Here is a 69,976-nt window from a genome sequence, read left to right as displayed (position 1 = left end):
AAACAGCTTGGGCAGTGGGTGGTCCTTACCTGTGCCCCCTTCCCCAGCAGGGCCACCCAAGCACCTTGAAACCCCAGGCCAGCTCCTGGCCAGCTCCTGGCGGGCCACCATTGCCCTCTCTGGCCAAAGAGGGTGGATGCCACCTATCAGGGCCTTCTCGCTCTGATGGCAATTTCAGAGCCTTCTGAGCAGGTTTTACTACATAGGTGACTTGGGCAAGAGGTCTTACTTGAAAGGACCCAGAGGCCCTTTTATTGGACAGCCCAGAATGAACAGCTGAAAGTGACTCTTCTCCAGATGAGGCTTAGAGTTACACAGGAAGAAGGGCAGAGCAGGTTTTTTTTTTTTTTTTCCAAAAACAGGTGTTTTTATCTTGAAACTAACAAATAAAATAACCCATAAGGGCTGGAGTGTTAGTAGAGCGGGTAGGGCACTGTGGTCAGTACACGCAGCTGACCTGGGTTTGATCCCCAGTACCCCATATGGTCTCCCAAGTCCTGCCCAGAGTGATTCCTGAATTCAGGGCCAAGAGTATCCCCTAAGCATTGCCCGGTGTAGCAAAAAAAATTTAAAAAGTCCACAAATGGGATTTTAAAACTATGTCCTACATATCAAAATGCTCCACCTGAAAATTAAATATTTGTTGGGAGGGTCACACCCAGCAGTGCTCAGGGCTTACTTGTAGCTCTGCGCTCAGAGATCGCTCTGGGCAGGGCTCAGGGGTCCCTATGGACTGCCGGGGATCCAACCCAAATCAATTACATGCAAGGCCTTACCCACTATAATTTCTCTCTGGCCCCTAAAATCAATCATTTTAAATATTAAAATAATCACTGTCTGTAATTTCTCTAATAAACTTGCAGTAATAGCCTTTACTTTATGCTTGACCCTCAGACAAGATTATAAAAGTCGATTTTGCCATGTTCCAAGGATCTCATCATCTTAACAAGGACCTCTCCCATTTTTTTTGGGGGGGGCTGCCATCTCCGACCGTGCTTAGGGGCTACTTCCAACATAGTGATGGGGGAACCAGGTGATGCCCAGGATGAAACTCAGGGTTTCCACATACAATGCATGTGCTGCGGCCCTCTGAGAGATCTCTCGGATCCAAGAATCTCTCTTAATCCTGTGATTGTCAAATGGCCCTTTTCAGATGCCTTTTCCTTTGCTGGCTTAGAAAGCCTGGGTAGGTCCTCATTGCTTATGGCTGTGTGTAAATCTCCTGTCCTTCCCTAACTCACTTTCTCCAAGGTCGCAAATTCCAGCATCTTTTGCAAGGTTTGCGATTTCACTTTGCAATGCATTTGGCCTTGGGTTGGCTGGACATTATCAGACCCTGACTAGTAATCTCACTGCAGAGAGGGGAGGAGAGAAGCTTGTGAGCAGAGCCAAGGGCTGTTAGAGCAGAGACTCATTTTGTAAGCAGGCATTCCATTAGTAAATATATTCATGACTTGACAACCTTCTCGTACAATCTAATGACTTTCTACCCCAAACACTCAAAAATAAGCCTGCCCTATAAAGTGAAATTGGACTCCAGTGACCTGGAAAGCTCTTATTGGAATGACACCGGGAATCACAGATTAGGGGCGACTGCTCTTAGCTACTATCCCACCTTACACGTGGGGAAAGTAAGGCCTGGAGAGAGGACCCATCCTGCTCAAGGTCACACCTCAAGCTGGTGACAAAGCCTGGTCTGGATCTCAGCTGGCCAGTGCCCTTTCCTGCTCACAATTCTTTTCCTTTAGCTGGTGACACAGGCTCTGAAGAGCCAAGGAGGGGACTCTATTCATGGGCTACGAAGATGATTAACTTGGCTATTTTAGCAGCTGTCATTTGTCAAGAATCTATTGTGTGGCTCGCAATAACTCAGATGCTGGTATCAAATTCCCTTTTTACAGATTAGGCAACTGCAGCTCAGCGTGATCAAGGTCACTGAGCACAGTGGGAGGAGATGGACTTTCTCTAGTATGCGTGTGGTCTTAACGGGCTCCTTGCCTCTTGAGACTCACAGCACCCTTACCCTCCTTTTTTTTCCAGGACCTGAGACTACCAGTTCTAATCTGCTGATGGGGACTGTGCCTGGCAGCAGATAAAGCATCTTCACTCTTCCACAGCCCTTTTGCAGCCTTGTGACAGCCCTGAGTGGCAGAAAGAGCTAAGGCCCAGAGTCCTGGAGTCGAGGTCACACAACCAAGACCCAGAATCATCTACTTGGAATGGCGTGTTCAGCCAAGGCAATGGGAATGCCACGTGGGGCCTTTGAAAGGCTCAGGCCTGTGGACGACGGACTGTGTCCAAATCCCACTCTTTAGCTTCTTGGATTTGTGGCCCTAGGCGAGGTAACCTACCACTCTGGCTTCAGATGTCAAAGAAGGATGCTAGTGTAAACCAGGCCCGTGTTTAACCAGAGGTACCCGCCTGCATCAGGAAGGTCATAGTTTCAGATATCTGATAATCTGGTGTTGCAGGTTAAGTCGGAGTACTTCTTCTGACCTAGGCAGAAGCTTGGGGGAGGGGACAGGAATACCTGGAGTAGAGGCTGGGGGGACTCATGGATGGAAATGATGTGTGTGATCTTATTCCGGCTCAGCTGATCCAGGTCTTTGGCATCTGAAAGAAACAGGAAGCTCAAGCCAGTCTGACAGGTGTGACTTGTTCCCTTCCAAAGCCCAAGCTCTCCGCTGGCTCCTCCTGCTCCCAGAGCCTCACTCTCAGCGGGCTATCTCTCTGCGGGCTGTCACTCCTCAGGCCTTCCCCACCTCCTCCTTGGTGCTACCAAACCCCGAGGCTTCAGTCTTGTGACTGGGAAACCCACAGCAACTGCCCAGCCTCTCCCTGGTTTTGCCTGTACTGTTTATTGTGTTTTTTTTTTTCATTGCCAACATGTTTCCCTGGCATCTTCTTGACCCTGTAATTCTACTTCTAGGAAACTTGTCTGCAGAACGCTTTGCTGACGCAGAAAGTTGAGAGGAGAACATGCTGTTGGATGCAGTGCTGCCTGGAACAACAAACCCGCTGGAATTGTTAAAAAAAAAAAAAAAGAGAGAACGCCAGGGCCATAGTACAGCGGGTAGGGCACATGCCTTGCATGCGGCTAACCCAAGTTCAATTCCTGACACCCCATTTGGTCCCCTGAGTTGAATAAGGAGTAAGTCCTGAGCACCACCAGGCACGGCCTCCAAACAAGCAAGCAAACAAACAAAAAATGGGAACAACTTAAGTGTCCACCCAAAGGGAATGGGATAAACAACAACCCACTCATGGAGTGAAAACCATTGAAAAGGTCCCATGAGCTGATGCCAGGATGTCCAATATTTTAGTGAACGGGAAACACAGCTTACACAACATCATGCAGCATCAGTTTCTGCCTTTAAATATTCCATCGTGGCTGTCTCCAAGGGCGAGCTTTTCAGCACATGCAAACCTCGTATAATCAGTGACTTATAACCAGCTACGTGACTAAGTGACTTCTCCCCCTCTCACTGGAAATATCCGCTTTCTCCTTGAACACATGCTTCCCAAGCACTTGCTGTGTACAGCCTGACCAGGGGGCTTGGGGTCAACTACTTGGTTCCTGCTCTCTCACTGGCTACCTGGACAGAAGGTTCAGGTCTCACTGAGCCAAATTCTCCAAGACCAAATGGCGTGAAGTTCTCAAGCCACTCTCAAGAAAGATGGGGACCCTAAAACTGTCCCCGGTTCCATCTCCTGCCCTTTCTGCAGCTTTCTCTAGTTTCACAAAGGCAAATGACTTTTCCCAACTTGGGATCTCCCAAGTCCCAAACCAGCCTGTCTTCTGGCCTAGGACAAGGCCCCAGGACAGAATAGGCCTGGCATGGCCAAGGACAAGGCCTCAGGACAGAACAGGCCACTGAGGTCCAGCCAGACTCCAGAGATGTCTTCTTCGCTTAAGAGCTGGTGCGGGGAGGGGAAGGAGGAGAGATTCCAGCTTTTCAGCTAGAAGCAGCACCCCCCTTCCCTCAAGTTCAGATGCTCAGGCAGCAAGAGCTCTTAGAGGCAGGTGGGCCTTGCGCTGAGGGGGGCTGAAGCTTGGAGCAGACTGGCCCAGAGTCAGCACATGAGGGAGCCTCGTGGACTCCACTCCCCTGGTCCTCAGGCGCTCTGGATACCTCCCAACCTGGCATCTCTGCCCTGCCCCCCCCCCCTCCCAGCCCCCCAGCCCTCCTTGGAGCAGAGCATGAAGGCAGGTTGTGGGCCTGCGGCCAAGGGAGGGAGTTCTCACCAATGAAGTTTCCGAGGTAGAGTCCAGGAAGTACCTAAGGAAAGACAGGCAGGCCTCGCTTAGGGGCTGCACCCCAGGCTCACAGCCCCCCCTTGGTCCCAGGAAGGCCAGCTGGCTGGATCGCAGGACTGGGAGAGTAAATCCTCCTCTCCGGGCCTCCGCAGGGTGAGAGGGGCAGGGGAGGGGGCCTGGAGGGAGGCTAAGTGGGTAGAAATGAAAGGGGAGGGGGCAGAAAGATCTCGAGGGATGGGAGGAGCAAGCGGGGAGGGGCTGGGCCGGACCACAGAGCAAAGGGGAAGGCCTTTGCCAGCTCCCTGCTGACCCCAGGTTCAGGTCCCAGCACCCCGCAGGATGGCCCATGCATCTCCAGGAGTGATTCCTGAGCACAGAGCCAGGAGTAAGCGCTGAGCAGCACGGGGTGTGGCCAAATATAAATAAATAAATAAAAGCAAATGGGGTGGTGGGGGGGGGGAGGTGGACTTGCGGGTGGGTGGGGGAAGCCGAGACGGGGAACGGGAAGGCAAGGACAAGTGGAGGGTCCTGCAGATGGGGGCAGGGGGAGGATGAAGCGCCAGTTCCACAGAGCCGATCCCAGCGGTCGGAAACGAGGGGGACTGAGTCTGGGAGGGGCAGCCAGAGAGAGACCGGGGGTGGTGGGGTGGGGGTGGGGGAGGAGGACAGGGACAGGCAGGCACAGGTCCCCAGGCAGGGCAAGCCAGTGAGCCCGGGCGACCCGGCCTGACACCCGGGGAGACCCGAGCAACGGACCCGGCGAGACTCCGAGCCCCGAAGGTCAGAGTTGGGGGGCAGCGCGGCCGTCCGGGGCAGACCCCGGGCGGGCTGCGCGCACCCCCCCCCCACCTCCCGCCGTCTTACCTTGGTCATGCCATTCCCCATGGTCCTGAGGACCGGGGGCCCGGCGCACCCCCAGATCGTCGCTGGGACGGCTCTGGGCTCACAGCTGCACGAGCGGCCCAGGCTCGGCGCCTGCAGCCTGCCGGGGACCCGCGGGCCTGGCGCGCCCTGGCCCGCCCCGTCCTGCCCCGCCGCCGCCGCCAGCAGAGCCGGTGCCGGGCTGGGAGATGATGGTGAAGCCGCCGCCGCCGCCACCGCCGCCGCCGCCGCCGCCACCGCCGCAAGCTCCTCCTACCCCCTCGGTCATGTGGGCCCCCCTCCCCTCGGGTCGCGGCGGGGGGCTGGACAAAGCCTCAGTGTGCCGGGCCCCAGGCCCGCGGGACAACGGCAGCTTGTTGGGGCCGCGCGGGGCCGCCCCCTCCCGGGTGGGGGCGGGGAGCCCACCCTCCTCCCCTCCCCCCCCACCAGCCCTGGCACTGTCAGGCGCGGGCCGGCCGGCGCACCCCTGGACAGAGCCCCTCGCCGCCGAGGACGCGGGGGCCCGGGGCTGAGTGCGGGCTCTGCCTGCTGCCTCCCTGCGGGGGGCCCCCCCGGGACGACCCGGCCAGCTCCTCAGTCCTCAGGCCTCTGCTTTCCAGCAGAAACGGCAAGGGGGCTGGGCTTGGAATGCTTGAGTAACGGTGCTCTTGAGATTCTGTTGGAGATGAGGGAAAGCGGGTACACCTGTCTTCTGTACATCCCCTCTCCTGCCCCCGCCAGGCCCTCCGACTTTCTACCTGCCAGCCATCAACCTCCCAGACTCAGTCATCGCTTCCTTCCTTCCTCCTTCTTTCCTCCCGTCCTCCTTTCCACTCAATTAACCATTCATCCAGTTCAACTAACCATCCATTCATCCACCCATCCATCTATTCCTCCATCCACCCTCCTCATCTATCTATCCTCTATATACTGAACCATCCACCCACTCAACTATCTATCCATCCTCTCCATCTATCTATCCTTCTATACATTCAACCGTCAGTCTGTCCATCCATCCATCCATCCATCCATCCATCCATCCATCCATGTATTTCTCCATCCATCCTCCTCATCTAGTCTTTATACACCCAACCATCCACCCACTCATGTAAACACCCATCCATCCATCCATCCATCCATCCATCCATCCATCCATCCATCCACCCATCCATCTATCTATCCACTCACCCATCTATCCATCTTCTCATACCTTTCTTCTATCCTTTGGCCCCTATGAGGATGGTCCCATTTGGGTCAGCTCTGCTGGAACCAAGCATAACTTCCCTAATGGGTCCCCTAAAATCAGAGATAAATAGGAGGAGGAGGAGGGAGGCAGAGTTACAGTCACTTTAGTCCCTTGGAGGAGAGGAGACTTCAAGGGATGGAGTGAAAAGCAAGAGTCCTGGACGATGAGTCTGGAGACCACAGTTCAAGAATCTGTTCACCGCTTACCTTCTGGGCAACTGTGGACAAATTCCCAGGGTGGTGTCAGGAATGGGCTCAGTGCTAGAGTTCATGCCTTGTGTTCTATCCCCAGCACCATATACATGCAGACAGGTCAACTTGGGGTCCCAGCTACCCTGTATGTCTCAGTGTGTTGAAGTTGCCCTTCCTGGCTTCTAGGACCAGCTTAAGAGTATCAAGTAAATGAGATCAGAGGGACTGAAATAAAAAGAGTGGAACCAGCTTTGTTTCTCCAGTGATCCCCTGTCCCTACTCCTTCGACTATACTAGTGATCTTCGTGGGCAGCCTGATGACACATAGCAGGATGCAGAGTGGAGAAAAATAAAACCCATCAGCAGATTCACAGTGTACAGAGGCCTTACTCAAATTATGCAATTTCTCTGTGCCTCGTGTTCTCATAAAGACCAAGTTACTTGGCCAGAGAGAGCGAGTATAGGGGCTAAGGAACTTGCCTTGCATGTGGCTGAACCAGTTTGATCTCCAGCACTGCACGGTTCCCCAAGAACCTTAGGAGTGACCCCCTGAGCACAGAGCCAGGAATGGGCCCTGAGTAGCACCAGATGTAGCTCCATTCCCCTCTCCATCCCCCAAATAGCAATTACTCTATATTTAGGGAACATCTACCGTATTGTAGGTACTAGGGACACAGAGGTAGGCAGAGACAGCTCTTACCATCATTGGTAATACTCTAGCCAACGTTACCCAATAGGAATATAGGAGGCACTTATGCAATTTCACATGTTCTAGGAGACACATTATAGAAGTAGAAACAAATTGTTAATATTTGCATTTAACACAACAGATCCAAAATAACACATCAACACGTTTATCAGTACTCATAAATGACTGATGACAACTTTCACAGTCTTTGATTATATTAAACCTTAGCGTTTCAGCGTGTCTTTCAAATGGAGCACACATCTCGGTTCAAGCTAGCTGCAAGTCAGATGCTTCATAAAACCCTGTTTGGCCAGTAGCCGCGCGGTGGATATCCCAGCTTAAAGAGGGAAGGTGAAGGAACAAGTGAGGCAAACAGAAGAAGCCTATACAAATGGAAACATTGTTCTCTGAGGAAACAAAGGCAGGGCAGGAAGAATCTCTCTCAAGAGATGACATTTGAGATGAGACCTATCTCTGAGCTATTTAAAGACTGCAGAGAACATTCTCCAGCAGATGGAACAGCAGGGGCAAAGGCCCTGTGGTGGGAAAAGCTTGACCTTTGTGAAGAATTAGGAGGACTGGAGGAATGCAGACCTAAGGAAGTGGCACGAGACCAGAATAAAGAGGAGAGTGGGGGACCCAGTATGCGTGACCATTTATGGCTGGGATGGGTTATTACATTTCCTGGGGAGACCAGGGAGGCTGACTTACCTGGAGCCTGGAGTGAGACGGGATGAGGGGATAGTGAGGAGGTAACTGTACAGCCGGGGAGGACGAAATGATGCCCTGAGACAGAGTGGGAGCTAAGAAATGAGACGCGGGAATGGAAGGGCCAGATTCAGCATATATTAACCTTTCAGCAAGCTGCTGACAGCACTTGCAGATCGAGTGGATGTTGGGCAAAGGAAGGAGTTTTGGGACCATTTCCAATGCCCTGCCCTGTAAATCACTGTCGGGGCACAGGAGGAAAGCTGGGATTATTTATCTGTTCGTCTGATGTTTACCAGGTACCAAGTTTTACACGAAAAACTGCACACAGAATGTGCTGCTGTCTGGCTCGTTTCCCAGAATGCCCCACCCCATGGCATAAAGAAAAACTGAACAAGGGACCTGATCAACGAAGCCCTTTGTACCCATACTTGGTTGCTGGGAGGAGAATGATTTCACAGACACAGAAAAACTGCCATTTAGTTAAACATCCTTTAAAAAAACACAAATGTAAGGGACTAGAGTGATAGGACAGTGGGGAGCGTGCTTGCCTCGCACACAGCCAGCCCAGGTTTGATCCCCGGCATCCGATATGGTCTCTTGAGCCCCGCTAGCAGTAATTCCGCTAGCATGGACCCAGGAGGAGTCTCTGAGCAATCCCAGGTGTGGCACCCAAACCAAAATAAAACAAAATCAAATGTAGTTACACATTTAATATGTACATACTATTGAGTCTTTGAAAATGTGAGTTGTCTCAAAGTCCAATTTGCCTTAAATAAGTCATGAAGTGACTGCTTTGTAAAACCAATTATATGAAGAGGCTGAGATGTCAGGTTTCACTTTGTCATTTCTTAAAACCCTTCAGTGATTTATTATGATGTGCCAAGTAATTGAGGCAACCAGTAGCATGAATTTGGTATTTATCTGTGTTTTTAAACAGATACTAATATTGCCATACCCATATGTATATTGAATTACTTTTGAGTATGTGTTTATATCTAACACAGAATCTAATCTTTAAAAAGTACTTAGCTTTTTACAGCTTATACCTAACACAGACTGTAATCTTTAAAAAGTACTTAGCTTTTTACAGCTTTCTTTCATGCATTTAAAAAGTTTGGAGGATATTTCCATATTGATAAAAATCTGAATATTCATTTATTATATATGTATGTATATATGCTATGTTTATGCATATATATTTTTGCAGTGCCGAGGATCAAATCCAGGGCTTCACACATGGTTTACTGTGGAGCCACACCCCCAGCCTTTAAGCATTTATTTTTACCACTGTATAGTATTTTCTTATCACTTATCCCACTTTATTCATCTCTCTTCCTATAAGTTACATTTAAATTGTTTCTGATATTCTCTATAATGGAAAATGTTGCAAAGAATACCCTTATACATATGGCATACATATTTCACACTTGTGAAAGCTTTCCTAGGAAAGGTTGTAACTTTGCACACTAGCTGCAAAATAAAAAGTTGTTGGTTGTGCAGCTATATTTGGAGCTACAGCAAAATATATGTCCAATAGCGAAATTGATGGGTTGTGTGCTCTGTGTATTCTCAGCTTTGGGATATTATCAAATTGCCTTCCAGAGTGTGAGTTTTCCAGAGCCTATAAAGGTTTCCATTGCCCAACCTCCAAATACTTGGCATTGATGTAGTTTCTATTTTTTGTCCAACTGGTGTAATTCAAAGCATATCTTGTACTTGCTTTAATTTCTCTCTCTCTTTTGGATCAAGGTTGGTGATGTTCAGGAGCTACTCCTTGCTCATTGCTCTGGGTCACTGTTGGTGGTAGTCAGGGGACAATACTAGGGATCAAACACGACTTACTTAGATGCAAAGTATGTGCTCTCACCCGCTGAGCTGTCTCTCCAGCCCTGATTTGTATCTCTTAACTTGCTTATTGGCTATTTGGACTTCTCCTTTCCTTTGTCCATCTTTTGTCCACTTTTTCTTTTATAAGACTTTTCTCCCCTGGGTGCTAGAGTGCTAGTACAGTGGGTAGGGCATTTGCCTTGCACACGACCGACCCGGATTCGATTCCCATGGTCCCCTGAGCACCACCAGGAGTAATTCCTGAGTGCATGAGCCAGGAGTGAGCCCTGTGCATCGCCGGGTGTGACCCTAAAAAGCAAAAAAAAAAAAAAAGACTTTTCTTCCCAGTGGTTTATAGGAATTTTTTTTTTTGAGGAATAGTTTTTTTTTTTAAATAAATGATGCAGATCCTTGTCTGTAACTTGTCTTTAAATTTATAGTAAAGTTACAGTATCTCTATGGGTGGGGAAGAACCTGGGGACACTGATGGAGGGAAGTTGGTACTGGTGGTGGTGGTGGGATGGGTCCTGGAAGATAAACTATGAATAACTTCGTAAATCACTATGTCTTAGTGAAAAAATAATAAATTTACAGTATCTTTTGTTAAATGGCAGTTTGAATTTTATGTTACACAAGAAAAGTTTCATTTTTCTTTTGTGAGTTGTGCTTTATTTTTGTTTTTCTAATAAATTCATCCAACTGAGACTATAAGTACACATATACATGTTTCTATTTTTATTTTGGGGCTGCACTCGATGGCGATTAGGGATGACTCCTGATTCTCCGGTGAGGGATCACTCCTCTTGGCAAGGCCCAGGGGACCGTATGGGGTACCAGAGATTGAACCTGGGTTGTCTGTGTGCAAGAAAAGCATCCAATTGCATTCATCTGGGGAACATAAAGTAACAAAATAGGAGACTAACACCCAAGAATAGCCGAGATAAGTGCCAGGAGGATTACTCCATGGCTTTGAGGACAGCCGCACACGCTAGAGGAAAAGGCAGCTCAGATAGACAAGGGAGCACCAAATAAAGGGTATTGGGAGGTTCCTCTCAGGATGGGAAATGCGTGATGAGAGTAGACTATAGACCGAACAAGATTGCCACTCAATGTCTCTTTTGCAAACCACAGCAGTCAAAAGGAGAGAGATAACAAAAGGGAATGCCCTGCCACAGAGGTAGGGTGGGATGGGGGGTATGGGGGGGTGGGAGGGATACTGGGACTGGTGGTGATGGAGAATGGGCACTGGTGGAGGGATGGGCACTCAATCACTGTATAACTGAAACACAAGCACAAAAATTTGTAAGTCTACAACTGTACCTCATGGTGTTTCACTAATAAAAATTTAAGGAAAAAAAAAAAAAGAAGAAAAGCATCCAACCTGCTGTACTATAACTTCAGCCCTTATACATTTCTAATAGCTTGAAATATTTGTCATATTTACCCTTCCGTTCACTTGAATTAGACACATATTCTTTGCTCTCTGGAAGACAATTTCTCTGTACCATTTACTGAGTCCTCAAACTTTGAGTGGGGGCTGTTGGGCCCCCAGTGCTCAGGGTCTGTGCAAAGGAGTTATCCCAGGTAGAGCTCAGGGGACCATATCCTGTGTCAGAGATTTAAATCAGGCTAGTGAAATACAAGCATCTTTACCCTTGCATTCTCTCTAGACCAGAGTTTTTCATCCTTTCCACATTAATTTATGATGCCTTCTCTATTGTATACCAAATTAAAACACCCCCCTACACATATACCCATAAAACACCCATGGCTATTTTTAAGATCTCCGTTGCATTCCATTGATAGCTTCCTTTCCTTGCATCATAGTGGAAATGAAATGACAGATAAATATCTTCCTGATGCCCCACATTCACTTAATTCCTTTGGTGTGGCAAGGTCTCCCAAAAATCCTGATTGAACTTGGAAAAATACATATTTTCATACTGTCTTCTCATCCACAAACATACATAGTATATTCCTTCATTTATTCATGTCTCTTTAATGTCTTCAGTAATTTTCTAATCTTGACAATATAAACTCCCAAAACACTTTGTTGATTTTGTTCATTGTTGTATGCAGAGTCAAGAAAAGGACCTGACATAAGAGTATAGTTAATAGACTGGAGAGAAAGTCCAGAAGTTCAGGTGCTTGCTTTGCATGGGGACCCTGCCCCATCACCACCGGCTAGATCCAGGATTAATGCCTGACACAGTTGGGAGTAGCCACACACTCCCCAAAGAGAATACGTTAAATAAGACTTTTTGGTTTAATGAAATGTCTCCATATATTTTATACGTGTATTTCTACATTTTGGTTTTGAGCTACACCCAGCTGTGCCCAGGGCTTACTCCTGGCTCTGCACTCAGAGATCACTCCCCAGGTCTATTATGTGCAAGACAAAATCCCCACTCCCTGTAGTCTATTCAGCCCCTATACATTTTTTTTGTTGCTGTAAAACAGCAATAAAAAAAAATAGCTTCTAATCAGCTATGATTGATATATAGACCCAGGGGGCAGGAGAGAAGTGAGACAAGGACAGGGAGCCAATACAGGTGCAACAGCAAATTGCCACCTGAGATTGTAAGCAGGGTTTTTATAGAGATCCCTTGGCTTCAGGACAGAGAATGTTTTTGAACGCGACAGGGCGAAATGGCACTAGCAGACTGTCAGGACACCGTTGAGGGCAACCCGCATAGAGTTAGTGCCCATGAACTACTGAGTTGGAGAGAGCAAAAGTGACTGGCTGTTTCACCAGCTGACCAACTGAGCTGGTCACTTATTGAGGGGCTAAGAAATCTTAGTACTATTACATTTCCCCAACCCTGGCAATTTTTCAGCCAGAGTCCTGAAGTCTGGAGGTGTTGCTGCGCCGGAAGTGGTCGCGGAGGCGGGAGGGAATAGAGGGCGGTCTCAGCGCGCAAGCCAGCGGCTCGGATTGGGCGCGGCGTGTTTACCGCGCGGGACGAGCCCGTGGCTTGTCCAATCAGAGCGGCGAAAGGCTGGCGGCCGCTACTCTATCACCATGGCAACAGGACGCACTGGCGTGTGCAGGGCGCGGCGATGGTTTGCGTCTGGTGCCGGGGACAGGCTTCATGTCGCGCCCGAAGGTAGGCGTGCCACTCGACCTGGGACTTTTCCCCGTGCCCCAGACGGGGCATTTGGAAAGTCCCGGAGGAGTCAGAGCTTGGGCAGGAGGCCTTGCCGCCGCGGAGAGATTCCGGACCCGGCTGATGATTAATTCCAGGCCAACACCAAAGTCCTCCCCGCCGCGGTCAGAACAGCCGCAGAGAGCCGGCAGGCGGCAAATGTAGGAAAACCCGGGGGGGGTCTAAGCTCTACCCAGCCATTTCTGTGAACCGGGGCGGAGGGGAGCTCCGAACCTTGCAATTCCTGCCCTGGAAAAGCTCTTATTGATCTACTTATTCCACCACCCGTTTGCCCGTCCTTACTATTTCATAACGCATCCATCCAAAAAAAAAAAAAAGTGAATTAATACCCTTTTCCGAGCCGAGTTGTCCTAGGGCGAAACAGGTGAAGCAGACAAGCTCCTGCCATCTAGGAATGCACAGACGACCCTTTCTCCATTTTAAGAATGGGGGGGCGGCGAAAGGAGACCCCCAAGAAAGTTGAGAATCCAGCTCCTCCGGCCTCAATCTGCTTTTTTTTTTCTTTTAGAGTGACACCCAGCGATGCTCAGGTGTTGCTCCTGGCTCTGCACTCAGGAATTACTCCTGGCAGTGCTTGGGGAAACATGTGGGATCCGGGGGATCGAACTTGGGTCCGCCGCGTGCAAGGCAAACGCCCTACCCGCTGCACGATGACTTTGACATTACCCCCGCATCTGCTTTTGATGCCTTCCTTCTCCCACCTCTTCTGAATGGCAGTCCTGTTTCTTTAATTCCTTCTCATAATGAAAAAAATGAGTGATTGGGTCCATCCAGCAAATTCAGGATTCTCTCTAATATTATTGTTGTTTAGGGCCCACACCAGGCAGTACTCAGGCGAATCTAGTGTTGTCTCTATATTATTATTATCATTTTTGTTTGTTTGTTTGGGGGCCACACCCAGCTGTGCTCAGGGCTTACTCCTGGCTCAGCTCTGGAGGATCACTCCTGGTGGGGTGCAGGGCACCATTTGGGATGATGTGAATGAATCTAACCTGGGTCTGCCAGGTTCAAGGCAAGCTCCCTACCGGCTGTACTATTGTTCTGACCCGAGGGTTATCTCTATTTCAAAGTCACTTAATGAGCAACCTTAATTTCATCCTTAACCTAATTTCCCTTTGCCATATAACTCATATATTTAGAGGTTCTCAGAGATGTGACATGGACATCCTCTAGGGAAGAATTCTATCTTCCAGGATATCATTATCAAATAATTAAAAAGTGAAAATTTGAAAGTACTGTGTACAATCACGCAAGATCAAATATGAACAAATTTAATTAAAAGCATACTGAGAGATAGGAAAACACTATGGTAGAAATTAAGACAAATTAATGGAGCAGGGAGCTATATTCATGAATAAAAAGATCCAATATCTTTTGTGTCACCTATTCCTAAAATGATCTATAGATTCAACACATTCCCAGTCAAAATTCCAATTGTGTAGAGATTAGCATGCTGATTCTGAAATTTATATTGACAAATAATTTATATTGACCCATAATTGCAAAAATAATTATGAAAAGCAAACAAAAACAAATTTGGAAGAATTAGGCTACTTAATTTTTAAGGTTTACTAGGAAGTTAGTAATTAGGACTGTCTGGTAGTGACATGAGGATAGACAAAAAGGGAACAAAGTAGAGATGAACCCTTATGTACACAGTCAATTAAATTTTAACAGTACATAACGCAGCTCAGCTAGGAAAAGAAAACTTTGTCAAAGACTCTGACAGAATGTGATAACATTGAAAGCATGAGAGTATGAAAGATATAATTTTTAAACCAGGAGAACACTTGACTAGAGCTATAGAGTTGCTTTTGTGAGGTGCTTTGTTCTGACAGTTTTGTGAGAAACTGAACTCAATGAACTGAAACCCTCTATCTCCTTCCACTGGCTCTTTGACAGAACTCTGAGAGGGCCTCTAAGATTCTTGTGCCTGGTGTACACAGCTTGCATAATTCCCTTCTCTGGAGTCAAGGTGGAGTTTGTGGATTTGATGGGATGGTTATTAGCATGGCAAAAATATACAGGTAACTCAATTGTAACTGACTCAAAAGTGGGAAGGTTGGAAGTCCTTTTCACACCTGGCAATGCTCAGGGGTTACTCCTGTCTCTGAGTTCAGGGATTACTCCTGGTGGGCTCAGGGATCGAACCCTGGTTGGCTGCATGCAAGACAAGGTCTTTACCGACTGTACTATCATTCTTGCTGCCAGTTCTCCCTGTCTTTAGTTCCAAGTCATGCCCCAGCTGGTCTGGCAGAATGTAAGCATCTATGTTTAGCCATGCTGACCTGCCTAAGGGAGCCCCATTGACAGGAACTGCAATGGCTCTGGGGTCAAGAGCAGTCCTCTGCCGATGACTGGCAAGTAAACAGAGATCTCAGTTCTACACCCTTACCAATGAATTCTGCTAACAATCCAGATGATCTTGGAAGAGGACCCTAAGCCCTGAATGAGAACAGTAACCCAAGTCTTTTTTTTTTAATTCTAGTTGTAATTAATTTTTTTTTTACTTTTTTAAGTGAGTCACTATGAGATAGACCCTTACAAAGCTGTTCATGATTAGGTTTCAGTCATACAGTGTTCCAAAACTCATCCCTCCACCACTGTAAGAAACTGAGTCTTGAGTATAGCTTTTTGAGCCCTGAGAAAAGCAGCCAATGAACTTGGGCCCAGACTTTGGACAATCTATATTGCCACTGTTTTAAGTTTTTGATGTTCCATAATAGAAAACAAATGCAGTTAACTGAGTCTATCCAAGCTGCAAAGTCATATGCACAAGACCAACTTTATTTTTCCAAATACATGCCTTAGGGATTAGTTTTACCAGGTCTAGGGACCAGATCGTTTTGAACATGGTAGGAAATAAATAACACCCTTTGAGAATTTGAAAGGTTTATTTTGGGTGGAAAAAGTAGAAGCTGCTTGGAGTCCTCGACCCAACCCCTTCTGAGTCCTGGGTTATCACTGTCACTGTCCTCCCATTGTTCATCAATTTGCTCGAACGGGCCCAGTAACATCTCCATTTTGAGACTTGTTGTTACTGTGTTTGGCATATCGAATACGTCACGGGTAGCTTGCCAGGCTTTGCCATGGGGGCGAGATACTCTCGGTAGCTTGCTGGGCTCTCCGAGAGGAGCAGAGGAATTAAACTCGGGTCGGCCATGTTTGCTGCGTGCAAGGCAAACGCCCTACCACTGTGCTATCGCTCCAGCCTGGGTTATCATACATTCAAAATATGTAGAGTAGAAAGTCTAGATCTCTTCTGCAGAGTTTCCTGAGATCAGTCATCAAAACTTGGAGCCCTGAAAATCATTCTGTCTAGATCATAATGATCATAGTGAGACTTATCCTTGGATAGTTGAAGGGTCTTTCTCTCTCTCTTTCTTTCTTTCTTTCTTTCTTTCTTTCTTTCTTTCTTTCTTTCTTTCTTTCTTTCTTTCTCTCTCTCTCTCTCTTCCCCCCTTCCTTCCTTCCTTCCTTCCTTCCTTCCTTTCTTCCTTCCTTCCTTCCTTCCTTCCTCCCTTCATTCTTTGTAAATTCCATCCCCTCCTTTCCTTTCTTTGTTATGATTGATGTTGCAAAGACCAGGATTGCACACGTGCCTGGCTGTGATCACTGTTCTCACACAGCCTTAGTCAAGCTGCTCACCAGGGCCACGAATCAGGTTGCAGTGCTCACTGAAGCTTTTGCTCCTTTTGCTGTGGTGCATGCATACATACTTGAATGTTTGTCACACTCATAGTTGATCTCCGACAAGTTATTGTTATGGTGCTTCGGGGGTGACTCTCTAGTGCTGGCACTTCTTGGCTCTGGTGCTCACACATCTTTTAGTTAAGATGCTTTTGAGGGGGCACACCCATTTTTTGATGCTTTTGCACACGTGACTGAAAATTGCTTGTGGTACTGAGTGTTGTAGACAGTACAGCTGCCAGGATTGTGCTTGGCGCATGCAGAACATTGAAGACTTGAACTTCTGATTGTACACTTGCACCGCAGACTCTAAGCCCCAGTGTTATTGTTCTGAACCCCTAATTTTGGAGGGGGAGTTTGGGGGCCATGCCCCGTGTTGCCTAGGAGCTACTCCTGGTGGTGCACAGGGGACTGTGTAGTAATGAAGATAAATCTTGGGCTTCCCATACCAAAGTATGCACACAAGCCTGTGGAGTTATCTCCCTGACCCTGGGATCAACATTCACTTGTATCATTGTCCGGTTGTTCATCGATTTGCTTGAGTGGGTGCCAGTAATGTCTCCGTTCGTCCCTGTTTTGTGCTAGCGGAACCCAATGGCATACTAGGGGCTCTTTCTGGGTTAAGGGAATGAGATCCGTTATTGTTACTGTTTTTGGCATATCGAATATGTCACTGTAGCTTGCCAGGCTCTGCCGTGCAGGTGGGATACTCTCTGTAGCTTGCCGGGCTCTCGAGAGGGAGAAACTGCATTACTCTCTTCCAGGAGCTTTGTTTTATAGTCTCTGGATCTTGGCCCGTGATGAGATAACATGGTGCTGGGGGCAGTTTGTGGGTGTGACTGCCAAGGATTGCACACGTGCACACGTGGAAAACAGGGGATCTGGGTGGAGGGGGCCCAGTCTCGATCTGAGCAGGCCTGGAGATCTCAGCCACGGGTCCTGCATACCTGAGTTCTTCTTCTGGTTCCTTCATGCGTGAGGCTCGTCCAATCAACATTTTAAAACATTATTATATTTTATATCAACTTCCCCAGTGGGGCCACTTCTGGTGGTGCTCAAGAGAGCCATATGATGCCTGGGATTAACTCGGGTCATCATGGATCCAAGACACCCCCTTTCAGCTGTCTCCCTGGCCCCTTTGGAGCTTCATTTCAAAAACCAGGTTTTTGGGCACATGGTGATCAGTGAGAGCTTGGCCGGGCTACATAGCTGTGCTTCAGGATAGGGATGGTACTGCATCTGATAGCTGGAACGTTTTATCGGCAGTAAGTTGAGCTGATGAGATAGAACAAATATACAAAACAAGGAATATCACTTACATCACTTTCCTTTTCTCATTACAGAATCAAATTTGCAAGGGCCATGGAGCATCAAAGGGAAAAGAACGGTGAGTATCTTACCCTATCCAATAAACACAGACTTTTTTTTACAATAAAAAAGTCTCTTCCTTTCTTCCACCCCAGCTTCTTGTTTCTTTTCTGCCAGTGATGATAATAACAGCAATAAGAATATTAAGCAGTTATTGGACTCTTAGGTGCCATTTTCTGAGCTAGTCACTTTGTGTTACCTTGTTGACTCCTCTTTACCATAGTCCTTGAAGGTAGATACCACCACTGTGTCCATTTTACAGATGGGGAAATAGAAGATCAGGGAACTGGTTCAAGTGAAGTTCAATAACTTGTTCAAGACCCTGGAATCAGTAGTGGCTGAGCTTGTTGAACTCTACCAAGTTTCTGCCTCCTTCCGTGGCCACATGATGACTTGGATTTTTTCCCAATGTCAGCTCTTCCCGAGCCTCTGCTCCACTCTGCATCAATAACTGAAGGCGGAACTCAGCACCTCTTTGAATTTCAAACACAATTGCCTTGCACACGGCAGGAGTGATGAATGTAGGCTCTGATGAAAGAGTACACGGTTACAAAATACAAAGTGTTAGAGGATGTAGTTTGTATTATACCCATGATGGCAGATACTTAAGATATTGCTTCCATTAATTATTTCTGTTTCCTTTAGAGTCTCCCTGCCCCCCACGGCTGTGCCACCTCTGGGGAGGGGAGCTGCAGTTTCTGATCCTTCTCTTATGCAGGGCCCATCTTTGCCCTTTTCCTCCCAGTACTGACTCTACCCTGTCATTTTCAAATCTCTCACTTTCTTAGGCAGAACAGTCCAGCTCCGTTCTGGATCTTGCCCTGAGCTTACACACCCACTCCCAGCCCAGCGAACAAAGAGCACTTCAGTTACCAGGACTCACCCACCTGTTTGGTTTTTGTTGTTGTTGTTTTTCTTATTTCTTCAGGCAATTGGAAATGTGTTTGGCTACAAGTAGCAGAAAATTCAACTAATCATAGCTTTAAAAACGTGTATCTGATTTTTTTTTTTTCATGTAACCTGATGGGCTGACGGTGTGGTTCCACAGTGTCAGAGTGGGTGTTCCCACATTTTCCTTATGGATACTGGGTTTGGTGAACTTCTAAATAGGAACCTTCCGTTCCTACCACCTCTGCCAACCATCATGTTGTGTTCTAGCTCTGCTGTTTGACTGCTTTCAGTATGAGGAGACTCACACAATAGTTGTCCTTCTGTAGCAGTTTATTACACTGAGCCGAGTCCTCAGGGTTCACCCATGTCATAATTGTCAGTGATTTTTAAGGCTGGTAAATATTTCATTGTATATATATGTCCCATTTTGCTTATTATTATTTATCTGCCTCCTTGGAATAAAATGATGGCTTGTTATTTTGTTAGTGGATTGCTTCCACATTTTGGCCACTGGGACTAATGCCTCTATGAACACGGATATTCTCAGGTCTCTGAGGTCCTTTTATTTTATTTATTTATTTTTGCTTTTTGGGTCACACCCAACTGATGCTCAGGGATTACTCTTCGCTCTGCACTCAGGAATCACTCCTGGTGGTGCTCAGGGGACCACATGGGATGCTGGGAATCGAACCCGGGTCGGCCTTGTGCAAGGCAAACGCCCTACTTGCTGTGCTATTGCTCCAGCCCCCTCTGAGGTCCTTTTAATTCTTGGAGTATATGCATAGTAGTGGAATTGCTGGATAATATTCTAATTCTCATTTTAAAATTTTGAGGTGCTCTTATCCTATTTTATCATGGAAATGTCACCATTTTACATTCCCACCAACAGTTCCAAAGGGTTCAATTGTTTTGTTTGTTTTCTGTTTTGTTTGGGGACCATTCTTAGCAGTGCACACAGGCTATTCCTGGAGGTGCTCAGGGATTGTTTAGGACTGAACTGGTGTCGTCTGCATGGAAGGGAAGTGCCTCACCACCCGTGCTTTCTCTCTAACCCCCATTTTTCCATATCCTTGCCAACACTTTGTATTTTCTGGTTTTAGGACAGCATCCCTTCTAATGGGTGTGAGCTGGTACCTCATTGTATTCGATTTGCATTTCCCTAATGATAGAAGTGGGGGTGCCCCACCGATTTGTTCCATAGGGCTTGCCTAGAGTTGAGCAGTTATGCTATCTCTTGTCTTGCTAGATTGCCTCTCTCCTGATCCTTTACAGCCTACTTTTTTTTTGGTCACACCTGGCGATGCTCAGGGGTTACTTCTGTCTCTACACTCAGGAATTACTTCTGGTGGTGCTCAGGGACTATATAGGATACTGGGAATCGAACCCAGATCGGCTGTGTGCAAAGCAAATGCCCTACCTGCTGTACTATTATTCCTCTGGCCCCCAACAGCCTAAAGCCCTATATGTGGTAACTGAATGTATAACTGCATGGGGGGAGGGGTAGAAACAACCTTGGCAACTCTAAAAGGTTTCTGCACACACAGTGACCCTAAATCAGTGAAACATCAACTGCAAGTGCATCATGAACCTGAGGTTTTTATGGCAGCATTAACTCATGTTGCATTTCTTGGACAAAAAGGTGTGATGAGTGATAAACGCTTAAGGAGCCCTGCTTGGAAGCAGGCTTTTTTTGGCCTGTTACTCATTGACAAGTCTGGCCAGCTCCTTTGCCTCCTTCTCTGGACCTATGAGGCAAAGGGACCGTGCAGGGGAGTTCTGCCACGCTGTTCTGTGAGTCCTGAGTTACTAACCGGCCTCCTCCAGCCTCCGTGGTCTTGTTGGTTGCATTTGTTTTACATGTCATTGTCCTGGGGTTCCGGTTGTGATGGTTGAAGGAATAGGGGAGAATATTCCTATTTTACCTTCCCCGACTAATGTCAGAAAAGGAATGTGCAAGCAGCCGTCGTTTACTATAAGAAGGAGCTATGGCATCTGTGAGGCAGCCAGACCATTCCTGGCACGTCGTGGGCGTGGAATAAAATGATGGCTTGTTATTTTGCTCTTCTTTCCCAGTGAGTCAGAGTCTATCGTTCTCAACAGGATTATATGAAGTGTTACATGCTATGACTCTAAATGTTGAAAGTTGATAATTCTGTGGGTTTGGGTGGGGTTTTTTTGGGAGGGGGCATTGGAGGCGCATTTCCAGGTGTGGAACTTTCCTATTTTCCCCTTCCCCTTTCTTGGTCTTCCTGGACCATCCTGGGTGGGTCCTGAGCAGGCGTCCCTGTGCTTTGTCTTTCAGAGACCAGAGAGTACTGATCCGGTTCAAGGCCACTCTAGTGAACACTCTCATGGATGTCCTTCGCCGCAGGCCGGGCTGGGTGGAAGCAAAAGAGTAAGCCAGCCCTCCCTCAGCTTCCTCCCACCTTCCCTTTCTTTTCCTTCCCTGCATCCAGAGGAATGGAGCGTTGGGGCGATGAGCAAAGGGCTCTGCAGATCAGGGTGGTATCTGGGTAGGGGCATAGTCCTGACCTGTGAGGTGGACTAACTCATCCCTTTGGCCTCCTTAGCCTCATTCCATGTGAGTTTCCTGGCCAGCCTGAGAGTTGGCTTGGTGCAAATGGTTTAGGAATCCTTGAAGCACATTGCTTGTAGCTGAGCCCGAGTTGCTTAAGGAGCCTCCAACAAAGCCCACAGGACAGGTTCTTTAGCTCAAACAAGGCTCTGTGACTTGTGACCCCTTATTTAGGCTCTGGGGTTGGGCATCTCCACACATCAATGCAGTTTCAATTCAGACCATTGGCCTATTCAGACACAGTTTGGAACCAATGTGGCCAGATCAACCCTTTCCCTTGCTTTCCACGGAGAAAGCCAATGCGATGCCTGGAGTAGCAGCAGCCTCTCTGACCCCAAAGTGATGAGCAGAGTCCAGCACTTTAGGAATGGAGGCCTGGGGATGGAGGAACTGAGATCCCTACTGACCAAGCTGGGTAGTTTTGTGTCATATCGAGTGTCATATGACTATGATCATCCTGCAGATTGTATGCAAGGGAATGATCTTTCGTAATTCGAGAGGAATCCAAAGGCTCTTCCTGATTGTCTCCTGCCCTGCCCACAGTTAAGCCTCATCTCTGGCCTCTCTGCCCCCGGCTGTCTCTAATGCTCCTGACCTGGCCACACTCCGCTTCCCTGAGCGCTCAGCTGAAATGTCTCCTCAGAAGCATCAGCCCCGCAGCAGCTCTGCCTCCCGGCCTCCTGCTGGGCTTGGGGCACCTTCTCGGTGTCTCATCATGGAGATCTAGGGTTACCTGCCTGTCTCCTTGTTTCACATGCTGTATACTCCACCTGTCTCCTTGCACCCAGCCGTGCACCCCACATTGTCTCTGACACAAAAGCAACTTACATATGTGTTGAATGAGTGAACAAATAATGCATTATTCATCCATTCATCTATTATTCATAACCTCACAACAAAAGGGTGAGCTTTTCTTTCTTTTCTTTTTTAGTTTCTTTACGCTCACTTTGGAAGGAAAAATTTGATTGTTAAGAAATCCAGTGGCCCGAGTTAAAATCCAGCTGAGACACTTACTGGCTTTATGAACTTGGGCCAATAGTGTCACCTCTCTGTGCCTCAGTTTCCTCCTCTATAAGTTGGGCATGATACAGAACCTGGGACTGGAGAGATAGTGCAGGAGTTAAGGCTCTTGCCTTGCAAAGTGGCTGTTCAATCCCCAGCACCTCCTGGTTCCCTGAAGGTAGACCTGGGTGTGTTCCACGAGGGGGGGGGAGTCCTGGGTAATTCCCAGCACCCCAGGGCCTGAGCAGTGCCATAGTCTTTTTCCTTCACTTGAACTGCCAGGCTGGTTGGCTAAAACTTGTTGGGAGGACCCCCAGGACCCACTGAGCATCGCTTGTGACATTCCCCACCCCCAATAATAGAACCTAACACTCGTTCTGGAGATTGAGGAGTTAATATTCGTCAGGTACTTGGAATAGTGCCTGGCATGTGATAAATAGTAAGTCTTGGCCCTTAAAAAGTAAAAAAAAAAACTTGCAATCTCGGGGGCCACATACAGGCAAATAGTAAAACCATGAAGAAACTTCTGGAAATGGCACACTCCAAATGCAGACTCAGCACTACTTTGAGGGTGGAGAGGAGGAGATGGAGCCTGATAGAGTTATAGAGCGGCTTGCAGTTCTCTCTGTAATGTTGTCCTTAAAGCAATCAGAAGCAATCTTGGAGAAGCTGTTTTATTTCCTATCCCACAGTCCTCCACCCCCACTTCCGTCCCCTTTGATATTGTCATTGTAGAGACTGGAATCATACTCTGTGCTTCTGGAATCACACTGGACAGTGAGGGGTGGTTATGGGGGTGTTCAGGGGAACAACCAGTCTCTAGCCTGCAAGCTAGGTCCTCTCATCATCGAGCTATTCCCAGGCCCTGTCACATGTGTTTTAAGACCCCCTCCCCCCGTCTACACTCCACCTTTGGAATCTGAATTTCGTGGATTCTCCTGGATTCGCATCCCTCTCCCTGGCACGGTGGTGAAGAATAGGGTCAGCATTTAGAGTCAGGCAGCCCCGGAGTGAATCCTGATGTAGCCTTGTCCGTGGTCACCAAGTCTGCCCTTGTCTCAGGGCTGCAGAGATGAGCCTAGTCATTTGGGGGCTGCTCTGGGGGGCTCAGGGAAAGGAAGGGAGGGCGCCCAGATATCCCTCAATCCCACTTCCTGGTCACCCAGGCTGGAGGGGCCAGGTGACACGTGCAGGTGAGCTTAGTTGGTTGTGACGGGTCAGGGAGGCAGGGAGCCCTGCTCTGGAAAGGGGGATGCCCTGTTCTAGGTGGGGCCACTCCCTGTCCAGCCAACAGGTGCCAAGAGGTCCCTGTGCTCCGTGCACCCAGAGCCGGTGGCCCACAGGATGCGTGGGTTGTCAGGGGCACAGTCCCCAACAAAGTAGACTGTGGGCCACAGACACAGCCCGGGGGCCCCTGGACCCAGAGACTTGCATGGACTCAACACTGCACCCCTGGGCCCCAGGTGAGGCAGGGTGCCAAGGCCTCAGGTCACAGCCTTTGTCCCCTCCCTGCCACAGCGAAGGGGAGTGGGATTTCTACTGGTGTGACGTCAGCTGGCTGCGGGAGAACTTCGACCACACCTACATGGAGGAGCACGTGCGCATCAACCACTTCCGCAACCACTACGAGGTGAGCAGGAGGCGGCACTCGGGGAGGGTAGGACACGGACTAGAGGGAACCGGGGGCCCTTGGGGTTATTGTCGCACCCCAGATGAATGATGAACTGATAACTCGGGAGAGGGAGTTAGCTAAGATATCGGGGCGGCCGTCTTGGGAGAAGAGCTAAGGTCAAAGTGCTGGTTGGAGGTCCAGCACTGGAGAAGGACAGGGTGGTGGGATTGGAGTCTCATGATGGGAAGGGAGTGGGTGGAACCAGGCCAGGGAGACAGGACTAGAGGAGCCGGCGATGACAGATATTTTATTTTTAAGACTTTTTTTTAATTGAATCACTGTGAGATAAACCCTTACAAAGCTGTTCATGATTAGGTTGCAGTCACACAGTGTTCCAACACCCATCCCTCCACCAGTGTACATTTCCCAGCACCAGTGTCCCCAGGTTCCCTCCCATCACTCCCTACCACTGCCTGCCTCTATGACAGGTGCTTTTCTTCTCTCTCTCTCTCTCTCTCTCTCTCTCTCTCTCTCTCTCTCTCTTTTCTCTCTCTCTCCCCCCCCCCCCCGCCAGTGGTTCTGAGGGGGAGGGTCTGGGGCCACTTGTGTGATGCTTGGCCTTTAGAGCTACACCAGAGGGGCTGGGGCGGGGTGGGGGCCAGGGATGGTTGTGTGATGCTGGGTGGAACTCAGGGCCTGACACATGCTAGGCATGTGCTCTGCCTCTTAAGCTATCTCTCCAGCCCCAGAGGAAGGAGATTTTGCGGCTTACAGAAGCATGAGCATGCAGGCCTGTCAGACCCTGGCCGTGCCACCCTCGCTGGATAGCTTGGACATCGTGACATGTCTAAGCCCCACCAGACTTGTCAATGGGGATAATTATTTAGTCTCAGCCTTTCAGTCAACGTTGCTGCCCGTTCCCACCCCAGCCCCCATTTTTTGGTGCTTGGAGGTTACTCCCAATACTTGGGTGGTTGCTTGGGGGGCCGTGCAGTGCCAGGGATTGAGCTCAGAGCTCAAATGAAAGCTTGCACTCAAACTCTTCCAGTCATGTCCCCAGCTCTGAAGTGGGGTGTGTGTGTGTGTGTGTGTGTGTGTGTGTGTGTGTGTGTGTGTGTGTGTTGGCAGGGGAGGGCACAAAGGCTTTGGGAGCCACAAGTGCTAATGGCTTGCCACAACCCCCACCTCTAACCCCGGTGCCCAGCTAACCCGCAAGAACTACATGGTGAAGAACCTGAAGCGGTTCCGGAAACAGCTGGAGCGGGAGGCGGGAAAGGTGGAGGCAGCCAAGTGCGACTTCTTCCCCAAAACCTTTGAGATGCCGTGTGAGTACCACCTGTTTGTGGAGGAGTTCCGCAAAAACCCGGGAATCACCTGGATCATGAAGCCCGTGAGTGCCCAGTGCTGGGGGAAGGCAGATGGAATTGGGGCAGGAGGGAGAGGAAGCCCCCCAGGCAGCAGGGCTGGGGTAGGTGAGGGGGCATTCCGGGCACCTTTCAGGACAGGATGCAGCCATGGGCATCCTGTCTGCTTCCCCTGAAGAGCAGACTCCAGACTCCACCTCCTCCTATCTCCATCACATGGTCCCAGTAGGTGCCCCCAAAGAGCAGGAGATGCTGGGACAGGTGGGTGGAGGAGGCAGAGCCTCGCTGGAGCTTCCAACCCTGTCTCTTCTTGACCCGGAAGCAATTAGTAGCCAGGTGTGAAACGTGCTGTGCTTGTTCCCTCAGTTCTCACCTCAGTCCTGGGAGGAGAGGGATTACCGGTCCCTTTTTTTTTCCTTTTGGGGTCACACCTGCGATGCAAGGAGTTACTCCTAGCTCTGCAATCAGGAATTGTTCCTGAAGGTGCTCAGGGAACCATATGGGATGCTGGGAATCGAACCCGGGTCAGCCATGTGCAAGGGGAATGCCCTACCTGCTGTGCTATTGCTCCAGCCTCCACCAGGCCCATTTTAAATTTTTTTCCTTTAAAACATTTTCCCCCTTTATTTAAACCCCATGGTTTGCAAAGTTGTTCATGAATTGAATGTTATTGAATATTGAATGTTACAGGCACTCAGTAATCCAACACCAATCCCACCTCCAATGTGACCGTTCCTCCACCATTGTCCTCCTTTCCCAAACCACCCTCAAAACACGCTCCCTTAGCATGCACACAATAATTCATTATTTATTGCTTGCCACAACCAAATGGCGAATGGAATTATCAAAAATTACTTCAGTGAAAGAAAATTTGTGAAAATTATCGTCTCCCCCACGGAGTCATTAAGTCCTTGTCTGAGGGTTTACTGAGCCGTTTGTTGCTAGCTGAGCCTTCTGTGTTGGTGCTTTTGTTCACTGAGCATAGTTGGCGTCTGTTACTTCCCATGGTGTGCTCCTGCAGGGGTGTCAGTATTGTAGAGTTTGGAGGTGTCCAGAAACTCCAGAATATTTCACTGGGCCATGAGTTTCTATAGCAGCAGTTGTGGGATGTGGGTGTGGCTGCTGGAGCTTCCAGAAGTATGGGGGTGGGGGGTGACTGTCACCCCCACTCTGAAAAGACCCCAGAGTTCTCAGCCTGGAGGTCACTGTGCCTGGAATCACTGGCAGTTTGTTGTCTCTGCAGAGCTCAGTTGTGCGGGGTGAGCCCAGCTATTGGGATGGCGGCAGCTGTGGCATGTGGGTGTGGCTGCCGTGGCTTTAGCAGGGTGATCCCAGTTTGCCCCCCATCCTGAGGGCGCCCCAGAGTTTGCAGCCAGGAGATCGGTGTATCTGTAAATTTCTGTGGCTGGTTGATCTCTTTTGAGACTTAATCATGAGTATGTAATGCTGGGTCAATGGATGAGCTTACATGGCGGCGGGTTGTGGGACATCCTGGTTTTTTGGTTTGGGGCCATACCAGGTGATGCTCAGGGATTATTTCTGGCCGTACACTCAGGAATTACTCCTAGAGGTGTTTGGGTGACTATATTGGGTTCGAACCCAGGTTGGTCATGTGCAAGGTAAATGCCCTACCCACTGTACTATTGCTCCAGCCCCCTTTTAAAGAGAAGGAGCTGGAGCTCTCCTTACGCAAGCATCACCCAGAAACTTCCTAAGAACTTGGCACATGCTGGGCCTAAATCTAGGTACTGGGGAGTTGGCCGCCAGCCAGCGAAAGGGACTCATGCTATGGTTACAGTTGTGCTGAGGGTGACCTTAGGTTCTGAAGGTTGTGTCAGGTGGGTCGGCAGTGGGAGCACGGCCCCTACCACGCAGGCTTCTCTGGAGAGGGCAGAGACCGGGTTCTGAGAAAACCCGCCCCAGGTTTAAATACCAGCTGCACTCATCACTAGCTGTGTACTACAGGCAGGTTGCTTAGCTTCTCTGGGGCCTTGGAGGCTACTGAGTAATCTCTTTAACATAATGGTTCTGTTGGACTGGGTGAGTTAACCCAGGCAAAGCACACTTAAGGAGTCAAACATGGTCGTAGTGGGGCTGGAGCGATAGCACAGCAGGTAGGGTGTTTGCCTTGCACGTGGCCAACCGGGTTTGAATCCCGGCATCCCGTATGGTCCCCTGAGCACTGCCAGGAGTAATTCCTGAGTGCAAAGCCAGAAGAGACCCCTGTGCATTGCCGGGGTGTGACCCCAAAAACTGGTAGTAGTTGTTATTCTAAGAGTTAGTGTTGAACTGTGGTCTGGATGAAACATAAATGTCAGCCTAGAGTTTTGTTCCATTTCTTTTAGAGAAATTAAAACATTTCATTGACTTCAGACTCTATGTATACTGTTGCTAATAAATAAGCTGGTTCTGGTCTTCACTTCTGCAATCACTTCCTAGACTCGAGTTCCCCTTCCCCAAATCCATGGCCTTCACAAGTTGCTGAGAGATCCTACACAAAAGTGAGTTGGATGGAACCATCCTCCTGACCATGGCCAATGAGGCACTAAAGACTTTGCAGTATTATAGATACAAATAAAGCCTTTTAGGTTTATTTGATATATCATTTTGTATAATTTTTGGGGGGGGTTTGGGTCATACCTGGCAATGCACAGGAGTTACTCCTGGCTCAAATCCTGGTGGTGCTCAGGGGACCATATGAGATGCTGGGAATCGAACCCAGGTTGGCTGCATGCAAGGCAAACGCCCTACCCGCTGTGCTATTGCTCCAGTTGTCAAAAATACATACAAAATCCATCATAAGTATAAAATATGTATTGTTTGGAGATTTTTTTTTCAGAACAAGAATTGTTAATTTTACTTAAAAGTTTAAAATGTAATTATTGTGAGTTACAAAGTTGTTCATGACTGGGTTTCAGGCTACACTGTTGCAACACTCATCCCTTCCCCAATGTCCACGTCCCCCCACCAACATCTGCAGCTTTCTTCCTGCCCTCCTCCTGCCTCTGTGGCAGGTGCTTTTTCTTTTTCTTTTTGTCCTTTTAGGCACTGTGATTTACAGTCCTGTTACTGTCAGGGTTTCCTGCACATCACTCTTCTTCCTTGCAGCACCCAGTCCTCGTGAGAGTGAGCACTTCCTTCTCTCGTTGTTGGAGTGGTCCCTTTCCTGACCATTTCCCCCCCTCGCCCCAGTGTCAAGCTTCCTACTATGGACCAGTTCTCTTGCTCTTCATTTCTATTGTCTCTGGGCACTTGTTATTACCCTACCATGGTTCTTTATATCCCGCCTATGGGTGAGATCTTTCTGTGTCTGTCCCTCTGACTCCTCTCACCCAGCACCATACTCCCCAGCTTCATCCATGGAGCAGCAAATCACGTGACTTCATCTTTCCTTATGTCTGTGCCTTTTTTTTTTAACCTTCACTGGCTTTCTGACTTAAAAGTAATGAGGAAAGAAGTCAGCCTAGAGAGGTTGGAGGGAGGAGGAGAGGGACCTGCAGGCAATAAGACCTTGTTTTTCGGGGTTGTCCTCTGGGTGTGAGAACTGAGCAGGGAACAGAGATAGCAGAGCTCCTGTGGGTCTGAGACTGCAAAGCCATGGGCCAGCAGAGCCCGGGGCAGAGGAGAGTGCGGGGCCGCAAGAAGGGAACTTGGGGAAAACCCTTGTGGCGCAGAGGGAAACCAGGGTTGCTCTCAGAGAAGCCCACCAGGATTCCCCAGCCCCTCGCCCTGTGCAGCCTGCTGGGAGGAAGCTTTGTGGTCCCTCCAGGGGAGGCGCAGAGGAGAGGCCGTGAAGCCAGAGCAGGAGGGTTCCGGCTGAGGGAGGCTGCAGCCCACTGGGTGGATTCCAGCTCCCAGCCTCATCCTCGAGACAAATGGTAATTTGTGCTAATTGGGAACAGGCAATCGCATATTAAGTTGATTCCTTTCCCAGCCCACAGCCTTTGTTCGCAGCAGACGCAACGACAGCTGTAATTAAGAGGAAGAATCTGGGCACTGTTTATGCGTGCCTGTGAGTGTGTTTGTGTAAGTGTGTGCACCCGTGCCTACGCATGTGCGCCTGTGTGAGTGTGTGTATGTGTGCATGCCTGCCTGCATGTGTGCATGTGTGTGCATGCGTGCCTGCATGGGTGTGCGAGACTATGCATATGTGCCTGCATGAATATGTAAGCATATGAATGCATGCCTGCATGTGTGCATGTGTGAGTGTGTGCATGAGTGCCTGTGTAGTGTGTGAGTGTGCATGTGTGCCTGCGTGAGTGAGTATATGCATGCATGCCTGCATGTGTGTATGTGTGCTTGTGAATGTGTGCACGCGTGCCTGTGTGAGTGTATGTGTGTGCCTGTGTGAGTGTGCTTGCATGCCTGTACGTGTGTGTGTGTGAGCGTATGCTCTGTGTGCCTTCTGAGTGTGTGCACGTGTGCCTGTGTGAGTCGCGAGCATGTGCTTCTGTGTGCGTGCTGCGCCCTCTCTTCTGCACAGCTGACGCATCCCCGCCACTGTGTGGAAGGTAGGGGGTGGAGAAAGCCCCTTCTAATGTGACTGGCTCAGCCTGTTGTTTCCCCACCTGGCGCTGTCGGACACCGAGCAGGTTTCCCAGCCCCTTCTAGGGAAGAGGAGGTAACAAGCCCTCCCAGCCTGCAGAGTGAGAAGCCAGAGAGCTGGGCATCCTGTCCATGACTAACGCAAGGCACATAAAGCAGCTGGGGACTGTATGGATATTCCAAGGGGGACAGCGGTGAGCATCATATGATCGGGGAGCCATGGTCTGAGTCTAGGGGGACCAGCCAGGGATGGGGGAGGCCACAGGAAGGAAACAGACTGGAGGGGGGCCATCGTTATTATTATTAGTTACTGGGAGTAACTCATGCCCAAATTAGGGGATAACTGATGCTCATAGGAGGGCATAGCTCACACCCACAGTAGGGGAATAACTGATGCCCAGGGTTGTGAAACCCTGAAGGCCGGGGCATTTAGGTATCAGTAATTGATCTCTTTCTGTTGTTATTTCCTGGGGACCCCCATGTCTTCTCTTCCACCTGCCCCTGGAAACCCGAGGTCAGTGCTGCCAGGCGTACATGTGCCCCCAGGGCCCTGGATGTGATTGCAGAGCCTGCTTGGGCAGGGCAGGTGTGGTTCAGAGTCTGTTTATGACAGGTTCCTGGGCAAGTCCTTTGCTGCACGTGGAGGAGTGGGAATGCGCAGATGCGTTTCTCACCGCAGACAGCACCTCAGACTGCGGTTTCCACCTCCCAGTGCCCCCAGGCCTGGGTCAGCAGGCCTGCTTACTGGCTGGGAGTTTTCCATTTCTTTAACTTTTTTTTTATACTTTTGATGATTTTTTGGTTTTATCAATAGAATATATATATATACACATATATATATTATATAGAGTATATCTATTTTGCATTGTCCTCCTGTTGTTCATCGATTTGCTCAAGTGGGCCCAGTAATGCCTCCATTGTGAGACTTGTTGTTACTGTGTTTAGCATATCGAATACGTCACGGGGTAGCTTGCCAGGCTTTGCCATGCGGGCGAGATACTCTTGGTAGCCGGGCTCTCCAAAAGGGGGGAAGGAATCGAACTTGGGTTGGCCTACCTGCTGTGCTATCGCTCCAGCCCAGAATATATATATGTAATATATATATAATATACTATATATATACACACTATATATTATATATATATAATTTTGTTTTGGGACACTCCTGACACTGCTCTGGCGACCATATGGGTGCCAGGTATCTGCCCTAACTGCTGTTCTATCTCTCTGACCCCCCCATACTAATTTTTATATGTGCCATGCTGCTAACTGCAGGTACAGCAGAGGATCTTGTGTGTATATAGTGACTGAGGCACAGGATACCAGGGGGCTGACAGTCTGCGCTCTGCAGAGCAGATGAGCAGGCCAGAAACTCAGGCACGAGTGCTCTGTTAGCATCTTGGGGCAGAACGGCTTCTCTTTCCGAAACCTCAGGTTTTTCTCTAAGGCCCTGACTGTTTGGGTAAAGCTCCTCACCTCCCCGCCCCCCCCCACCTGGTGGAGGGGTCTACCCTTGCTCTGAGGTGTCCTGGAGACCTATGTGAGTCATACCCTCAAAATGCCTCTACAATGCTACCGGATGTCTCTCTGACTGGGCAATGGGCACGTGGCTCAGCCAGGCTGGCCATGAAGTGGACTGTCATGCCAGCTTTTGCGGGTGCAACTGGCCTAGACACCATAGCCTGAGAACAGGTGGCACAGAGGTCAAGCCATTCTGGGAGCTGCCACTTGGGTTCCTTTGGGATAGAAGAAGGGAAGAGAAAGGCACCCAAATTATTTTATTATTATTATTTAGGGGCTTCTTTAAATCAATGAACGTTAAACAGAGCGGCATCTTGAACTCCTGAGAAGCCTCAATGAGCTTGGTTATCGTGTGGATATGGTTGATGGTGCTGAATCCTTTGCGGAACCCGGCTTGCTCGCATGGTTGTCCTTCATCTAGTGTTCTGCCAATCCTATTTAGGATGACTCGAGTGAACAACTTGTAGATGACAGACAATAGGCAGATCGGGCGATAGTTGCCAATGTTATGGATGTCTCCCTTCTTGAACAGTAGTACGGTCCTGCTGGTTTTCCATTGGGACGGAACCTTGCATTCAGACAGGTAGCGAGTGAAGAGCCGAGCCAGTGTATTGATGAGTACTGACGGCAGGTTCTTCAGGTGTTCAGGTCTGACCTTGTCTGGGCCGGGTGCTGTTTGTTTCTTTACCGACGAAATGGCGTGTTGGATTTCGGAAGGGAGAACGTTGGGAAGGACATATCCATCCTGTGGAATTTGGTATGTCGGCAAGTGGACATGGCTATCGAAGAGATTTGAGTAGAAGTCATGGATAATCTTCTCCATTGCCGTTCTGGAGGATGTGATGGATCCATCAGGACGTCGGAGGGCAGTCATCTTGGTCTTGTAGTTGGCGAAGGACAGGCGGGCCTTACGAATACTTTTCCCGGCTTCTGCCGCATCTACCAGTACTTCTGCTCTTCTCTCTTTGAGGTCTTCCTTGATCGCATCTCTGCACTGCTTTGCGAGCTCGGACGTTAGCTTGCGGTTGCCTGAGGCATGCGCCAAACCACACTGGCGAATTAGCTCAAGAGTTTTCGAAGACAGGCGTTTTTTTGTGGCTATCTCTCTCTTGGCATTCCTCGCACATTCATGGAGGCGCTGAACCAGTCGATTGTATTCCTTGTCAATGTTGTCAACAATGGCATCTTCCCATGTTGCCACAATAGTGCCAAAGAGTTCCCAGTTGGTGGTCGTTCTGGGAGTTCTCTTTTTGAACTTTGCAGCCCTTTCTCCCTGCTCTGTGAAGTAGAATTTTGCACGAAGGAGACGGTGGTCCGATCCCGTTCGAAATTTTGGGACAACAGCGACATCAGTCAGGCAAAACCGTCGATTGAATATGATGTGGTCTATTTCGTTGTGGAATCGTCCACCAGGAGACTCCCATGTCCAACGTTTAGATTCTGCCTTCTGGAACTGTGAGTTACCATGGATGGTCTTGGTCGACATGATGAACTCAGACAGTCTCTCACCCTGTTCGTTCCATTCTAGGCCATGGGTCCTGATGTGAAGTTCTTCAGCTGATCTTCTCGGTCCTATCTTGGCATTAAAATCACCCACAATGATCTTGTAGAAGGTGTGGTCTTCTTTATAGAACTTCTCCAGCTCCATGTAGAACTTCTCGATTTCTCTTTCATCATAATGAGATGTTGGTGCGTAGACAATGAAGATAGAGACTGCAGGCAGTGAGCCACATCTATTCAAATGTAAATGTCCGATTCGGGTTGTTAGGCATTCGAATGAATCAATGCTCATGGCCAAGTTTGTGTTGACAAGGACACCGACTCCGACACCTTGTTTATCGCATGTTCCGAGGAACAATTCTTCTCCAGTGTTGAAAACGGCATGGTGAGATTCGTGCCTTCTTGTCTCGATCAGACCAATGATGTCGTACTTGATCATTTACGCGTGTACCATCAGGTCCTCGATGGATGCATCTGATGCTAGCGTACGTGCATTGAAAGTACAGACGTTCATTTTTGTCTTCCTTCGTTGTGGCAGCCTAGTTCGGCCTTGAGATTTTGTCGGCCTCTCCTTTCTCATCCTTCTCAGTGCTGCCATGTCGGTGAAGCCTTCAGGGTCAGGTGAATGAGACCAGTTGTAGTTACTGGTTACTTTGATTCTGTTGAGACGGAAGCGGTCATTGAAGCCCTAGCCAATCAGGGCATTCAAGCCCAATACATCAAGATCCTCCGTGAGCTGTATTGCGGATTCACTACCAGGATCTCACCATTCTACAAAGAAGTGATCGTTGATGTCAAGAGAGGGGTTCGGCAGGGTGATAGCATTTCACTGAAACTCTTCAGTGCCACCCTCGAGAACATCATGCGACGACTGGAATGGGAAGGAATGGGAGTGAAGATAGATGGTCGGCAACTACACCACCTCCGCTTTGCTGATGACATTGTTTTAATAACACCAAACATCAGCCAAGCGGCACAAATGCTGGCCGACTTTGACCATGAGTGTGGAAAGGTAGGACTACAGCTGAATCTTACGAGGACAATGTTTATGAGAAACAGCCTCGTTCCTGATGCCCCATTAGCTCTCAATGGAACGACCATCTCTGAATGCAACAGCTATGTGTACCTAGGTCGAGAAGTCAACATGACAAATGACCTGGCACCCAAGCTGCGCAGGAGGAAGAGAGCGGCTTGGAATGGCTTCAAGAACGTCGAAGAAATAACTAAGAGGACGAAGAACCTCCGGCTCCGGGCACATCTCTTTGATTCCACTGTTCTTCCTGCATTAACATATGCCTCAGAGACCTGGGCCCTACGCAAACAGGATGAAAATGCTATTCAGGTCTCCCAAAGAAGAATAGAAAGAGCTATGCTTGGAATATCAAGTTTCACTCAAATGAGAGAACGAATCTGGAGTTCTGACATCCGTCGATGATCAAGAATCAGGGACGCTGTCTCATTTGCCAAGGTGTCAAAAATCAGATGGGCTGGTCACGTAATGAGATTTAAAGATGACCGCTGGACTAGAGGTGTTACCGACTGGATTCCACGGGATGTCAAAAGACCGCGTGGCCGCCCACCTACCAGATAGTCAGACTTCTTCGTCAAGATCATGAACGATCGGTTTGAGGCTCTTCATGTTCCCAGAGCGAACAGATTCCATTGGGCTACACTAGCACGCGACAGGGACAAATGGAGACGTTACTGGTGCCCGCTCGAGCAACTCGAGGAGTAACGGGAAGTTAAGTGATTAAGTGATTAAATGATTTAGGGACTTGGGGCCACATGCAGCAGTGCTCAGGGCTTTCTCCTGACTCTGTGCTCAGGGGTCACTCCTGGTGGTGCTCAGGAGACCATATGGGGTCCTGGGGATCAAATCTGGGTCGGCCACATGCAAGGCAAGTGCCCGATCTGCCATACTATCTCACCACCCACCCTCCAATTTGTTTTTCTTCTTTTTTTTTTTCTTTTTGGGTCACACACAGCGATGCTCAGGGCTTACTTCTGACTCTGCACTCAGGAATCACTCCTGGCGGTGCTTGGGGGACCATATGGGATGCTGGGAATCGAACCTGGGTTGGCTGCATGCAAGGCAAACGCCCTACCCACTGTGCTATCACTCCAGCCCCTCCAATTTGTTTTTCAATAGAAGTGGATTGTCCCCGGAGTCTAACTGCTCTTCCTGTGAGGTGGGTCTCTACGCCCTGCAGACTTCGTGCCCCTGAGTTTCACTTGGAAGCTGGGCCACACAGATCTACCTGTTCTCTCTGACCTTCTCAGTTTGGGTTCTGGGCAAGTGGGGGTCGACTTGGACTTAGGAACAGGCAGCTTTGTTGTCCCTTCCATGCCCCCTTCGGGGAACCCCTCATATCCCCCTGGCTGAAGCCCCAGCCCTTCATTTCTGGGCTCCGCTGTCTCTCACAGGGAATATAAGAACCAAGCCCATCCAGGAGTCCCATGTGGTGTAGGAATGGCGTTGGTCCTCTCTTCTCCCCTCCCAGCCATTCTCCTCCCCCACCAGCCCAGGGCGTCTGGGTCAACGGAAAGGGAGCAGGATGTGCATCACGGGGACCACACTGACTCCCCTCAGGTGGCAAGAAGGCAGACGCTGGACTGTCCGTTTGTGTCCTCAGTGTTGAGGGCCCCGGACAACCAGTGGGATTGTTCAGCTTCGGGGTGGGGGTGGGGGTCTCAAAACACATGAGTTTATTCCAGTCAGCGCTCCTCAGATGTTCTCAGGGAAATCTCGGAGTTGGGTTGCTTCGGGCAGCAAATTAACAGCACACGCAACCCACAGTCGCTTAAACCAGAAGGCTGGGGTTCTGAACTGTTTTCATGCCTGGGGCCTCGGGCATCTGGGGAAATATGTGGGCCCAGTCACAGAAGAGTGTGTTGAGAAGCCTAAAAATAATTAAAATTTGATTCTGAAGGAAAGCAACCATATTGAAGAACAGTTACCAAACTGTTAGTCTGGGTCCACTGAGAAACAGATGCCCAGGCAAGATTCAACCTGCCAGAGTTTTGTCTGTGAGAGATAATGGGAGGGAGTGGGTGAGGCTGTCAGACAGCGAAGCCAGGAGTGAGGAGGGGGGCTGAGGAGAGGGGTTGAGGGGCTGAGAGGCTGAACAGAGGGTCAGAAGAAAGCGACTGACAAGAGGGGCTAGACACTGAGGGGCTGAGGGGCTGGGGGCTGAGGAGAGGGGAGGAAGGCTGGTAGAACTGCTAGACTCCCCCCCTTGGACATGCCTAAAGGCCATGCTGGCCAGGCCTGAAGCCAGAGTGCCTATAGCTGGGGCCCTGGCGCAGACTTTATGCCTCAGCCATTGGCTGGGAGCCCCATGGAGCCGAGCTGCTCCTGGTCAGTCTCTGTCCTGCAGGGCTGGAGAGACAGCACAGGGGTCAAAGCCTTGTAGGCAGCAGAATCCCATTTAATACCCAGCCCTGCTTGTGTTCCCCCAGCACTGCCTGGTATGGCCCCCAAACCCAAAACAAAACAGGAACAAAAACACCAATCCGTGTCCTGGTGTTGGAGGCCAGTGGGTGTGATCCCACTGCTGGCGGCCTCTTTTCCAATGGCTAAAACCTCTTCCTCCCCTGGATATAGAGGTGCTTCTCACTCATAGTGACAGAGGATCCACTAGCGGCCAGGGGCATGGCTCGGGGCTAGAACACAGACCTGTCGTGTGGAAGCAACTTAGATCCCCACCATCACATGGTCCCCCCAAAGCACCCCCAGTTATCCCTGATCAGCCCTGCCTCCCTGTTCCAGGCACTGGAACTTCAGCACACGTGGCCAAGTTTCACTCCCCCGGCTCCCTGGAGCACTTCTGGGGAGAGTCCCCACCCCAAAGAATTAATAATAGCAGTATGAACAGTTACTACAATTTCAAAGTTGTAATAATAACCATAAACCGTACTAGAGGTATCAACACTGTGACCAAGTCATGGAAAATACCCATTACTTTGAGAGCAGCCCTGGGCAAGGCTAATAGGATTATGAATTAATGCCTGCATTTCTTGTAGAAGGGCATGTGGAGACCTGATTAGGGGTTAGTGAAAAATCGAGTTGAACATTTTTTTTCTCCTTCGAGTTGACAAACCCTGGGGATTTTCCTTGAGTGATGGAAGGGAATGGCTTCACATTCTCACCATTTTCCTCGACCTCCTCTTGGTTACAGCATGGCTGCCAGCTCCCTAGCTTCACCTCACACCTCCACTGGCCCCAGGAATAAAGGAACACCTGGTCTTTGTCCTCCTTTCAGAGAAGACTCCCCAGTCCTCCAGGAACCCCTGCTTCAGTCTCTACCTATGTTCCTCTCAGGGCTGGGGCCTCGGGCCTCTGTGAGGGCTCAGACCTTCAGAGAGGGCAAGACAGCCAGAAGGGCATCCTGTTGAGGCCCGGTAGACTGGGAGGAGAGAGTTCGTTGTCTGCTGTGGACTCCCTCACCACATCTGTGGCATGAGGAACACCACAGCGCAAGTTCCACATGGTGAGGCGTCACAGGGGACCCAAAATCAAGTGTGGCTTTTCCACTCATAAACTGTTCTCCAAACCACTTAATTTTTTATTAGAAAGAGCAACATCAAAATACTGCACTGTAGCACTGTCCTCCCATTGTTCATTGATTTGCTCGAGCGGGCACCAGTAATATCTCCATTGTGAGACTTGTTACTGTTTTTGGCATATCGAAAATGCCACGGGAGCTTGCCAGGCTCTGCTGTGCGGGTAGGATACTCTCAGTAGCTTGCCAGGCTCTCCGAGAGGGATGGGGGAATCGAACCTGGGTCGGCCGCGTGCAGGGCAAAAGCCCTACCCTATCACCCTGTCCATCAAAATACACCCCTCCCTTATTCTCCAGGAAGTCTGTTACTCCCAGAAGGAGCCCATATTCATCATGGGTCATTTCCTGTACCCCTCATTCCTTTGCAGAGGGCCCAGGAGAAACATGGGTGCAACTCCCATGGAATGCCACCTACTGGCCGAGTACTGTCGGCTGGTGGTGGCCTCTCTTTTTTTTTTTTAATTAACTAATTAATTTTGAATACCCATCTCTCCACCAGTGACCATTTCCCACCACCACGGATCCCAGTATCCCTCCCACCCCTCACCCCCCCCCATCCCACCCTGTCTCTGTGGCAGGGCATTCCCTTTTGTTCTCCCTCTCCTATTGGGTGTTGTGGTTTGTATAAGAGTTAAGCCTGATTTTCAGGGAGAAACGTTGGATGATTTACTTTCCATTGATCACTTTGTATATAGGGAGATATATATATATATAGGCTTACGAGGCCGCGCGGTTTGGAGTAAAAGTCCTGGTTCCCGCATACTCGAGCTATGCTTGTAGAGGCTCATGGTCACCGGGGTTCCATCTGGAGGAGGTGGGATGTGGCACCTACCCCATCTGGGACTTCCCGGTGATCTCGGCTCTTTTTGGGACCTGGTGCATTCTCTGGGAACTGTGGAGCTGCCCATGGTGGCCTCTCTTTACCTTGGTTTCTTTCTTTGGGAAGGGAACACAGCACTGCTGCCGGCCTTTAAGGCTCTTTCCACATTACTGAGGCCATGAGTGCAGTCTGTGTGCCTGGCACAGAGGAACTATCGGAGAAGAATTAGCGGCAGGTGTCACTATTGTTACACCTACCATCCCCCTGGCATTTGTGTTCTGGTGTTGTGGAGTCACCACCTACCCCCAGACTCAGCCATTCTGAATTCAGCTCAAGGCCTCCCATTTGGAGAGGCGCTTCCAGGCCTTGACAGGGAATGCTTCGGGCTGCTCCAGATCTCCTGGGCAGCCATGCCGGGGCGGAGGCCTCGCTTCCAAACTGGCTCGCTCTGCTGGCAGCCTGGCAGCCTGGTGCCGGCTGGTGGCTGGGAGCACGGCCAGAGTCCCGGACTGGACGTCTCTGTTGCCTTGCACGTGGGGCTTCCCCAGGTCATCTGGGAGCCTCTCAGCTTGGGCGGCATCCCAGGGGGAGCCTCTTCAAAAAGAAAGCCGCATGCATGGAAGTGGCCTTGCCTTTCGTGTCTTGGCACTGGGATTTATCTGTCATTTCTGGTGGGTACGGTGAGTCGAGATGGTCCTAAATGCTCTCCCGGTGTAGGGAGCAGGGACTCGGGCATTATCTCTGAAGAAGGAGGGTGGGCAGCAATGTTGAGAACAAAATATATGGAACTGAGGGGTATGGTGCTGCCAGCAGTCAATCTGTACCTGTGACGCGAGTGCATCAGCAGCCTGATGGCGCCTTCAGACTTCCAGATACTCCCAAATTGCTGCTGTGCCTTTGGCCAGACCCCAAAAATTTGGGGCAAAATTTACCAAGAAAGTAAACAGCCAAAAGTTAGGTATGTGGGAGACACACCCACAAACCACCCCCGGCTCAGCTATGTAATTGGAGGCATGGCCTCTCTGGTTCCTGATCAAACTGCTTAATGGCTATGATCCCAGAGACTCAAACAAATCTCGAAATCCAATGGCTTTTGGTAGAAATGCGTCCAGTCCCTGCAGTAGGCTACCGGCATTGGCCACCCCAGGTGGGAATAGGTTTTGTGCCTTGGCTTATTTCCCCTTAGCGGCCTGGTGGCCATCATCCTCCAGAGGCCACTGGACAGTCAGGTTGGGGCCTCACGAGTTGGGGGTGGAGCTAGCCCTTTCCTCCCTATCCCAACAAGACTCCAAGTCGCTGCCCATGAATGGCCTCTCTGGCTCCTGATCAAGCTACTTAACAGCCACGATCCCAAAGACTCAGAAACAAATCTTGAAACCCAGCGGCTTTTGGCAGAAATATGTCTGGGCCCCACAGTAGGTTACTGTCACTGGGCCACCCCAGGGGGGAAAGGGTGTTGTCCCTCCACCTGCTCCCCCTAGGCGGCTCGGTGGCCGCCATCTTCCAGAGGCCATTGGACAGTCAGGTTTGGGCCTGCAGTGACAAGACACGTGGGGCCTCACAGGATGGGGGTGGAGCCAGCCCTTTCCTCTCCACCCCAACGAGACCCCGAGTCGCCTCCCACAAACGGCCTCTCTGGCCTCTGAGCAAGCTGCTTAATGGCCATGATCCCAGAGACTCATGAACAAATCTTGAGTTTTGTTCAGCAGGTTTTTGGCAAGAAATTCCTCCAGATTTAAGTGTTAAAATTTCGGAATTTCAAAATCTCACAGCCACTACTGCAGCCATGCAATATCATACGTTATTCATAACCAGCAATAGAAAACAAATTGTCTACTGTTGCCTTTTCGGCAGATCTGAGTGTTGGGATAAAATCCCAAATAATAATGGTGGGTGTGGTGTCTAAATGTTGAATGTAATCAAAATATAGAGAGTAATTTGGAAATCATCTGCCCCACAGATAGGGGAAGGGTGTGGGATGGGGCTATACTGGGGATTTTGGTGGTGGATAATGGGCACTGGTGAAGGTATGGATGTTTCATTGTATGACTGAGACTTAAACCCCGAGGAGCAGGAGAGAGAGTACCTGGCTTAAGGAACTGTATGTGGGCACACCTAATTTGATCCAGCATCACTGGTACAGACATAGAGACCCTCTCCACACCACTCCAAAGCACCTCCAAGAACGTCTTTGGAGATCCCTGAGCTCTGCTAGGATGGCCCAGAAGTTGCAGGACCCAGCCAGCATCCTTGGACTCTTGCACTAAACGGTGGGTCTGTTTGGTTGAGAATCACTGGGAGGGGCCCCAGGGCCTCGTGAGTACCACTTAGAAGGTTCCCCCGCCCCCAAGATACAAAATCAATAAAGAAAAATGAGCTACTACATGATTTCTCATCTTAACAGCCTGATATCTCACCAGGCAGGAGGTTTATTTCCCACTCTTTAGGGTTCTTCCCGTGGGGTGCCGGCTAGCCAGCCTGTCGGTTCCTAAGCCGGCTTTGGACCAGAGTGGCCTTTCAGTGACGTCCTACGCCCAGAGCGGTAGATCAGTTGGTCTCCTCTGTGCTGTGAGGCAGCTGTCGGGATGACGGGCCTGACCCCTGAGATGGTAGCATTAGAGAAAGAAGGACAGGGACCGCCGAGGATGCGGCTCAGTGCCAGGGCACCTGCCTTGCACGTGGGAAAGCCGGGGCTTGACCACCTTGTCTCAGGAGGGTTTGGGACACACACCACCCCAAACCCTCCCGAGACAAGAAAAGGGCAAATCCCGCCCCCCCCCACACACACACACTTGTGTACTCTCTTTCTTGCTAACATATACTTTTGTTTGTTGGTTTGGTTCAGTTTTGGGGCCACACCCTGCTCAGGGCTTACTCTTGCTGTTCTCAGGTGTCACTCCTGGTGGGTTGGAAGTACCCATGGGCCATGTGTGGTGCTGGGCTGGCCCTGGGTCACCCTCACCTGCGGCAATATCTCTCTGGTGTCCCTTTCCCGTAAATAGAGGCTTTGGGGCCACACACCCAGGGGTGCTGAGGGTCACTCCCAGTGGCGTTGGGAGGACCATATGTGGGGCCAGGGATTGATCCTAGTTGACTGCAGGCAAGTGCCCTATCCAGTGTATGATGGCGGGGCTGGAGTGATAGCACAGCGGGTAGGGTGTTTACCTTGTATGCTACTGACCCGAGTTCGGTTCTCAGCATCCCATATGGTCCCCCGAGTACTGCCAGGAGTAATTCCTGAGTGCAGAGCCAGGAGTAACCTCTGTGCATCGCCAGGTGTGACCCAAAACCCAATGTACTATGTCTCTGGCCCTTTCCCTTTAATATTTTTAACAAGGAGGAAAATCTTTTCCAGAAGCCCCAGAAAAATGGGGCTTCAATTTCATGGGCCATACTGGTCTCTTGGTTTCCATTAGTTGCCAGGGAGGATAAGAAGCAAGTATCTGGTCTTCCTCATCTCATATGGGGACATGGAAATGGTGAGGTTTGCTTGAAGAAGAGGAAGGGAATGCCTCCAGGGCAGGCAGCCAACAGCGACGAAGATTTCTAGATTAAAAAGTCTTCCATTTGGGGGACTGGAATGACAGCACAGTGGGTAGGGCGTTTGCCTTGCACGCGGACGACCCAGATTCGATTCCCAGCATCCCATATGGTCCCCCAAGCACCGCCAGGCGTAATTCCTGAGTGCATGAGCCAGGAATAACCCCTGTGCAATGCTGGGTGTGACCCAAAAAGAAAAAAACGTCTTCCATTTGGGGGGCTGGAGTGATAGTGCAGAGGGTAGGGCGTTTGCCTTGCACACAGTCGACCCGGGTTCGATTCCCAACATCCCATATGGTCCCCTGAGCACCGCCAGGAGTAACTCCTGAGTGCAGGGCCAGGAGTAACCCCTGTGCATCACCGGGTGTCACCCAAAAAGCAAAAATATATAAATAAATAAATTAAATAAAATACAGTCTTCCATTTGGGGCTGTGCGATAGTGCAGCGGGTAGGGTTTTTGCCTTGTATGCTGCTGACCTGGGTTTGATGCCCGCCATCCCACATGGTCTCCCAAGCACTGCCAGGAGTAATTCCTGAGTACAGAGCCAGGAGCCAAGAGTAATCCCTGAGCACTGTTGGGTGTGGCCCAAAAACCTTTGAAAAGAAGGGAAAATAAAAAAATACTGGTTCAGTTCCTGGCACCACATAGAATTCCCTGAGCACTGCCAGAGTCAGGAGTAGCCCTAAGCACTTCAGAATGTGGCCACAACACCCTCCCCTCAGTATAATATCTTAAAAAACTAAATTGAAGTTTAATAAAACAAAAATGACAAATTATAAGGATACCATACCAGTTGATGCCTTTTTAAAAAGTGAGTGTACCCAAGTAACCAGCACCCAGTCAGAGATGGCGTCACTAGCCCCTCAGCAGCACCCATCAGCCCTAACCCCTCAGTGCTAACCCCTCAGTGGCATCCCTCAGTGTTAACTCCTCAGGTGGCACCCCTCACCGCTAACCCCTCAGCGGCACCTCTCGGGCCCCTTCCCACTCACTCCTGCCAGTTCACCCCAGCTTGGGCTGCTTTGCTCTGTCTTGTACTTTATATAATTGGAACCACATCGTCTGGCTCTGGTAGCTGGTTTCTCCCACTCACCCTTATGTTCACGTGGGTTGGAGTGATAACTCAGTGGGGCTTGGAGCACATATTTGGCATGCAGGAGGCCCAGTTCAGTCATCCCCAGAGCACCACAGGGAGCAACCTCTGAGCACAGAGCCAGGAGTAGCCCCTGGACATTGCCTGGTGTGACCCCACTCCCAAACCAAACCCAACCCATTATGTTCATGTAATTCATTTATAGTGACAGGCGGAAATTGTAAAATTGTATATAATAATCACAGCTGTATGCTATTCCACTGAGTGAAGATTTATCCATTTGGAAGTTTCAGAGTTGTTCTTTTGAACTGTGGTACTGAGGACATTTCTTTTTGTTTTTGTTTTTTCTTTTTCATTTGTTTGGGGGCCACACCTTTCGATGCTCAGGAATTACTCCTGGTGGGCTCAGGGGACCATATGGAGTGCCAGCGATCAGACCTGGGTGAGATGTATGCAAAGCAAGTGCCCTGCATACTGTACTGTCTCTCCAGCCCCTGCTGAGGACATCTCTATACATGCCTGGGTGCCCACTGTAACTGTCACTGTCATCCTGTTGTTCATCGATTTGCTTGAGCAGGCGCCAGTAACGTCTCCATTCGTCCTTGTCACATGCTATTGTAGCCCGATGGCATATTGGGGCCTCTTTCAGGGTCAGGGGAATGAGGACCATCATTGTTACTATTTTACATGCCCTGGGTGCCCATGGTGCATGAATTGCATGTGGGGCCAAGGAAAGGAATCACCTGGTCACAGAGAGCCTAGGTTCAGTTAGTGGACATGGTCAAATAATTTCCAAACAATGTACCTTGCCACGGGCTGGGGGATAGCACAGTGGGTAGGGCGTTTGCCTTGCACGCAGCTAACATGGCCAACCCGAGTTTAATTCCTCCGCCCCTCTCGGAAAGCTTGGCAAGCTACTGAGAGTATCTTGCCCGCACGGCAAAGCCTGGCAAGCCACCCGTGATGTATTCAATATGCCAAACACAGTAACAACAAGTCTCACAATGGAGACGTTACTGGGCCCGCTCGAGCAAATCGATGAATAATGGGAGGACAGTGCTACAGTGCTACAGTACATTGCCACCAAGGGTGTGGCAACGGAAGTGCCTTGTGTTCACCCCATCCCCACCAGTAGTCGTTTTTGTCTATCTCCAGTGTTGGCTGTGCACAGGCTAAATTTCTCGCCACTCACTCTGCAGGATTTTCATTTGCATTTCCCCGGAGACTAATGAGGCCGAGTGCCTTTGTGTTGTTCACTGGGGGTGACCCAGGGTGATCTTTGCGATTTCCGTCCCTTGCACAGCTCTGAGCTATTGGAAAACTAGCTGTGCTGTGCTGTTGCTCTGGCCCCAGGTTAGCAAACCTTAACAGCACGCGGGTTAGGCTCTGCCGGCTGGGTTGCTGCGGTAACCTGAGGCCCTGACACCCAGGAGGCGCCTAGTCAGTGCCGCTCTACCACTGCTGAGTCCTGCAGGGGAGTGGGCCCTGGGCCGGGTGCGTCGGGGGCACGAGCAGATGTGCAAGGCCGGACAACCACTGTGGAGATCTCAGGCAGCCTTAGGCAAGGACTAAAGATGCTCTATGTCCCCTGCCTCTGGGACGCTATAAATTATCCATGCTGGGCTCCGGGAGAGGCAGGCTGACTTCAGTGTCAGCCAAAGCAAAAACCTAATTAGGAAAGCAAATTGATTTCCAAAAAAAGAATGGATGATAAGTCCCTAGGACTGTTTGAAACGGGGGCTCTAATTGTCTGCTCTTCTGGATTATTCATGCGCGTGTGTGACTTTGTGCGTGCAGGGAGCTGTCTCGCCCTCCCCTCCTGCTCCCTCCCTTCCCCAGCACCTTTGTCTACTGCAGGGCAGCTCTAGGCTGTTCCTCAGGTGGCAGTGGGGGTGCAGCGCGGGGGTCGGGGTGGGGGGAGCGCCAGAAATGCTGGGAGTGACCCAGGCCCGCATGGAGCCCAGCGCTGCTCTGTACTCCATCCCCAGGTGGCCCGCTCCCAGGGAAAGGGCATCTTCCTCTTCCGGAAGCTGAAGGACATCATGGACTGGAGGAAGGTGAGCTGGCCTCCCCGCTCCCTGCTCCTTCCGAACACTCCTCTGTCCTCACTGGGACAAGGGAAACTATGCTCCTGCCCTCAAAGCTCCAGAGATGGCAGAGTTCTGCCTGCAGGGCCGCCCATAGGCGCAGCGGTTCGGATCCTGACCTGGGCAGTTTTTACAGCTGTTTGCCCTTAGGCGAGTTAACTCACCTCTCTGTGCCCCAGTAAACTGGGGACCGTGCTAGCACCTTTAGAGCAGGCGATGGGTTCATATGCCTAAAGCCTGAGCACCTCGCCCTCATTCCCCGGGTCTTCCCTGGTCCTCCTCTGGGCGGGGGCAGCAGGATAATCAGGAGCTCCTAGGCTGGGCTCAGGACTGAATTCCCGCCCCCATGGTGTCCAATTCCTCCCGTAAAACTGTCAGGGCACTGCAGGCAAGAAGCTCACCAGCCTGGAGGCCCAGCTAGCCATGAGCACTGCCAATCCCTCGGGCAGCCACGTGAATAGACAGGGTGGCCTGGGCAAGGCCTGGCTGCCTGGGTCCAGGGCAGCCGGAGCCACATGGCAAGTTCCCAGCTCAGCGCTCCATCCCGCTGCATGGCTGCAAGACCTTCCCATGCCTTTGGGCCTTTGGACCTCTGTCTCTTCCAAGAAGGGCCTTTGCAGACGGGGTGCTGGGCACAACATGAGAGGGCACAGTCATCTGCCTAGGCTGGCAGAAGAGGGAGAGGAAGGTCGGTTGGGGGGACTCGCTGCCCAAACCTATAGCAGTTTGACAGCAATGGGAAGAGTTCTCCGGCATGGAGACCACCACCCCATGCTGACGCTGAGCACCGGAACTAACGCTTGGATGATGGGAGAACCGAAGTCTTCATTTCCCTTTGCTTATATAGAGGACAAGTGCACATCACTGACAATAGGCCATTGCCAGCCTATTGTAAAGCTCAACGGCAGGGAACATGTTTGTAGTTCTGGGAAACCCTGGGACTTTTGGGACTTCCATCTGCAGAACCTTTTCATCACCGGTTTCCCTAAACATTGCCCCCTCCCCCCCCCCCCCTCCACCTCCTGCCAACCATCCACCCACCAATATGACGGATAAGCAGAGTTAAACAGTAGCTGACCTCGTGGGACCGGATTGTTTCACTCACAGCTAATCCTTGCCTGTCACTTTTCCAGTTTCAATGTAAACAGTCACATGTGGTCGATGGGGATTGAGCTAAAATTTAATTGCCCAGTTTGTAGACCAGCCTGTGTGGCTCCAGTGGTATCCCGCACCCGCTGCGTGACCTCCTCACACTCCCTCTGGCGCTGGGAAACGCAGATAGCACAGGTCATTTCCAGCGAGGACTGATTTAGGGATACGAGCATATGCCCCAAGGAGCCACACAAGGCTCGAGCCACATTGATCGGAATTCTTACAACAACCAGGACTCAAGATGTACCGATGACCAGAAAGACGAGGTCACTGTGGAGAACTATGTGGCTCAGCGCTACATCGAGAACCCCTACCTGATCGGAGGTGAGAGGGCTCTTCCCACCGGCTCTCTCCTGAGTGACCGGTCAGCGGGTGGGGCCCAGCCCTGAACTCAGTCCACTACCAGGCAGTCCTGTGCTACTCTCTCTCCTCCTCAGGGGCATGGACTTGGCAGGCAGTATGTGAGAAGGGGTGTGACCCTGATGATTTCCTCTTAGGGAGCCAAGCACTCAATGGGGCATCATTGGCCAGCATTAATGCCAGTGGCCTCCTCTCTCTGCCTGAGGCTGTGTTCTTCCTCAGGAAGCAGTCCTAGGGTCACTTCTACTACCCCCAGGGACTTTGCTATCTGTTCCTGTCTGAGCCCTGACACCCTGGACCCTAAAGTGCTCACACACACACATACATACATGCATACACACACACACACACTCAAGCATGCACACACACATAATCACAGACACACATACATACATGCACACACAGACCCACACACAGAGACATATACACACATGAACACAGAAACACAGGCACACATACCTACGCACACAGACACACACATACATAAGCATGTGCACACACAGACCTGCACACACAAATGCACACGCACATACATACACACAGCCCCTTGGGGACTGGGGGACAGCATAGGAGTTAGGGCGTCTGCTAGAACCCTGCTTCCATCCCTGGCACCGTGTTACTCCCCCCTCGCCTCTCCCTGGCACCCCAACATCCAAGGAGCTCCATATCCTTAGGTCTAGACATTAAATAGTCTGAGTTGCTGATCATCACCAGGAGAGCCTCCCAGGACCCTCAAGCACTTCCTCCAGCCCCCGAATTAAAATCTAACTCCTGTCTTCCTTTCCTTCGGACTCATCCCTCGCATCCCTGGCTGCTTGGTAGAAGTCGGAGACTCTGACTCCCTCTCTCCCCAAGGCTGCTCCGGGCCCTGTGGTCCCTGTCCCCTTCATCCCACATCCACTGCCCTGTCCCGTCCCCTCCACACCCAGTGTCACCTGCAGAGGTGTCCCCTTAGGGGACAAACTCCCCAAAGGTCATGTCACCTGCACCACCACCCCTCGCCGACCTCAGTGGTGACATCACCTGCCCCTTTTGCCCCTCGATGTCCCCAGTCACACGGTTCCTGCCCATCCCTCAGTCATCCTGGGTCCCAGCCTGGCCTCGATCTTGACCCTCACATTCCCAGTCCCCCTGCTTTCCTCTCAGGTGAGTACATGGGGACTCATGTCTCTGTCCCCAGCGGCACCGGGCAGCCACTCCATCTCACCCGTTAATTCTCCCCTTGTCCGACAGGCCGCAAGTTTGACCTGCGAGTGTACGTGCTGGTCATGTCGGTGAGTCCTGCCAGGAAGGTCAGGTGCAGAAGCCGTGCTGGGGACGCCTGAGTCAGGAGTTTGGGTGATAGTCGGGTGGGTCTGAGAGTGGAGCATGGGCATTGCCTTCCCAATTGTCCCGGAACCTGCATCCCTTACCTGCCCCTCCCTCCCTCGCCACCCAAAGCACCACTTTGCCCTGGTGTTGGGCAGGTCTTATCCAATTCTGTCCACCCCATAGCTGGGGGGTGGGTAAGCTGAGGATTTTCCTCATTTTAGAGATAAGTGACTCGCCCAAGGTCACGCATCTGGCAAGTGGTGGGGCTACTGTGATTCCGGTCCAGAGAGAACCCAGAGCCTGCCCTGGTGATCGGGGAATTACCGTATCACTCCTCATCCTTTCACCAGTGCCAGAGACTTCAGGATGTGTTATGGGTGCCCGCAGATTGGGTAGTCAGGACTTGAGCCCTCATCTCTGGGGAACTTTGGAAATAGCCAGACCTGGGGCTGGGTCCTAAGGAGGAAGAAGAAGGGAAGGAGACTTGGAGGGGGGTGCGTGAGGTGGGGAGGAAGGGCATTCAGGCAGAGGCTGAGCAGGTACACAGCCAGCAGGTGTGGATGTGCTTACCTGGCCACTCCCTACTCTCTCTCACCCGACACAGTACCTCCCGCTGCGGGCCTGGCTGTACCGAGATGGCTTCGCCCGATTCTCCAACACCCGCTTCACCCTGAGTAGCATCGATGACCACTGTATCCTGGGAACCCTGAAGCCCTCCCCACCCTCACCCCCCACCCGACCCCTGCTCACTCCCGCCTCAGTCCCAGGAGAACTTGTCCATTCCACAGTGTCCGCTGAGTTCTGACCTCTGGTCCCGGCACAGATCTGGCTGTGAATGAGACAGATCTGGTCCCTCCCTTGGGTAGCTTCAAGTGTTGGGGGTCAGGAGGGTTCCCCTGAGACGCAAGGGGGAAAGTATCTGTCTGCTCAGAGTTGCTCACCCACACTGCTTTGCTTGATGACTAGTCAGATTGGGGGTGCACCTACATTCCTACCAACTGGTGTTCTGAAGATGGGATGGATTCTGCCCCTCTGGAGAATAAGCACATGGTCTCACGAGCCTTCCTCGATGCTGGGCACGCTGTGTTCCCACAGCACACTGGCAGGGCCCGGCCTGCTGGCATGCTGGGTGGGGCATTGGGCAAATGCCCTACCCGCTGTACTATCACTCCAGCCCTGGGCGGGGCATTGGGGACAGATGTTCATTGCTGTGGAGTGGAAGTGGGAGGGAGGAGTTTGGCCAGCGAGAAGGCAGATGGACCCTTCTACTCAGCCGGCCCGGGAGCCGTGTGCGGGAGAAGGTGGCCCACCTGTTTGTGAGGGAAGGAACCAAAGGAATGGAATACTGAGCAGCTGTGAAAAGGACGGGGAAGCTCCAGGCCTGCATAGGAATCAACTCCAAGATGCCTGAGTCAGTTGGAAAATCACCCCCAGTCTAGAACTCTGCTGGGAGCATGTGCCCTTCCATGCCCACAGTCTCGGGGCTGGGGAGATGGCCTCAGGCTCTCGGGGGCTTTCTGCCCTGGCTCCATCCCCAGCGCCACACGACCCTCTAAGCACGCTGGGTGGAACCCTCACAAATGGGGGGTAAAGTTGCATCACTGTGTTTTGGGGGGGTTTTCAGCAAGTGTTGGGGGTGTCTAGGACCCACTCCTAGTGATGCTCAGGGCAGCACCACAAGTCAGAGTTCAGACCCAGTAGTGCTCCTGAGAGCCACAGTGCCACACCAGGCCACACCAGGTAGGGAGGGATGTGAGGCACCGGGGTGAGGTCTGGGGTCTCGGACACGCGATCCCTCCAGCCCTTTGGGCACTCCTCTGTGTCTGTATTTCTGTGCTGGCATCTCTAGAAGGAAGTACCAGAGATGGGAAGAGAAGGTGCTGTTGAGGAGAAACAGGTTGGTGAGGACAGGCCGAGGAAGAAATGATATCCTATGTACATTTCTTTTATGTTTGTTTTGGTTTGGGGGCCACACCCGGCAAATACTCAGGGGTTCCTCCTGCCTCTGCAACTCAGGAATTACTCCTGGTGGTGCTCAGGGCGCCATATGGGATGCTGGAGATCAAGCCCCAGGCGGCTGCATGCAAGGCAAATGCCCTACCCGCTGCTCCAGCCCCTTTCCTATGTACATTTCTGAGCCTTTTCACTTTGGAACCCAGTGAATGTATTATCTGCTCAAAATATAAACATCGTTGTTGTTTTTAAAAAGATTTTTAGACTTAAGCGTCAAGAGAATAGGTGCAGACAACTCAGAAGTACTAAGGGACAAGACAGCAGGACCTGATGGCCAGCCTTTGGGGAGAGGGGAAGGGGGCTTGCTGGGACTGGGGACCCCAGGCAGGGCAGGCACCTCCCAACCCCCTGGCCCTGAGCTCCCCTGTACTGCCCCAAGCGTAGGACAGGACTGGCCCTCTAGAGGATTTTTCATGAGTTGCCTTATGGTATTTTGCCAATTTGGGCATGTCCAGGATGTTTGTTTTTATGATTCAAGCAAGTATTTATCTTGCCCAGTAGAAGCCACTGAATTCATTTACTTTGTGCTGTTGTTTATCACCTTGAGTTTATTTAAAATTCAGTGATGCCCTGTAAAGCACGTAGAACAGTGTCTGGCCCAGAGGGACCCCTATTCCCCCCCCCCCACCACCACACACACATACTATCCCAGATTTGAAAGTGTCTCTCCAGGCACTGAGAGGACCTCACTCTTATGCTGTCATTTTTTATTAGCATTAGTTTACACAGATAGAGGCCAGTTTCTATTTAATGAGACTTTGATATTTCCACAGTGAGTGAATGGAATTTCCCACTTCTTGTTTTCATTTTCTTTTACATTTTTCAATATTGAAATATTAAAAAAATATATAGGTCTTTGGGCCAGAGAGATAGTACAGGGGGAAGGTGCTTGCCTCCATGTGACTGACCTGGGTTCCATCCCTGGCACCCCATAGGGTCTCCTGAGCCCCATCAGAAGTGACCCCTGAGCAGAGAGCTAGGAGTAAGGCCTGAGCACTGCCAGGTGTGGCCCCAAAGCCAGCTAGCTAAACAGTGAAAGCACCAAGGGTGCCCACCCTGGAGAGACTGAGGCTGAGGCTTCACCCGAGAGGTCACAAACGTGGAGAAACGGTCTGAGGAGCATTCATTTTGGCTTGCACAGGACCTGTGTATTGAGACCCCACATCTGTGAAATGCCTCAGTGAGTCCTGGAGGTGTATCTTACTTAGGGCTATGTACCAAAGCTTGGGGTGGGGAGGCGGGTCCAGCCTTATGTAGCAATGCTGGGGGTGGCGTTGAAAAAGAGATATTCTGTTTTGTCTTTGTCCTGGCTTTGAGCTCAGGGATCACTCCTGGTGGTGCTCGGGGGACCATATGGGGTGTGGGGGATCGAACCGGGTTGGATGCATGCAAGGCAAACGTCCAACCTGCTGGAATGCCTTTCTGGCCCTGAGGAAGGGGTATTATGAATGGCTGTCACTTGACCTCCTGGAGCCCCAGAGGTCTCATCTGAGATGGGACCATTGGCAAACAGACACGATAATGTGTGAGCACATGTTCCGTGGGCCGCCGAGTGTGGCCAGTGTCCAGGGGTGAGGACAGCAGGGATACTGAAGTCAGACTCTCAGGCCGGGCCCTGAAAGACCCTCGAGGTCCTGCCCCCATGACCCAAATGAATCATTTCTCCTATATTCCTTCACAGTGGCCCCCAGCCGGACCCCTCTAGTGATCCAGAGCTCAGAATGACCTGTGGTGGCTGTTCTCTGCCAGCTGCTCTCTCTAATTTGTTAGAAAGTTTTCTCTGCTCGAGTGGGAAACACTTCAATATAGGCTGTGAGTGCTTCTGTGAAGTCACTTATCTGAAGTCTTGAAGAGCCCTGGAGGTCTATTCATCTCTCTGTACTCTGATTTTCTCAGGGCAGGGGGCTGCAGGCTGGGAGAGGGTCAGAAGCCTGCTCAGGGCAGGATTTGGGCACAGGTCCGTCCGATCCAAACTTGCATGTGGTCGTTGTGTCACTTTTCTCCCCAGTTCCCAAGCAAGGGTCTTAGTTTTCCCTCTGGGGTCAGTGGATGGGGGCTTTCCCTTCTGGTCCACACTGGCCCTTGACTCCAACCCTGCCAGATGTTCACCTCACCAACGTCGCCGTGCAGAAGACCTCCCCCGACTACCACCCCAAAAAGGTGAGGAAACTGGGAGCAGCCTCTCCACCCCATGCTAGCAGAGGGAGGGGAGGACTCCAATGGCCCCAGGCAGGCCTCTCTTGGGCTGACGGTTCAGCAGCAAGCCCAGACCCACCCTTCCCATTTGTGCAAAGAGAGCTCCACACATCATGTGTCATCAAGTATTAGTGACAAGTGAAACCAACATACCCTTCAATAAAATGTTTCCCACCTTCCTACCTTGACAGATATTCCTCTACCCACCCATCTCGTCTTTCATCCTGCTTGTATGTCCATCTACCTATCCATCACCTCCATCTATCCATCCCATCTGTCTATCCATCCACCATCCATCCATTCCTCCATGGCCAGTCCACCTTCTCATCTATACCATCTGTCCATTTATCCACCCACCCACCCATCTATCCATCATCTACCCAACCATATATGCATCCATCATCCATCCCAGTCAGCCAGCCATTCTTATCCATCTGCCTGTCCATCATACAGCCAGCTTCACAGAGAGAGTTCTCTGGCAGCTCAGAGTTGAGAGCTAGAACTGAGGGACCTCGGGGGAGCTGGGCCTGAGCTCACCTCTGCTGATCTCTTTTCCCTTCCCCAGCTCTGACCTACACAGCTGGGGTGTGGGCATACCCTGCTACCACTCCTGGGTCTTGGATACGCACATGGCCAGTGCAAAGTATCCTCAGGGAGTCAGTGCTTGGGACAGGCCCACATGGCCATTTGGACAAGGGTTTCTAGGCTCCTGGGCTGTGCACAGGCTCTGGGTGGACACGCCCCGTCCCGCCCCAGGCATGCAGAATCTTTCCCACCCAAGGAGGGGCCCAGTTGGAGTCCTCTGAATCAGAGGGTTCAGGGCAGGGCCCCTCTTGTCCACACCCAGGGGCCAGGCTGAGGGCACTATTGGGGGGTCCCATTGGACCGAGACTCCCTCTCCCACTCCAGGGCTGCAAGTGGATGCTGCAGCGCTTCCGGCAGTACCTGGCGTCCAAGCACGGGCCTGCCACCGTGGAGACGCTCTTCAGGGACATGGACAACATCTTTGTCAGGAGCCTGCAGAGCGTGCAGAAGGTGATCATCAGCGACAAGCACTGCTTCGAGCTGTATGGCTACGACATCCTCATCGACCAGGACCTCAAGCCGTAAGCCGCTGCCCCGGGGCCCTGCCACAACCCAGGTTTGAGCTCAGCTCTTGCTGCTTCCAGGCTGGGCACACCCCTCTGCCTGCTCCTCTGCCTGTTCTTCCAGGCTGGACGCCAGTCCTCTGCCTGTTCTGGGCTGGGCGAACCCCCCTGCCTGTTCCTCTGCCTGTTCTTCCGGGCTGGGCGCACCCCTCTGCCTGTTCCTCTGCCTGTTCTTCTAGGCTGAGCTAGCTCCTCTGTCTGTTTGTAGAGTGGCAGGCGGGCAGGACGGTGGCCAGTGTGCCTGTGATTGTGGGAATCAGCACAGACATTCCCACAGATCTCTGCATCCCCCAGACCTGGTGCTAAGAGGCCTTCAGGGAACAGCTGCCAGGGCCCAGAGCCTCTGGGGCTACCAGGCAGGAAACCTGCCCTCTCCCCGCCCCATGCCGAGATGCCAAGTGCTCCGTAAGGGAACGTTGTTGCCGCTACACTCCCACTTTGTCTGTGGAAGGGCGACAAGTCTCACAAGCCTGAAGTGGCAGGGCCCACAGTGATGGTATCCTTGGGACACAGCCATGGTGTGCACCAGGCTCGTGCAGGAGCTTGGGGTCATGCAGTGAGTCTGGGGCAGGGCAGGCCTGGGTCCATGCACCTGGGCTAGGCTGCTCCCCGTCAGGACTGCGGTACCCAGGGGACTTTCTGCGCCAGGGACAGGCACTGAAGCCACTGTGGCTCTCTCCCCGGCCGTCCCCTGCAATGAGAGATGGCTGCGGGCTAGAGAGGACACTGCCAGGGAAGCGAGCTTGGGCGGAGAAACAGAGTGCGAGGCCTCCCACCCAGACTTCCGGCCTCACACAGACAGGGCCAGTGCCCTACCCCCGAGCCAGCCCACTTGGTTTGCAGTCTGACACGTTGGCTCCCATGTGCTGCCATTTGTCTTCATTAAGCCGCCTTCAAGTGTGAGCCACTGGTGGCACGCACTGGCGTCCAGATGTTACAAGCTCCCAAATTAGGACACTTTTACACGTGCCCTCTAGATCTCTGGCTTTTCTGGAAATCTCAAATGATCTCATGATCCCAGGAGCCCTTTCCAGAAGGGCAACATTCCCCAAGAGCTGACCAGAGCTCTCTGGTAGCTGTGGACAGGTCTCCTCCCCGTCCCCCACAGTCTCCACCCATCCCTACAGCCTGCCAGCCCTGACCTGACCTGTCTGGCCAGTTAGCATCTGCAGGTCACCATCACTAGGCCAGGGAAGCTCCGTGAGAAGAAGGAAGCTGGGCCCGGAGAGAAAGCAGCAGGATCCAGGCCTTGCACGCACAGACTCTGGTTTGATCCCTAGCACTGGCAAACTCCCCAAGCTCCACCCGATGGGCCCTTGGGTCCCTGAGCCTCAGCGGGTGACCCTGGCGGTCCCCACCACCACAGGGCCCCTCAGATTAGAGCATGCATCTTTCCCTCTGGTCTGGTTGGCCGAGAGTCACCAGGATCCGGTCCCCAGACTGCCTGAATACCACATGCGGAAGGTTTTTCCCTAAAAAAGAAGGGAAGAAGGAAGGGCGGTGACACAGCCTGGACCCCCCCCCCCCCCCAGCCACCCTTGCCTCACTGTGCTCCCCGCCTCGCCTCCCAGGCCCAGGTCAAGGTTACATTTGTTTTCAGACATTTCCAGCCAGGGAAGTCTTCCTTCCAGTGGAAAGTGGAAGGAGCAGCTCTGGTTGAACAGAAAGTGCAGTCAGATTCCCGTCTTGCCTCAGGGAGATGCCTGGGTCTCCTCTCCTGTCCCCCCACCCCAGGTGGCTCCTGGAGGTCAACGCGTCCCCCTCGCTGACGGCCAGCAGCCAGGAGGACTATGAGCTCAAGACCTGCCTCCTGGAAGACACCTTGAATGTTGTGGACATGGAGGCCAGGTGAGGGGCGGGCAGGACATGGGGCCCCGAGGGAGAGGTACGAGGGACACCCAGGGAGCGGAGGGCACTCAGCGGGGCTCTGGCCCGGCCCCTCTGTCCATGGAGAATGGAGTCTCCACAAGGTTGGTCGCAGCCCCAGGTCTCTGCCTTTTGAAAGGGCAGAGCTGGCCAGTCCCGTCACTGTCGGATTCTGAGGTTGGGTCCAGCAGGTTTGCCAGGACATAGGATGAACCACGTCACCTCTCTGAGCCTCCGTTTCCTCCCCCTGACAGGAAACAGCCCCGTCAGGCTTATTGGTTATGTCCCGAGAGGGAGAAGCAAAGCGCTCACAGGGAATGTCAGGGACGGTGGTTGGCCGTGAGTCCCAGATGTGAAGGTTGGCGAGCCCGGCTGTGTCTCTTGAGCTCCCCAGTCCTGGCTGGTTCCCTCTCCCGCTCTCTCTCCTCTCTCCTGCCGGTGCTGCAGGACCCGACCTTCGCTGCTGATGGGTGGCTAAGCCACACACCCATCCCGGCACCTGTGGGCCAGACACACTACCCAGGGTTGGGCCAGCCCCCACCCAAGCCCTGTGGGTGAGGGGTCCTCAGCAGAGAGGACACACAGCTCAGGTGGCTGCTCTATCCACTGCGCTCTTTCTCTCCACACCCATTGGGGCCCCTCACACCTGCCAGGGGCCCGCCCTGAGCAAACAGTCACGAGTCTGGCGCGCCTCGGCTCGGCCTTTGAGGGCCTTGTGGGCAGGGAAGGATCGCAGACTGTATTCACTCATTGACTCACTCAGTCCCTTATTTATTTATTTACTTATTTATTTATTTTGGCCTCCCTCATGGTGCTCAGGAGGCCCTGGGCCCCCACTCAGCCCACCAGACCAGTGATGTCATGCAGAGGGCTGAGCAATGCCAGGGATGACCCATGTCACCCTAACAGTGCTCGGGGGGCCTCCAGGGCTGTGTCCAGTAATAACTCCAAGGATGAGGGGCCGGAGTGATAGCACACTGGATAAGGCGTTTGCCTTGCACGCGGCCAACCCGGGTTCGATTCCCAGCATCCCATATGGTCCCCCAAGCACCGCCAGGAGTAATTCCTGAGTGCATGAGCCAGGAGTAACCCCTGTACATCATTGGGTGTGACTCAAAAAGCAAAAAAATTAAAAAAAAATAACTCCGAGGATGAAATCATACAGGGATAAAGCTGGGTTGGGCTCATGCGCTTTTACTGCTGTGTGCTAGCTCCCTGAGGACCACAGACTACTTCCTGGGTTCTGGGCCACACTCGGCGGTGCTCCAGGATCACTCCCGGTGGGCTCAGGGGACCATACGTGATGCTGGGGATAGAACCTGGGTCAGCTGCATGCAAGGCCAGTGCCCTTCTGGCTGCACTATCCCTCTGGCCCCAGAACGGCAGGTTTTATTTATTTTTCATTTTTTTAATTTATATTTTTGCTTTTTGGGTCACACCCAGTGATGCACAGAGGTTACTCCTGGCTTTGGAGTTACTCCTGGCGGTGCTCAGGGGACCATATGGGATGCTGGGAATCGAACCCAGGTCGGCTGCGTACAAGGCAAACACCCTACCCGCTGTGCTATCAGTCCAGCCCCAGGACGGCAGATTTTAAACCAGAAAACAGAAATAGGTGACCAAGTGTGGGAGCAGGGGCCCTTATGAAGGGAAAGGACCCTCTTAGGCCTTCTGGGTACCTGGGAAATGGCAGGTGACCAGACAGACAAAAGAGGGAATTCTGAGTGTGGGCACTGGAGGGCCTGGGGGTCAGGGGCCAGGCCTGGTCGTAGGGGCCCAGCAGGTGCATCCTTCACAACCTCCTGTGTCTCCTGCCTATCCAGGCTCACGGGCCGGGAGAAAAGGGTCGGAGGCTTTGACCTCATGTGGAACGATGGTCCTGTCAGCAGAGAGGATGGGGCTCCTGACCTGTCAGGGACAGGCACCTTTGTCACCAACACGCACCTTGGTATGTGGGACTCGGCGGGTTTTGGGCAGCAGGGTTGTGCCATGGGAGAGACCAGACAGCCAAGGAAGCAGTGCAGCCTGGTGGCTAGGCTGTTTTCATGAGATCTGCAGTCTATCAGCTGTGTGGCCTTGGGCCGAGGACTTGACCTCTCTATTCCTCCTCTGAAACAGATGAACAGTTTCCATCTCACTATATGCCTACAATGCCACCTGGCACAGAGGGCAGGAGACTCACTGATACCAATCAGAGACTCCCAAATTAATTTGGCCTACCACCTCCTTTTCAGAAAAAAAAAAATCACTCAGCATCCTCCACAGAAATCTACTTATTTTTTTATTCTGGTTTGGGAACACACCTGAGGGTACTCAGGGCTTATTCCTGGCTCTGTACTCAGGAATCACTCCTAGCGGGGCTCAGGGGGACCTATGGGATGCCAGGGATTAAACTCAGGTGAGCTGCATGCAAAGCAAGCACCCTACCCACTGTACTATCTCTCCAGCCCAGAAATCTACTTTCTTTTTTCCTTTTCTTTTTTTTTTTCTTTTTGAGTCACACCCGGCGATGCTCAGGGGTTACTCCTGGCTCTGCACTCAGGAATTACTCCTGACATTGCTCAGGGGACCATTGGGATGCTGGGGATTGAACCTGGGTCAGCTGCGTGCATGGCAAACACCCTATCCACTGTGCTCTCTCTCTAGTCCAGAAATCTACTTTAAGTGAACAAACAGGAAGCACCTGACTCTTACTCCACCATCCCACCCCACCCCGAACAAACTATCATTTCAGCGACACCCAGGGTGCTGGGGCCAGGTACTTTGGGAAACATCTCCTTTCCTGGTCTCAGGGAGTGGATTTCAAACTGTTTATGTGGAAAACAGGCTTCCAACATCAGGTACTCTCAAGCGAAATCAAGGACTTCAAAAATTGTCTTTAAACTAAGTTTGTGAAAACGTACATATATATATGTATAAAATCCCTGATTATAAAAATTGTTCACACTCATTCTAGAATATTTGAAAACTAAAGAAGGAAAAATTTTAAAACCATCCAGACACAACCAACTTTAACAATCTGGTGTGTTTCCTCCCAGTTTTTCCCAATTGCATACATTTCATCCTTTCTTTTCCAAAAACTTGGCATCGGGCTGGAGCTTCGGGTCCCCCTGTTCCACAAACCATTTCCATGTCATCTGGCAGTATTAGTTGGAGCCTCCCTTTAGAAACCTCTTTGGCCGGCCTGTCCAGACTGCATATTATACGTGATCTCATTTCATCGGAGTCCCGGTTTTATGATTGTTTAACAGACAGGAAAATCACCTCCAGATGTTTCATCACTCGCTAAAGGTCTTGGTCACAGTGTCGAGCCCAAGCGTGGCCTCACAGTGGCCTAACTCAGACCTGGAGTCTGTGGATACCCAGAGCTGTTGCAGGCCAGCACCCCTAAAAACCAGACACCCACAACCCTGCACATTATCCTCTCCTGCTGGCCTACACCCCCAAATGCACCAGTCAGTGTATTGTAATTGGGCACTTGGCCCAATTCCAGTTTTTCATTTTTATCCATAATGCCGGAGAGAACATTCTCTTACACTGCACAGCTCGATTGAAATTCTGGCTCCTTCTTTTTTTTTTTATTTTGTTTTGTTTTGTTTTGTGTTTTTGGACCACACCCAGCAAGGCTCCAGGGTTCCTCCTGGCTCTGCACTCAGGAATCTCCTGGCGGTGCTCGGGGGACCATATTGGATGCTGGGCATTGAACTCAGGTTGACACGTGCAAGGCAAACGCCCAACCCAAAGTACTGTCTCTCAGCCCTGAAATTTTGGCTCTGTGAGATACCTAGAAGTAGAATTACTGGGTGAAAAGGATTTATCACAGCCAATTTGCTTTCTAGAAATATTACACAAATTTGCCGGCTCTGAATATTAAAAAAAAAAAAAAAAGGCAGTCTTGGGCTAGGGATGTAGCTCAGTAGCAGAGCACGTGCCTTGAATATGAGGCCCTGGGTTTGATCCCCAGCACTGCCAAACCACCAAATCTTTGCTAACTTGACTCGTTTGGTAACTAGGGAAGCTCCTGGTTTTTACATCTGCATTTCTTCTTTTGTAAGCTGTCCCTTATTTCTTGTTTTATGGAGCCATGCTCAGCAGTGCTCAGGGCTTACTCCTGACTCTGTGCTCAGGGATCACTCCTGGCAGGTCTCAGGGGACCATATTGGGTGCCGGGGATCAAACCTGACTCAGCCACATGTGAGGCAAACACTCTGCCCGTTGTACTATGGCTTCGGCTCCCTCCGTTATTTTTCCATGTTTTCTTGTTGCTTCGTAGTGCTGGGGACAAACCCAGGTTCTCCCACTAGAGCCAAGTCAGTGCTTTACTGCTAAACTTCCCTCCCCTCACCCTTCTTGTCTTCTTTTGACTTTTCCCCCCTAAATTTATAAAGGCCTTGGGTATTAATATGTTAAGGATGTGAGCCTCTGCCAAATGTATTATAAACCTTTTCCTAAGTCTCATTTGGTTTTAGAACGTTGGCTGGATAGTACAGTAGGTAAGGCACTTGTCTTACACATGGTGACCTGGGTTTCATCCCCGGCATCCCATATGGTCCTCTAAGCCTGCTAGGGGTGATCCCTGAGCTTAGAGCCAGGTGTGAACCCTGATGTGGCCCCCAAACAAAGCAAACAAACACACTGGGGCTAGAGAGGTTGTACAGCGGATAAGCCATCCCCAGCCAGCATCCTATGCAGTTCCCTGTACGCTGCCAGGAATAACTCCCGAGTGCAGAGCCAGGAGTAACCCCTAAGCATCGCTAGGTGTGGCTCAGAACCCCAAAACAAAAATGTTGCTTGTGTATTTTTAATGACGTGCTGACTTTTTTTAGGGCTTGCTATGATTTTAGGATTGAATTTGGCAGCAAGCAACTAAGAAGCCAACTCATAGCTACACAGCAGGACTCATTTGTCTGAGCCACCAGGAGGCTTAGGGTTGGTCGTACAGACACCAGGCCTACATGGTGCTCCCGAGGACCTAGCTTTTGTCCTTCTACTTTGCCATGGTCCACAGGGCTGCCTGGGTGTGTATGTTTGTTGCCTCCTGGTTGCAGAATGACTGCTCCAGCTTGAGATTACATCCTCGTCCCGGGTAGGAAGGAGCAAGGTCAAGGCCTGGACTTTAAGCCTGGACTATTGTAAGCACATCCTCCCAGGGACCGTGGCTACTATCTGCCAGACCAGGTGACATGTCTGCTCCAGCTTCACGGAAGCCGGGACTGTTAAGCAGTTTGCCTTGATGAAGGCAAAGGAGACCAAGTACACGAAGAGCTTTTCTGTAGCAGGTCCCTACTGTCTGCCACATTGCTTTGTGAAGAGGATGGTGTGGAGCTTTTGATGTGTACACAGTATCTTGTTAGGATGCAGAGGATGACTTAAGTAGGCCTGGGGTACAGGCTGAAATTCTGTATCCCTAGCAGGCTCCCAGGTGATGCTCTTTTATTACCAGGATATAAACCCACCCCAAACTAGCTGCTTAAAGCTTCTCTTGGCTGAAGAGCTAGTTCAGGGGTTAGGGTGCTGGGGAGGGGGGCCGGGGGGAAGGGGTCAACAGCTTGTCCTTGGAAGCTAAGTTGTCCGGTTCAAAGTACATTCTGCTGAACGATGTGATTGCAGCAAAGCAACCTGACCTGTGTTTCAGTGCTATCGCACATGGGTGCTGCGAGGGCTCAGTTCACCCCACCGCCAGCACCTGAAGCTCCCCTGCAGAGGGAGCCCCAGCACCCCCTTTCTATTATGCTTCTGCACGATCCTTATGTTCACCCCCATAAAGCAAGTGTCCAGCTTAGGGAGAAATGTACAGGATGACCTGGTGCTGTCAGAGTCCCCGTGTCGTGGCCCATCACTTGGGTGAGGACCTGGCCCCTTCCCCAGGCCAGGCCGTGACAGCCAGCGCTTGGCTTCCCTTCCAGGCTGCGTCAATGATCGGAAAAACCAGCTGAGGCAGCTCTTCCGCTCCCTCCAAGGCCACAAGAAAGCTTCCAGCTAACCTGTGAGGAGAGTGACCGTGGAGGTGCCGGCCATCCTCCGGGTACCAGCAGAGCGCCTCAGATCATGCGCCTCCCTCCCGCCGTGGCCTGGCAGCCACTTTGCTGGTTCAGCAGCAGTTTGGCTGCGTGTTCTGGGGCCTCCACCCCGGCCCCGGGCCTCTCTGCAGCAGGAGACAGCCAATCCCCGGACTGGCTTGGCGCGCGGGTCCGAAGAGGACAATGCAGAGCGGTCCTGCGCCCCCAGAGCCTGTCTAATAAACAAGCATGGGCTCCACCTGGAGTGACTGGCACGGGCCGAGCTTGGGGGCAGCTGCAAGCAGCAACCATGTGGCCTTGGCTTTGACCTTGTGACAGCCAGCGCTGGACAAGGCGCCTCAGCTATTGACAGGGTCCTTTCAGCAGTGGTTCGGAGGGAACTTACCTCTAGCAGTGACTAGATTACATTTACTGGGGCCCTGGGGGAGACTGAGCCCTGTGCATCCTGTGCTGCTGGCCAATACCCAGTGTGCGGCGTATCGCATCACAGGCTCCTCTGGCTTCCTGCCTCTGAGTACGGGCACTCCATCCCAGAGTGGGCCGTGGGTTCCCTGTTCCCTGGAGAAAGGACCTGATGGGCTCTTTTTTTACCTACCGACTACCCCCACCAACTTAAACCATGTTCACATGTGGGACCCGTGAGCCAGGTTGTTAAGAAATCATTCACTGAATCCCGCAGCTCGTTTGCAACATGATCACTGTGGCACTGTCACTGTCACAGGGATGTCTGTAAGTGCAGCTTCCATCCTCAGGGAACTGTGTCATATCTGAACTCGTCAGTTATTAGACGTCCATCAGTCCGGTGCTTCTCTCACCTCGGGGTGGGGCGGTCTGCTTCCTGATTGGCGCTGCCAGTTCCCTCAGCCCTGCTACCATAGGTGAGACTTTTAATTTCCACTACTACATGCCCTACTTCTCAGGACCACCACGGGGAAAACACGTCATTTCTACTTGCAAAAACAAACTAAGGGCCCGCAGATAGAGCCAAAGTTGACCTACGTAAGCTATTTTGTTTTTGGCAATCACCCAAGCTTTGCAGCTTTCTGAATGTGCAGTAGTGGGGAGGGGGTTCAGCCTAACGGTCCTGGTTCCCAACCCTGGACCAGCGGCAGGCACGAGCTCCAACACCCTCACCAAGGTTCCCACTCCCCATGTCCCTGCCTGAAATACTTCCATCCAGGCCAGGGACTGCCCGCCTGCCCTTCGTGGATGAGTCTGAAAGGAGCAGCCAGTCCTCAAATAGGACTGGAAGGACGGAAAGGTGTGAACTGCATGCGTTCATTCTGGCAGTTTATTGAGCCCCCAGAGGACACAATTTGACCCTCCAAGCCCGGTCACCTAGGGAGCTGGGACAACTGAAGGCAGGTGGGACTCCATTGGCAAGGCCCTCCCATGACAAGTACAGGGGTGGCCAAGCGGCCCCCACACTCACTTTGTCCGGGGGGCCACTCTGGAAGGGAAGAAGGACCATAATAGGTTCCTGGGGGGCAGTGGGCTCCTCTGCACCGGCCACTCTGTCCTCCCTGAGCCTCTGCTGGGTCCCACTGCCACCCACAGGCCGTGTGCAGATGCCTCCCTTTTGGAGAGGAATACTGGCACGAGGCTCCCTCTGCCCCCGTCCTTCCCGAGCTCACTGGACAGCCGGCCATTGTCTGACATGCCCACTGCAGTCATACCCACCCCCACAGCGCAGCCCCCACCCATCCACTGGCAGCGGCTGGCGGGCCTGTCAATGGGCCTTGTGTCCAGCCAGGGTAGCAGCTGAGCCTGGCTTCCACCAGTCCACTCGCAGGGTTCAAAGCTTGAGAGTCCAGGGTCCTCTGTGACCTCAGTGGGGATGATGGTCCGAGGTTCCCCATCCTTGGTCTTGAGCTTCATCCTTTCAAGATGACCTTGATGGCTTTGAGCTCATCTTGGTTGAGGGGCGTCAGATTAAACCCCTTCAGCTCTGGCTTGCCTGTGGAGGAGGGAGACAATCTGCTCAAGTCGGGCGCTCAGGCCACCACACCCTGGGCCGGGCTGAGGAGGAGCCTCGGGCCCGCCTGGGACGCAACACCTGCCTCTCCCCACACCAGGCTGTTGCAGCCCTGGGCCTCTCTGCGGGAGCTGGACAACCCCGGAAACTCAGCTCGGAGCTCCGGGCCCTGCCAGGCCTAGAACGCAGTGAGCTCGCCCAGGGCCGCTCGTGGGACCGAGACCTAACACTTGCCTCTAGTGTGGCGGCCACCACTGCCCACAGCTTCAGAGCCACTCATATGCCGCCCTGGCCTCGCCCAGCTGGGAAAGACGTCCCTGCCTCACCCTTCCAAGCCCTCCCCAAGGGCCCTTCAAAGGGCTCCCCCCAATCTGCTCCCCCTATTTCTAGCCCTCCCACGCCAGTACCTTGGGCCTCAAAGAGGCGATTGACCTTCACTTTCAGGCGTTTCCGGATTTTGTCAATTTCTTTATTCAGATGTTCCTGATCTGAAGGAAAACACAGACAAAGGATAAGGTTAAGCTACAGACACGCAGAGGGCGTGAGGGACCCAGCATCTGGAGAGCCAGGGCTCTGAGCACTCGGGAAGGAAAAGGCCTTCAGAGACCAACTGCAGGACCACAGCCAGAGACGGGAGTGGCCTGCCCGGGCCTCTGTGGGCACCTGGCATAGGCTGGCCCTTCCCGGATGGGCCCTCCTCAGGACAGAGGCTGCGGAGGGAATAGCAAGGTTTCAGCTGTGGGGCGGTCACAGAAACTCCCAGCGTCAGAACACGATGGTTGTTAAGACTTGAGGACAGATGCTCCTCCGTGGTCGCAGGCCCTGGAGGCTGGCTCCCCTTACAATCTCCATTCTCAGCTCAGTCTCAGCAGTAGACGTGAATAAAGTTCCTGCTGCCAGGCTCTCTGGTGGCTTTGGGTAGCAACATGACTTGGTTTTATTTATTTTTGGTGCTTGTGGTCACACCCAGCAATGCTGAGAGGTTACTCCTGGCTCTGCACTCAGGAATCACTCCTGGCTGTGCTCAGGGGAGCATATGGGATGCCCGGGGATTGAACCTGGATTGGCCGCATGCAAGGCAAATGCTCTACCCGCTGTACTATCGCTCCAGCCCTAAATGTGATGCAGTTCTGCCCAGGAAGTGGACAACCTTAATTTCCCAAATAAGCCAAGGCTGCATGTGGACCAAGCCCCTGCCTTGCCCCGTCTGCACGTGCACAGGGGCCTGAAGGGACAGACTATCGCGGGGGTGTGCCAGGCGCACATGGTCTGTCCTCAGCAACTGCACTCAGAAGACCGCACCCCTTTAGAGACACGCTACCAGCCGTCACATGGACACTAAGTCCCCCATCACCTGCACCCTCTAACACAATCCCCTTGCGTCGGGCTGTCCAAGCCTGACTGTCCCGTCTGGGTGAAGAGGATAATGGTATAACTCGGATGGAATTGGAGGGCACCACGTTCAAGTCAGTCAGAGGGAGGAGGACAGAACCTGATGATCTCACTCATCTGTGCACAGACAAAACCAGGGAAAAGGCAGTTGGAGCGATGACAAACCCTTGGCCTTGGAGTGCAGAATTCAGATGGCAGCAGCGGGGTCAAGAGAGGGGACACGAGGCTGGGGGCTGGGAGGGGCTGGGCAATTCGGCGGTGGTAGAGGTGAAGAACCATAAGCTATTGTAACCGGGACGGAGAGAGTACAGGGGTGAAGGGACCTACCGTCCATGCAACCAACCCAGGTTCCATCTCTGGCACCACGTATGCTCCCCCGAGCAGTGCCAGGAGTGATCCCTGAGCACAGGGAGGAGGCAGGCCGAAGCACCGCTGGGTGTGGCCCCAAAGAACAACAAAAAGCCAAGGCTGGAAGGGTGAGCAGCCTCACCCCTAAGCCACCCCCCGAAAGCCTTTACCTTTCTCGAGCATTTCCTTTGTCTCCGGGTGAGACATCTTGATAAACATGTTCCCGAAGCAAACCGCCACATCTTCTGAAATGACAAAGGGCCGACTCTTCAACAAAATCATCTCTGAGCACTTACCACTCGCCCTGCAGTATTTGGGAGGCCCACACAGAGCTGGCAGTACAGTGGCGGAGAGGGAATAAGCGAGCAGAGACTCAAGGTGACAGATACTGACGGGTCTGAACACTTAAAGAGGGGCTGGAGAGGGCACTTTCCTTGTACGTGACCGACCTGGGTTCGATCCCCGGCATCTCACATGGTTCCCCGAGCACCACCAGGAGTAATTTCTGAGTTCAGAGTCAGGAGTAACCCCTGAGCATCACCGGTTATGGCCCCCAAACAACAAATAAAACCAAAAAGAAAAAAAGTAAGGTGGGAGAGAACGCCGGTGCCTCTGTCAAGAGGGACATATTTGTGCAGGTCCCCAGAGGTCTCTGGATTATGTGGCTTCTGAGGGGAAAGATCACTTTCCTACACAACAAGCCAGCACCTAATGGCCTATCACGGGGGCCCGAGTCTTGCAGACGTACGAGGCAGGCAGAGAAATGGGAATGGCACAACTGAGTCTCATGCTTGGGAAGTAAGGACACCAGCAAGACAGGCTTGAGAGATGGGGAGGAGAGAGGAGGACGGAGAGTCCCAGGGGGTGTGGGTCCTACAGGCTCCTGCTTCAAGAAGCAGCTGGAAGCTTCCGAATTCCCCATGCTCTGTGAACAAAACTCTCCCTTCCCCTGGAGCCTCAGGACCTCGGTCATAGCCCGGTCTCTCTTCATCATGGCGCGACCTTCTCCTTGTCGACTGTCACAGCTATCTGGCCTCCTGGAAGGAGGCGCCATCCCTTCTGCCGATGCCCAGCCCACGTCCAATTCCTTCTGAAATGTCCTCCCAGTTTTCAGTAATATTCTTGATTCCTTTTACCCACTTGGGGAACACAAGGACGGGAAAGTGTTTTCCACATCCTTCACCCAGCACCTTCCTACACGACAAGCCAGCACCTAATGGCTGTCACCAGGGAGAGCAGCCGAAACCCTGAGCCACGCTCACACTGACATTCTCCGAGTGGGTTCCTCCACCCGTGGCCTCCGGCTGCTCCCAACCAGGATGACTTTGCCTGCCATGACAGCAAACTGGCCAGGCCTCAGGGCAGCAGTCGGAAAGCCGCGACTTACCGGAGAGGCTGAGATCCCGCTGCAGGGCCCGCAGACCCTCCCGGTTCTGATTCCGTTTGGTGTCCAGGTCCACGATCTGAAAAGCACGGGAGGGCACTCAGTCATCTTCGACCCCAACCTGGCAGCTCCCGCGAGACCACAGGCTGTTAGAATCCAACAGAGCTGAGACGGCACAGGGATTAAAGGCTCAGGCCTAGCATGCTGCCAACCCTGGGTCGAGCCCCAGCACCACATGGTCCCCAAGCATCGCTGGGTGCAGCCCTGGAGACCCCCGGCCACCACCAGGACAGCCCTGGTAATCTCTGGCACTGCAGGGCCCGAACAGCACCACCTCCTCCACGCCTGCACGGAACCACCAGACCAAGAATCTCTGCAAGGGACCCTGGGGCCTCCCAAGCAACGCCTGGGAGACCCCCACACGGCCTGGGAGACCCCCACACCCATTAAAAAAAGAAAAAGCCTGAGAGAAACAAGAGACAGTGTTCCTGGGTTACTTTCTATGTCCTGCCTGTTTCTTCCCCCTGCTCTGTTCCTGGGCTAGAGTGATAGCACAGCGGGTAGGGCGTTTGTGCGTGCGTGGCCAACCAGTTTCGATTCTTCCACCCCTCTCAGAGAGCCCGGCAAGCTACCTAGACTATCCCGCCCGCACAGCAGAGCCTGGCAAGCTCCCCATGATATATGTGACATATGTTTGGCTCGATATGCCAAAAACAGTTACAACAAGTCTCACAATGGAGACATTACTGGTGCCCGCTGGAGCAAATTGATGAACAACGGGAGGACAGTGCTACAGTGCTCTGTTCCCAAGTCCAAAAGACTAAGCTTGGTGCCCCACCCCCTCACTGCCCTCTCCAAACAGTACTGGGTAAATATGTGCTCATTAAACCCATCAGACTACTCTAATCCACTAGAAAACAAGGTTATTTCAGAACCACCCAGGCACGGACAAGCTCCTCTGGCTCTTTCTGACCTAGTGGCAGAAGGAACCAACGGCACTCCTGTGGGGGGATGTGTGTGTGTGAGGGGACACAGACAGTTCTACATGACAAGGTGACAATGTGACATTCTCAGCTGGAGAGCTTCAGAGCTGATCCCCAGGCTGGCATCCTGCTGCCTGCTCAAGTTGCCTAAATTCGCCTCTTTTCCCCTCTAAACCCTGGGAACACTCCAGACCTCACAGGTTTGGAGCCAGAAGTCAGCACAGTCTCCGAGGCCCGTCATCCCCAGCACACTTGGAGGCAATGGCCAATGGCTCGTCCCCCAAGTCAGCCCCTTCCCAGGAGGCCCTGAACAATCCCCTCCAGTCTACCTGGAGAGGATCAGTGCCACTCCCGGCACCGCCCGCCCCACCATGGCCCACCCTCCTGCACCAGTCATACCCGTCTCTCACTGTTCCGGGGCAGGAACCAGACACCGGCGCCTGGGTCCCCTCCATTCCGCACCAGAACGATCTCTTAGCTAACAGACCAGCACCTCCGCCTGCCCTTCCTACCAACTCCTTCCCTCCATTTAGAACCAAGGGCCACCTTCCTCCTGCACCTCCATCACTCAGGCCTGTGGTCCTTCCTCTTCTCCCCTCAAGTCCTTGACAGGGGCCCCCAGGACTGCTTTCTGTGGCAAGTAGTCAAATAATCTTCCAACTCCTGTCCAGCATGATAATTCCTAACTATTATCGTCAAGAACTGAGTGTTGAAAGTAGGTAAAGGGATGTACACGATAACCTTTCAGGATCTATATTGCCAATCACAATGCCCAAAAGGAGGAAGAGGAGGGGGAGGGGGAGGGAGAGGGAGAAGAGGAAGAGAGAAAAAGGCGGGGGGAGGGAGAGAGAGAAGGAGAAGAAAAGTGCCTGCCATAGAGGCAGGCTGGGGTGGTGGGGGTGGAGGTATTTAGGGGGTGGTGGGAGGGAAGGGGGGGGACACTGGTGCTGGGAAATGTACACTGGTGGAGGGATGGGTGCTGGAACACCGTATAACCGAAACCCAATCATGAACAGGTTTGCAAGGGTCTATCTCACGGTTATTTGATTTCAACAAATTAAATTGTAACCTGCCCACACGGCAGAGTCTGGTAAACTCCCCGTGGCCGTACCCAGTATGCCAAATACCAGTAACAATGATGGGTCTCATTCTCCTAACTCTGAAAGAGCCTTGAATATGGCACTTTTTAAAAATCTCAGGGCTAGGATGAAGGAGACGTTACTGGGGCCTGCTCGAGGCAATCGACGATTACCAGGATAGTCGTGATCGTCGTGAACAAATTAAAAATAAAAACAACCTCCGAGGCCGGCGGTGAGGGGCAGAGCGAAAGGCCGCGTTCACTCCAAGGGGCCGAATCAAAGTGCTGGAGGGGCGCGGGCCGGGCCTGAGCCCACCTGCCTCCCTCCGCCCGAGACCCGCGTCCACGGCCCTGGACCCACTGGTCAGCTCAGGGCCAGCCGGCGCCGCCACGGGCCCCCGCGTCTCCCACCTGCTGCTTGTCGGCCAGCACGTCCTCGGCGAGCTCCTCCACCTCCGCCAGGTAGCGCAACACTCGCTCCGCCTCCGGGGACAGCATGATGCCGAGTGGTACCCAGTGGTACCCAGCGGCGCAGCCGACCCCGCACTCCTGCGCTGCGACGTCTCGACCCGCCTGCGCATGCGCCGCGCTGAGCCCGCTTCCGGCGCGCACGCGCAGATCTGGGAAGCATGGAGGCGAGTCACCGGAGGGCGGCGCTCGGCGGGCACGAGGGGCGGGGTCTAACTTCGGGGCGGGGCTGCAGCGCCCCCTGCAGGACACAAAGGTACCTTTCCCCTCCGCGAAGACCCAGCGCCCAGCGGCCGGTCACTTCATTGCTCCCTTCCAGGATTTCTTGAGCTTCTTCCGACGATGGGGAAGTTTTTAGGTGCTGAGGATGCGGCAGTCAACGGAACAAACCACTTTCCTCAAACAGCTTCGTCCTAGCTGAGTTACACCGACAATCAATCACAAAACAAAAACTGCAGCGGAGAGGGGCGCTTGCTTTGCACGCACTGGACCTGGGTTCCATCCCTCTGTCACATTTGGTTCCCCGAGCCCTTGGCAGGAGTTACACCTGAGCGCCAAAAGCCAGAACAAAATAAAACTATAGGGGCCGGTGCCATAGCATAGCAGGTAAGGTGCTTGTACGCTATGACCCGGGTTTGATCCCTGGCACCCTATATGGTCCCCCAAGCACCACCAGGAGTGGTCCCTGAGCGCAAAGCCAGGAGTGAGCCATCAGTACCGCCAAGTGTGATCCCCAAACAAACAACAGAAAACAAAAACGCAAGACAAATTTGAAATATTATATATAGGGACTAGAGACATTGGACAGGGTTATGCACTTCTTGCTTTTGGTACCAAATATAGTATAGATCCCTGATCACCGCCAGCTGTGACCCCTGCACACAGCTGGGTGTGGAAATATAGAGATAGGTAGGTAGGTAGGTAGGTAGATAGACTGACCCTGGGGTTTGTAGTGTCCACTTACACATGGTTGTGGGTTCCCTCCCTGCAATCATTCCCAGGTTCCACTCTCATTGTTTCAGTGTTAGTTGGTTGAATGCATGGATGCGGAAGCCCATGTGCACATGTAGAGGTCTCTTTGTACATGGCAGCTGGAGGCACTGCAGTCCTCACCCTGGTTCCATATCCCCCACCTGTTCAAGGCTCAGCAGTTCCATGGCA

At 51.8% G+C, this 69,976-nt stretch overlaps 3 protein-coding genes across 5 annotated transcripts in view; 1 reads left to right on the top strand and 2 right to left on the bottom strand.

Moving 5' to 3' along the window:
* LOC130030206 (dual specificity protein phosphatase 15-like) overlaps positions 1 to 5,377 on the bottom strand; it is a 9,303-nt gene extending 3,926 nt beyond the window's left edge. For 2 of the 3 annotated variants that reach the window (XM_056121435.1, XM_056121436.1), the window contains exons 1-3: positions 5,123 to 5,377; positions 4,247 to 4,280; positions 2,531 to 2,613 (exon numbers count right to left, since the gene is read on the bottom strand). In XM_056121435.1, the coding sequence (XP_055977410.1) occupies positions 2,531 to 2,613; positions 4,247 to 4,280; positions 5,123 to 5,143 (138 nt within the window). In that variant the 5' untranslated portion in view covers positions 5,144 to 5,377. The remainder of the gene's footprint in view (positions 1 to 2,530; positions 2,614 to 4,246; positions 4,281 to 5,122) is intronic. The other variant, XM_056121437.1, reaches the window with a different exon arrangement.
* Positions 5,378 to 12,874: 7,497 nt separating this feature from the next.
* On the top strand, positions 12,875 to 61,298 carry LOC130030609 (probable tubulin polyglutamylase TTLL9). The gene is made up of 14 exons (XM_056121941.1): positions 12,875 to 12,889; positions 17,983 to 18,026; positions 21,201 to 21,293; positions 23,994 to 24,105; positions 25,292 to 25,477; positions 45,023 to 45,091; positions 46,507 to 46,597; positions 47,867 to 47,907; positions 48,549 to 48,636; positions 52,059 to 52,117; positions 53,063 to 53,259; positions 55,036 to 55,149; positions 56,991 to 57,115; positions 61,074 to 61,298. The coding sequence occupies exons 1-14, from the start codon at positions 12,875 to 12,877 to the stop codon at positions 61,148 to 61,150; spliced, it is 1,311 nt and encodes a 436-aa protein (XP_055977916.1). The 3' UTR covers positions 61,151 to 61,298.
* A 1,169-nt stretch (positions 61,299 to 62,467) lies between these two features.
* On the bottom strand, positions 62,468 to 68,903 carry LOC130030575 (p53 and DNA damage-regulated protein 1). Its single transcript, XM_056121905.1, has 5 exons — positions 68,759 to 68,903; positions 66,290 to 66,365; positions 65,073 to 65,147; positions 63,570 to 63,650; positions 62,468 to 63,144 (listed from the first exon to the last, which is right to left on the bottom strand). Exons 1-5 carry the CDS (start codon positions 68,843 to 68,845, stop codon positions 63,062 to 63,064), a joined length of 402 nt encoding a protein of 133 aa, XP_055977880.1. The 5' UTR covers positions 68,846 to 68,903; the 3' UTR covers positions 62,468 to 63,061.
* Between the last annotated feature and the right edge of the window lie 1,073 nt (positions 68,904 to 69,976).

This window comes from Sorex fumeus, unplaced genomic scaffold (assembly GCF_029834395.1).
Source record: "Sorex fumeus unplaced genomic scaffold, SorFum_2.1 ptg000044l, whole genome shotgun sequence".
Lineage (NCBI taxonomy): Eukaryota > Metazoa > Chordata > Mammalia > Eulipotyphla > Soricidae > Sorex > Sorex fumeus.
This window is presented reverse-complemented; position numbering and strand designations above follow the sequence as displayed.

Bases quoted from the DNA above. Each gene is read 5' to 3' on its own strand.
- LOC130030609 (XM_056121941.1), top strand. The intron at 18,027-21,200 runs GTGAGTATCTTA...TTTGTCTTTCAG, and splicing joins GCATCAAAGGGAAAAGAACG to AGACCAGAGAGTACTGATCC. The intron at 55,150-56,990 runs GTGAGGGGCGGG...CTGCCTATCCAG, and splicing joins GTTGTGGACATGGAGGCCAG to GCTCACGGGCCGGGAGAAAA.
- LOC130030575 (XM_056121905.1), bottom strand. From the start codon at position 68,845: ATGCTGTCCCCGGAGGCGGAGCGAGTGTTGCGCTACCTGGCGGAGGTG. The intron at 65,148-66,289 runs GTAAGTCGCGGC...TTGTCATTTCAG, and splicing joins GCGGGATCTCAGCCTCTCCG to AAGATGTGGCGGTTTGCTTC. The intron at 63,651-65,072 runs GTAAAGGCTTTC...GTTTTCCTTCAG, and splicing joins AAAGGAAATGCTCGAGAAAG to ATCAGGAACATCTGAATAAA.